The 62,645-nt window shown below is 36.7% G+C and overlaps 2 protein-coding genes across 2 annotated transcripts; one reads left to right on the top strand and one right to left on the bottom strand.

The window, feature by feature from the left end:
* Positions 1 to 35,425: 35,425 nt before the first annotated feature.
* On the bottom strand, positions 35,426 to 36,994 carry LOC140181273 (uncharacterized). Its single transcript, XM_072224803.1, has 2 exons — positions 36,587 to 36,994; positions 35,426 to 36,481 (listed from the first exon to the last, which is right to left on the bottom strand). Exons 1-2 carry the CDS (start codon positions 36,992 to 36,994, stop codon positions 35,426 to 35,428), a joined length of 1,464 nt encoding a protein of 487 aa, XP_072080904.1.
* Positions 36,995 to 41,029: 4,035 nt separating this feature from the next.
* LOC112769685 (G-type lectin S-receptor-like serine/threonine-protein kinase SD1-1) lies at positions 41,030 to 44,137 on the top strand. The gene is made up of 7 exons (XM_072225890.1): positions 41,030 to 41,932; positions 42,156 to 42,293; positions 42,605 to 42,777; positions 42,871 to 43,081; positions 43,193 to 43,430; positions 43,546 to 43,699; positions 43,778 to 44,137. Exons 1-7 carry the CDS (start codon positions 41,431 to 41,433, stop codon positions 44,063 to 44,065), a joined length of 1,704 nt encoding a protein of 567 aa, XP_072081991.1. The 5' UTR covers positions 41,030 to 41,430; the 3' UTR covers positions 44,066 to 44,137.
* Positions 44,138 to 62,645: the final 18,508 nt, after the last annotated feature.

Below are 62,645 nucleotides of genomic sequence, written 5' to 3'. Positions count from 1 at the left end.
TTCTCATGAATGCCGCCGTCAGTTCTAGCTTATACCACGGAGATTCTGATTAAGGAATCTAAGAGATACTCATTCAATCGTATATAGAACGGAGGTGGTTGTCAGGCACACGTTCATAATTTGAGGAAGGTGATGAGTGTCACAGATCATCACCTCCATCACAGTTAAGCGCGAATGAACATCTTAGATAGGAACAAGCGTGTTTGAATGGAAAACAGAAATACTTGCATTAATTCATTGAGACACAGCAGAGCTCCTCACCCTCCAACAATGGGGTTTAGAGACTCATGCCGTCAGAGAATACAAAGTTTAGATCTAAAATGTCATGAGATGTAAAAATAAGTCTCTAAAAGTTGTTTAAATACTAAACTAGTAGCCTAGGTTTACAAAAAATGAGTAAACTATGATGGATGATGCAGAGATCCACTTCTGGGGCCCACTTGGTGTGTGCTGGGCTGAGATTTAAGCAATTCATGTGTAGAGGCCATTTGTGGAGTTGAACGCCAGTTTTTGTGCCAGTTTGGGCGTTCAACTCCAGCTTTTGATCCTTTTCTGGCGCTGGACGCCAGAATTGGGCAGAGAACTGGCGTTGAACGCCAGTTTACGTCGTCTATCCTTGTGCAAAGTATGGACTATTATATATTGCTGGAAAGCCCTGGATGTCTACTTTTTAACGCAATTGGAAGCATGCCATTTCAAGTTCTGTAGCTCCAGAAAATCCACTTTGAGTGCAGGGAGGTCAGAATCCAACAGCATCAGCAGTCCTTTTTCAGCCTGAATCAGATTTTTGCTCAGCTCCTTCAATTTCAGCCAGAAAAATACCTGAAATTACAGAAAAACACACAACTCATGGTAAAGTCTAGAAATATGAATTTTTCCTAAAAACTAATGAAAATAGACTAAAAACTAACTAGAACATACTCAAAACTATATGAAATTAACCCCAAAAAGCGTATAAAATATCCGCTCATCAGTTAACAACTTGAAAGAGCAGGAGGATTGATGGTTTAGAGGTTATAGTAAACTCTCGTTGCAAGTATAGTTACTAAACCAAGCAATCAACCTTTCTTACAAACGTTTTGGTTGTCACAAGTAACAAACCCCTAAATAAATTGTTAACCGAAATATTCAAACCTCGGGTCGTCTTCTCAAGGAACTGCAGGGAAGTATGTTCTTATTACTGGTTATGGAGATTGTAAATCTGGGTTTTAAAGATGAGGAGCAAGTAATTTAAATGAAAAATAAAGTAAATGAAGAACAAGTAATTTAAATGGCAAGTAAAATAAATAAATGACTGTAAATAAACTTTTGGCAAGGTATTAGAAATTAGAGGTCCTATCCTAGCTATCCTTATCAATGATAATGAGAATTGAATCTTAGTTCCACTTTGTTAACCTTTAGTAAGATAAAGGAAGGTCAAGGGGTTAATTGGTTGATCTTCGAATCCTATTTATTTCCTAAGAAAAGATTTGGATTATTGAAGTTCAATTCAATTAGCAAAGATAACAATTATCAATCATGTTTGAGTTTGATAACTCCTGAGTTACTGATTTCTTAACCAAGACCAAAAGGAGAAAAGTAAATCTAGTGGAATAAAAATGTCTTCAGATTGGGAGTAATTGTAACTTGAATAAAAGAAAACAATATTAAACTGAAATACCTCAAATAATCATTAATCCAAAATAATAATCTGTAACATGGAAGAATTCATAAATTATTTTACAAAAGTAAATAAAAGGAAATATTGAACCTGATAAAGAGATAATCCTGATAGCGAATAAAATCCTAAATCTAAATCCTAATCCTAAAGAGAAGAGAGAGAGAGAGAACCTCTCTCAAAACTAGATCTAAATCATCAAAACTAATGGTCCGCTCTCTGAATGGATGCATTCCCTCACATCATAACCTCTGGTCTATGCCTTCTGGACTTGGATTTGGGCCAAAAAGGGCTTCAGAAATTGCTGGGAGCGTTTTCTGCTATTTCTGGTGCGTGGCCTCTATCACGCGTCCGCGTGGGTCACGCAGTTGCGTCATTCGGAGCTTTCCTTGTCACGCGGTCACGTCAGTCATGCGGCCGCGTCGCTGCTTCTTCGCGCTTGGCATGCGGCCGCGTCGCTCATGCGATCGCGTGGATGCCCGTTTCTTCAAGAACTCCGTGTTGTGCTTTTCTTCCATTTTTGTATGTTTCCTTTCCATCCTTTAAGTCATTCCTGCCTTAGAAGATCTGAAACTACTTAACACACTAATCACGGCATCAAATGGAAATAAAGGTAATTAAAATAATTAATTTTAAAGCATAGGAAACATGTTTTTCACATACATCACATAATAAGGAAAGGAAAGTAAAACCATGCAATTAATATGAATAAGTGGGTGAAGGATTGAATAAATCACTCAAATTAGGCACAAAATATATCATAAAATATGGGTTTATCAACCTCCCCACACTTAAACAATAGCATGTCCTCATGCTAAATCCAAGAATAATGTTAGGTTAAAGTGGTGGAATGTCATGCAATGCAATCTAATCTAAATGCAACTACCTAAATGAATGATGCATCATGCAATTCTTAATTTTTATTCACTTGTATATAAAGCTTGCATGTTGTTGAATTAATTCACATTCTCAAGGAGTCATATATATATATATATAGCCTAACCTTAGATAATCATAAAGCACTTTTACAATTGAGATGGGAAAAAGAAAATATTTTATCAACTTGCAAGACAATTAATAATTTAAGCAGAGATAGATGTTAATGAGCTATTGAACCCTCACTGGATTTTGTGTTTACTCTCTAGTCACTCAGTGTTTATTGGGTTAATCACTCTATTCTTCTTTTTATTCTTACTTTCTATAACTTTGTTCTTCATCTAACCAATCAACAATTATAGAATATAGACATACAAAAGTCATGAGGTCTTTAATTAAGGTTGTAATGGGGTCAAGGTAAAGGTAAGGGTATATGTATAAGGCTAAGTGAGCTAATAAGTGAATCCTTAATTAGTCTAAGATCTCACCTAACATACATACTTTCTAAAGCAAAGCTTCTTTACCTAATTTCCCATATTTTCCCACTTTTTGATGTTACATGCTCATGTTTCAATTTTTATTTTTTATCCCATGTGCATTGCTTTTATTTTTGCATTTGGGGAATTCTTTTGTATCCCCTTATTGAAAAATAACTTTTCTTCTTTTTTTTTTCTTTTTTTTAATGCACATGGTAATTCAATTATTATGTGATGGTTTCAGTGGCTAAGAGAAGGGGGGTTGAATCTTAGCCCCCTTTTCTGTTGCTTAATACTTGCTGAACTCAGAGGAGACTTTTCTATTTTGGCTCGTCTCTGGATACGAGACTTTTTGTTTTTGCTCGTCACTTGCCACGAGACTTTTTGTTTTGTCTCGTCACTTGGCACGAGACTTTTTAGTTTTTGCTCCTGTGCAGTAGAAAACAGAGATGGAGTTGGAGAGAAGAAAGATTACACCCAGATATATCCTGGTTCAGCTGCTAAGTGCAGTGCAGCCTACATCCAGTCTCCATCACAAACATGATGGAATTTCACTATAATCAATCTGATTACAACTTGTAAAGTGCTAACCGAACTTACAAGGGGATTCCCACAGAATCATGAAACACAACATAGATGAACAAAGGAACTCTAAGACATCTATGGCTTTTTCTTTTAATTTTGCACTCTCTGCCTTTTTCCGCTCTATGGCTTTTTCATTACAAACCTCACTGTTTGCCTTTTACCATGAGACTCAAGACATGACAAAATTAAACAGAAAAATACTAAACAGAATACATTGAAGGAGAAGAGAAATCTGTTAGCTCAGGTAGCTCTGAGAACTCTGTGCCTTGCACTCTCAAATTTTCTCCTTGCTTCAAACAGTGGCTGTCCACCCTTAATATAGAAGAGGGGAGCCTCCACTTATTGAAGCCAAAACCGAACCAACTTCTTTCTCCTTCAACAAAACCGGTTCGGCCACAAAGAGAGAGAAGAGATAACCATGCATTAACCAACATACAATTACCTCTAGTCCTTTCTTGATCATCACCCTTCATCAATCCGAGCTCTCCATCCTTGGCTTGCTCTCCAAGATGGAATTCTGGCCCTTGATGCTTCATGATGATGATGACTTCATCTGCTTCAATCTTTGCCTTCAACCATCACTTCGTCACTCTAGCTACTCCCTGTGGTGGTTGAGCAGAATCAAAGACAAGCCATGCTTCAAGAATCTCCCTTGCTGGCCGAGATCTTCTTCTTCCTTTTTGAGCATGCAAAGCTCAAGATAACCTCACCAAATCTGACCACATTTGGTAAGTATCTTAGCCACAGCTCATTTTTATTTTAGTATGTTTTCTTGCCATCATTAGCTTGATGGTCTTGATGCATGCAACTCCTTCTTTTTCTTTGTTAATGAGCACGGCGTCCATGGTTTACTGGACAAAGACCAAAGGAGAAGCAAAAAAGAGATGAGAGAGAGGAAAGAGAAATAGTAGTTAATGAAACAAAAGATAAAAGTGAATTAATTTCCCTTTCTCTTTTTACTGACAAACGTGTAGCCTTGGTGCTTGCAATCACATCACTTTGTCAATTTCTCTCTCATAGTTCCCATGTAATAAATGATAGTTGAGTGTAATTTGAAATCCAACACATGTTTGAATTTTTGGATCTGTTGAAAACAATTTGGGTTCCCTCTTCATTGTTTTCGGGAAATGCATGAGGAATTAGCATTGCATATAATTGGGCTTAGTTACATCAAATATTAAATCTGGCCCAATTAATAACATTTGCTTTCCTGATGGATTTGGATCAAGCATAGGAAGCTCTCATAGAAAATTAACCATGGGCTTGGTTGTAAGCAACATTAAGCTTGGCCCAACAATATAAAATTTCAGCCACTTAGTATATAATCATGCAACAAGGCTGGTTTTTGGGCTTAAGCCAGAAACTCATTTTTCGGCCCAATATTAAAACCTGCAACAAAAATTATTTAATCAAATTAGATTATTAATTTTTGCAGTTAATTATTTTTAATAATGTTTAGTCATCATAAATATTAATTAAGAGTTTTCCAAAGTCATCAATCTCCCCCTTGATGACAAACATTATTAAAATTGAAATGGGAAAAAATTTAGAGATTGAGTAAAGAATACTCCCTTTGATTTGAATTTCTCCCTTTTTCAAAATGTCACAATGCTCCCCCTTGATGTGTGCTTATTTTACCAAGGGAAGCACTAACCTGTAACATTTAAATCAAGCTTCAAGTAACAATGTTATTTAGCATATTTTATGATGCTAAATGCTTGATTTATGAGCAGTTTTAAATTGATATTCAAAACTCATTTGATATCATAACTGACTTACTGCTCAAACATTTTTTTTAAACAAAAATTTATCAAATATTTTCCAAACATTTCCTGTTAGTATATCAGAGCAAAACAAAATGATGTGAAAAATATTTGAAGTACACATGATCAATGTAAGACCCAGAATTTTAGAAAAATATTACTATAGTTATTTTCAATTTATATATCCATTAAAAATTTTATTTTTAGAAATTATTTTATTAAAAGTAATTAAATCAAGTTTTGATAATTAAATTGAAAATTTTACTTAATCTTATAATTATTGAATAATTTTATATATTTAAATTATACAACTTAACAGTTGTAAAAGAATAAGAATTTCATATGATTTAGATAAGTGATTGAGATTTTAGAATTTGATACTCTAATTTTTATAAACAAAAAATAAATTATATTATTTCTAATTTTAAAATTAGAATATTTAATTAAAAGCTGATTAGTAAATTGATAATTAAGTAGTATCTTTAAAGTAATTTTTTTAAAAGAGCAAATTAGATTTCAATTTACTTATAATATACTTTAATTTTATTAAAATTGACCAAACCCCAATTTACCCAAAATTCTTAATTTCATTTTTGTCCCAAATTAAACCCTAATTCCTAAATTTATCCCTAAAGAAAAAAAAAACAAACCCTAACCCCTTCTAATCTAGCTGCCGCCAATGTTTCCCTTCTCTGACCAAACCCCACAGCAGTAAAAAGGAAAGAAAGAAAGAAATAGTGAGGGTAGAAAGGGGAGAACAGGAAAACTGAGGAGAAGAAGGGGGAGGAAAGGGGACGGCGCCGGCAGGGTTGGGAACCGTCGTCGCCGTCGAGTCACTGAGAGAGAGAGAGGCCGCGACTGGAAGGAGAGAGAGAAGCCGCTTGCGTCTTACTGTCGCCCTCATCCCGAATCGCCATCGTCGCCGTCGCGGGGGGAGATCGGAGCTTCTGGTAGCCACCGTCGAAGCAGAGTCGCGGAGAGAAAGAGCATGCGGGTGAGAGAGCGAGCGTCACACCAGCCACCCTCATCGACGTCCATGCATCGCCACTGTTGCTCCTGTCCGCAATGCCAGCTTCCACCACCGTCGCATCTCTCTTCACTGCTGCCGAAGAGAACGCGCGCGAGGAGCAGACGCGCAGAAGGAGGAAGACGGGGGGAAAAGAAGGAGGCGCTGCTCGCGTTGCTGTGCCCAATCGTCGTCCGCAAAGCCGCTGCTGCCGTCACATGCCCTGTCACCGCGGTTGATGATGGGTTGTCGAGCCTCGCCGCGCCGCCATGCCTGGTTGCCGGGAAACGGCACTGCCGTTACTGGGATCCACTGTCGGTAAGGGTTTCATTTTTAATTTCCATTCTTCTGAATTCCTGGAACATTGTTGTCACTATAGAGCTTTTGCAGTTGTTGTCATCGGAGCCTGGGGCTATTGTCGTCACTTGAGGTGGCTGCCGGAGCTTCTGCCCCTCCGTTGCTGCATTTTTCTTTAACTGTGGTAATTTATTCTAACCTTGGAATTCATACCGTTATTATTCTGCTGTAAAATTTTGAGACGTTCATGATGTTAATATGCTAGGGTCGAGTTCTGGAAACTGTATGATTAAAATAGAGGCTGTTGCGGTGTCATCCTTCTTCGTTTCTCGTGATTGCTGCCGCGAGTTAAGACTAAAAAGGGACCCTTGACGCGTTAACCCTTAAAGGTTTCAACTTTTGAGGTAGGGGCATTTTCTTAAACTTGTTTTACTTTCCAGAGTTGTTATAAATCGATATTAATGCGTAAAATACATTTTTTTGTGATGTCGTGAGTCTTATGAATTGAATTGAGTTGTTTTGGTTGAATGAGATTATTAGTTTGATTGATAAACTGATCGATTGAGAAAGTTGGATATTTGGATTAGTTGATTGATGTTGTTAAAGTAGTTTTCCTTGAATTATTAGAGAAAATTTATTATTGCCTTTTAGGTCTATTTTGGAAATGATTCGAAAAGTGTTTGAGGGATGGTTTGGCTTGAAACTGTTTGAGAAGACCGAGAATTCTTAACTATTGATTGATGCTGTTGGTTGAAGTCGGTCTAAATTGTGATTTATAGGATTGGTTGATTGAATTCTGGATTTTTTAATTCCCTTGGGTTGAGTGCTGTTGTTGTGATAATGGTTATTGGAAGTGATTTGACTGATTAACAGGTGTTTGGTTTGGTTTGGTTGGGACCCAAAAAAGGGTGGCAGAATCCGAGTTTTAGAGGAGATGCTGCCAAAATTTTATAAAATTATAAGTTTTGTTTGAAGTAATTGTTTAAAAAGATTTAGTTCTTAAACATTATTTGTTTAAGATTGATTTATTTAGAAAATAAAGAATTATGTTTTGAATTGAGATTTTGTTGATTAACGAAAAGAAGGATGATGAGGATTGATTTGAAATATGATTTTTGAATGAATTTGGAAATGGGATATGGATTGACGAATGATGATGATATTGAGAATGGCTTAGATATTGATGAATGATGAATGAACTATTTATATGGCTTATGAATTTGAAATATCTGAGATACGAGGTTCCCTGGATTAAGTGCCGTGGCTTGCCACCACGTGTACCAGGTTGAAAACTCGATACTCTGTTGACCCTACGACGTAAGTGTGACCGGGCACTATATAAATTCCCGGGAATGTTACCCCCATTGAGTAATATTGATTATTTGAGAAAAATCTATGCATAGACTCTTGGGGATGCACGTCGGGGGACAGTCTAAGGACAATTCAGACTTGTCGGGTTGGCTGGATAACCGACAGATGAGCCTCATCAGCCATAGGACAGGCATGCATCATATGCATTTGTATGCTTTGCTTGGGTTTGAACTTGTTTTGGTTTGCCTAATTGCTAAACTGTTCTTAACTGCTACTTGAACTATTTGCTGTAACTGCTACCTACTTGTGCTTTCCTTGTCTGTCTTGCCTGTGTTTGCCCTGGCGTGATACATTTGAGAATGAATTTTGGTGTTGAATAAATGATTGTGCTGTTTGATTGCGTGGTTGGTTTCTGATTGAGATTTTCTTATAAGAAAGGAAAGGTTTCAGATTTCTGAAAGATTGAACATTGCTTCTTTGAAAAGGTTTTGAACAATTACCTATTGGTTTTTAAAAGATTCATAAGGCAATGATAATCACTGAGATTGAAAACAATTTTCTTGTTAAATATCTTCTTATGACAACTTTGAAACTCCGTGGTGAGACCGTGTGGTTAGGTTCTCACCCCCTACAGCTTTACCTTTTCAGGAACCGGATGAAGAAGTATTAAGAAGAGTTATACTACATTTGGTTTATATGCTGTTGTATTAATTAGATTATTTTCTTCCCTCGTTTTTGTTATTACAACTTTGTAAGAGGGATATGAATTGTATGTTTTATATGTATATTATATTGAGTTATTATGTAAGGAGTCTTGTATATGAATCTATGCCTGTTTATATTTTTCTTAAGATAAAGTATTTATTTCTGGTTTTTCAAAGAAATCAGCGATACAGTGTCAAGTCATAGGCTCCTATTTTAATATTTAGTATGTAAAGTAATCGTAATACTTCTTGCTATCATAGTAGCGCAGCCGGAAGCGTGACTTCTGAAAGTGAGGGTGTTACAATCAAAACAAGGCAGTTTTAATACATTGCACAATTTAAAGAAACTGCCAAAAATAAGTTTTCAATCCAACAAATTTATCAATGATGAATCAAGAGCCAAGCATCAAAATCAAACATCATCATAAACCAAATGTATTTCAAGCAATATAGTGAATGCAATAACACATGCATTCTTTGAACAAGGGTGATCATAAATTTTCAATTTTGAAAATTTCATCCCCTGTTCCCCTGTTTTTCCAGCCCCTGTTTCGTTCCAATTTCAATTTTGGAACTTAAATTTCCTCCCCCTTTTGTCATCATGGGGGCACCTGCACAAAACATGATCAAACATAGCAAAATATTCAAAGCAAAGTAGCAAGAGTATATCACAATATCCTAGAGAGTATCCTAGAGCAGTGAGTATCAAGTCATGCTCATACAAAAAAGATTGAGCCTAGTGGAGCCAATATCAAACAGAGTAAAGAAACAGTCACTAATCATCAGAAAAATTAAGTTGTTCTTCAGCATCTCTGACACTATCATCTCCCAAATCTTCTTTAAAATGTTTCATCATCAGATTGACCCTGTCTTTGCAATTTTTCCAAGCTTTCTCACTGTCAAAGGCTTGCTTACGGGTTTCTTTGGCTGACCGATACATCAAATCTGCCATGTTCGAAAATTCTCCCAAAATCTGTTTGATGGACTTGATTGTTTTGGAAGATTCTGGTCTGCCTTCATGGTCACTATCCGATGCAGCAGTTTGTCGCCCTTTGGTTTCCTTAGTTGCTCCTGCTCCTCTGATTGAAGACACCTTGTTTTCTACAGCCTCATTTAACAAATCAACTTTAAAGTACTCAAATATTCTAGTTAAAAACATACCATAAGGCAGGTTAGCCTTTCTGGTGCTTCTAACAGAATCCCACATGTGCCTAATCATAATATAACCGAAGGATATAGGAGTAGAGGTAACCAAAGCAAATAAGATGAGATAGTCAGAAAATGTTACTCGGTTGTGTGAGCCGCTTTGGGGAGTCAGAATATGTGTGATGATGCGGTGAAGCAGAGAATTGACCGGTCCTAGAGCTTTATGTATTGGTATGGTGCCATGCAATCCAGAAAGGTTCTCGCAAATGTGCTTGAGAACAGTCTTGTATGGAATGCCAACTTGTGTGTCCCATTTTTCCACCATGTATGCTCGTGGTCCTTCATCCTTGAAGCCCAGGGCCGCTGCAATAGTCTCAGCATCAAGGTCTATTTGAACCCTTTTGACATAGGAATGAAGGGTGCCGTCAATGAGCCGCATATTGGCATAAAACTCTCGAACAAGACCAGGGTAGACTGGTTTCTGGATGAGAAGCAAAGGTTTCCAGTTGAGTAGTTCGAACAGAGGAGAGACATTGATGCCCTTGTTGGTGAGATTTTCAAGGCTAACAAGATAAGTTGTGCACAAATGACGCTTCTCCATAACCTCCTTATGAAACTCAAAAGAGGTGCAAGAGTTAAATCTGCTTGGATCAAAGTGGGAGTGAGTCTTGCCATATTTGTCTCTGAATTCCATGGATTCCAAGTTTGGAGGTTCAGTAGTGTCATTGAGTGCAAACCCCTGATTCTTCTGGGAGCTTTTTCCAGGAGTAGTCCGCTTCGGTGATGAGGGTGGAGGTGAAGGAATGGGAGAAGTATAAGATTCTTGCTCTTCTTCCTCTTGGGGGTCCTTGTTCTTCCTGTTTCGTCCTCTTTCGGAACTCTTTTGGGCCACTACCTTTCTTCTCATGGCTTCGGTTTGTTTGGTTGGAGGTGAGGGAGAGGATGAGGAAGTAGAATGTATGTGGATGTGAGTGTGAGTTTGGGGTGTTAATGGTTTTTGAGAAAGAAGAATTCTTTCACTCTTTCTTGGCACAGTTTTTTTTTTCATGGTAATGGGGAATGGAATATGAAAGGGTGGGGGTGATAACCGAATTGAGAGAGGGAGAGAGACAAGGTGGGTGAACACATTTAATGGGGTTCGGAAAGAGAATATGGAGAGTAATGACCATTAGTGGACGGTTAATGACCATAATGGGTGGTTATTATCCAAAAATGATTTCCCTTTTAACTTTTGAAATCCAAAACTGAAAAGTTGTTTCCTTAAATTAAGGGATTGGATGGATATAGGGATTTGATTTGACAATAACCACTTCCAAGGAGATTTGATGACACAGGAGGAAGATTCTTATTTGTAGAAAGATAACTACCATAACTGTTAAGGTGGGGTCAAGGAATTTTGGTGGGGCCCATAAAATTTTGAATTCTGCGCTGCCTCCCCCTTGACCACAGCTCTTCCATCATGCCATGATTTTTATCTCGTCCAAACCTACGAGCAAAAACTGAACAGAGTCACAAATTCACAGATTTTCAATAAAACTTAAATCAAACATTCCCAAACTTTTTCTCAAGGTATAGAATCTGTCTTCACAGAGAGGTTTTGTAAAAATATCAGCAATTTGGTCTTCAGATTTTACAAATTGAATATTAATAGTACCCTTTTGCACATGTTCCCTAATAAAATGGTATTTTATCTCAATGTGCTTTGTTCTTGAATGCAAAACAGGATTTTTTGAAATATTTATTGCACTCATATTATCACAAAATAGGGGTATACTATTGATTTTTAATTTGTAATCTTCCAATTGTGTTTTAATTGAGTGCAACATGCAGATGCGGAAATGTATTCTGCTTCAGCGGTGGATAAAGCCACTGTGGCTTGTTTCTTGCTTGACCACATATTGAGTGAGCTTCCAAGGAAGCAACACATGCCGGAAGTGCTTCTTCTATCCACTCTATCTCCCGCATAATCTGCATCACAAAACCCTACTGCACAAAATTCATCAGATTTAGGATACCACAAGCCATAATCACAAGTTCCCTTAATGTATCTAATGATGCGTTTAACGGCCGTAAGATGGGATTCTTTTGGGTGAGATTGAAATCTTGAACATACACCCACACTTTGAACAATATCCGGTCTAGAGGAGGTAATGTACATGAGTGATCCTATCATTCCTCTATACCTTGTTTCATCCACATCTTGGCCATCATCATCCTTTTCAAGTTTAGCATTGGGATGCATCGGTGTACCCATTGATTTGGAGTTTTCTAAGCCAAACTTTTTGATAAGTTCTTTTGCATACTTTCCTTGGTAAATAAAAGTACCATTAGGAGTTTGTTTAATTTGGAGGCCAAGAAAGAAAGTGAGCTCTCCCATTAAACTCATTTCAAACTCACTAGTCATGAGTTTTCCAAACTCTTCACACAAGGAAATGTTGGCCGATCCAAATACAATATCATCAACATAAACTTGAACAAGAAGTATATCATCATTAGATGCTTTAATGAATAAAGTAGTGTCGGTGGTACCCCTTTGAAATTTATTTTCCAATAAGAAGGCACTAAGCCTTTCATACCAAGCTCTTGGAGCTTGTCTAAGGCCATAAAGAGCCTTAGTTAATCTGAAAACATGATTTGGAAACTCTTTATGTTCAAAACCGGGGGGTTGTGCAACATACACTTCTCTATCAATAAAGCCATTAAGGAAAGCACATTTAACATCCATTTGAAACATTTTGAAATCTTTATGGGCGGCATAGGCAAGAAGCAATCGAATTGCTTCCATTCTAGCTACCGGAGCAAAAGACTCATCAAAATCTATTCCTTCTTCTTGATCGTAACCTTGGGCCACTAATCTAGCCTTGTTACGAACAACTTGTCCATCCTCACCAAGTTTATTTTTAAAAACCTACTTAGTACCCGTTACCTTCATATCATCCGAATAAGGTACTAATGTCCAAACCTCATTCTTGTCAAATTGAGCTAGCTCCTCTTCCATGGCCTTGACCCATGAAGGATCTTCAAGAGCTTGTTTGACATTGTTGGGCTTCATTTGTGACAAGAAAGCAAAGTTGCTAGGTTCGGTTTGCCTTTTGGTGGAGGATCTTGTTGTTATGCCATGAGAAGGATCACCAATGATGAAATCATGAGGATAACCCCTCATAGACTTCCATTCTCTAGGCTTTCGGACAGGTGTAGAATTTTGATGAACTTCTGGTGGTCTCACTGTTTCAGTTGCTCGTGCCTGTTCAGGAGACAAAATGGAAGTGTCTCCTCCAATCTGACGAGACAGAACAAGGCTGACAGATTCTTCATTCTGGACAGATTTGGAAATTTCTTTGCTTGTTCCATTCTCTTCACAATCTGAATCAATATCCTTCACAATACTGGGAATTAAGTTAGAATCACAAAAAGTAACATGTATGGATTCCTCTATTGTCCTATGCTCCTTGAGATAAACTCTATAGGCCTTGCTTGTGGTGGAATATCCAACAAACATTCCTTCATATGATTTTGGATCAAATTTTCCAAGGTTTTCCTTATTATTAAGCACAAAACATTTGCATCCAAAAATATGAAAGTACTTAAGATTTGGAGGGGTTCCTTTCCATAGCTCATAAGGTGTTTTCTTTAACCCTTTTCTAATGATTGTTCTATTCAAAATATAACATGCTGTGTTCACAGCCTCAGCCCATAAGAATTTAGGAATTTCACTCTCACATAACATAGCCCTAGTCATTTCTTGAAGGCTTCTATTCCTTCTTTCAACCACCCCATTTTGTTGGGGGGTTCTAGGGCATGAAAAATTATGAGAAATCCCTAAGTCATCACAGAATTTTTCAAAATCTTGATTTTCAAATTCTCTTCCATGATCACTTCTTAAATGGGCAATTTTCAAATCCTTTTCATTTTGAATTTTCTTACAAAGGGTGGAAAAAGCATGAAAGGCATCATTCTTATGAGCAAGGAAAAGTACCCAACCAAATCTAGAGTCATCATCTACCACCACAAGACCATAGTGTTTACCTCCTAAACTTTGAGTTCTAGTAGGACCAAAAAGATCAATATGTAACATTTCCAATGGCCTTTTGGTAGAGATTCCATTTTTTGATTTAAAAGAGGATTTTACTTGTTTGTCTAATTGACAAGCGTCACAAGTAAGATCCTTATCAAACTTGATGTTTGGAATTCCTCTAACCAAATTTCTTTTGACTAGCTTAGAAATTTGATACATGCTAGCATGTCCCAACTTTCTATGCCAAAGCCATTTTTCAGATTCAAAAGATGTGAAGCATGTTACATTTTGTTCCTTTAAATCCTCAAGAGTCAATCCATACACATTGTTGCATCTTTTAGCTTCAAGAAGAACATTCCCAGTTTTTTCACACACAACTAAACAAACAGATTTCTTAAAGATAACTTCAAAACCCAAATCACAAAGTTGACTAACACTAAGCAAATTATGTTTCAAGCCATGTACAAGGAGAACATCATTTATACAAGAAGAAAAGTTTTTACCAACTTTCCCAACAGCCACAATTTTTCCTTTTGCATCATCACCGAAAGTGACAAGTCCTCCATCATAGTCATCAAGCTTTATGAAGAAGGTTGCCTTCCCGGTCATATGCCTAGAGCATCCGCTGTCCATATACCACATATTTTCTTTCCTTTTGGATGCTAGGCACACCTGCAAAACAAGCTCAAGTAACCTTAGGTATCCAAATCTTTTTGGATCCTTTTACGTTAAACCATCTTCTATGTCCTAAGCCATTGTAATCAAAAACAATTTTATAAACCTTGTCACCAACCATTCTTTCACCGAAAAAGCATTGAATGGGAAAGTGTCCATTCCGATTGCATAGTCTACAAAACCTTGGAGTTGCCTTTTTGTTAAAGTAGGTGGGATCTTGAAATCTTGTGTCATTAGAAGATGAAGCAATATTTTCAAAATGTGAATTTTCAAATTTATGAAACCCCAACCCAGTCTTATCATAAAGAGGTTTTTGACTAGCCAAGATGTGATTTAAACTTTCAGAACTTTGTGTAAATTTGGCCAAGTCTTCCTCAAGTCTTTTAACCTTTTTAAGCAACTCTTCATTTTGTTTAAAACAGTCCACATATGCAAGAACACAATGGTTACTTTCACAGCTCCTAACTTGGGCTCTTAACTGCTTATTTTCTTCAACAAGATCACAAGCAGTTTCGGCCTCTCTCACTTTTTCTTTTAGAAAACTGTTTTCGGCCTTAAGAATGGTAATTTGCTGTTCAAGTTCTTGATTTTCCAGTAGAAAACATCTTATTTTTTCAGAAAGTTGGTCTATCATAAGATGAAGATCTTCAGTGTTAGGGTTATGAAAGACTACCTGATCTATGTGGTCTGCCATGAGACATGTTTATGACTTGGTCTCGGTTTCTTCATCATCATCATCAGAGTCATTCTCCAAGTCTTCCCATGTGGCCATCAGTCCTTTCTTCTTTCCTCTTTTCGGCTTTTCTTCCTTCTTCAGCTTGGGACAATCAGATTTGAAATGCCCCATTTCCTTGCAATTATAGCAAGTTACCTTGCTAAGGTCTTTCTTTATTCTCCTTGTGCTGCTGCCTTTGCCTCTGAGCTTAGCCATTTTCCTGAATTTTTTTGCAAATAAAACAAACTCATTTTCAGAAGAGTTATCACTGGATTCATCATCCAGAGGGTTAGTCACAGAAGAAAATGCAATTCCTTTCTTTTTTGTATCTTTTTTTAAATAGGTATTTTCAAAAGCAAGAAGATTTCTTCTCAAATCATCAAGTGTCATGGAGTCTAGGCTACTGCTCTCAGAAATAATTGAAGCTTTAGTTTCCCACTCTTTTGTGAGACATCTCAACACCTTTCTCACTAGCACAGAATCAGAATGTGTAATTCCCAGAGCATCTAAGCCAACAATGATAGCATTGAACCGTTCGAACAGTTCATCAATGGACTCTCCTTCCTTCATTGCAAACATTTCATATTCTCTATTTAGCATATCTGTCCGAGTCTTCTTGACAATGGTGGTTCCTTCATGGGTGATTTGTAATTTGTCCCAGATTTTCTTTGCCATTGTGCATCTTGATACCCGTCGGTACTCCTCGAAGCTGATAGCACAATTGAGCAGATTTATTGCTTTGGCATTTAACTCCACCTTCTTCCTATCTTCCTCGGTCCATCTTGCTTCTGGTTTGAGAGAAACAACTCCTTCTGCACTTGTGATAGTTGGAAATTGAGGCCCTTCGAGAATAATCTTCCAAAGTATGTAATCCACTGCTTGTACAAATATCTTCATCCTCTCCTTCCAATAGGTATAATTTTTCCCATTGAAAAGAGGGGGTCTGTTGCTTGATTGACCTTCAGTTAGATTATAAGACACCACATTTGTGCCACTGTTTTCTGCCATGAGGATCTTTACCCCAAGCTGCAAAGCTTGATCTCTTTGAGACCAAGCTCTGATACCAATTGATGGTTTCAGTGGCTAAGAGAAGGGGGGGTTGAATCTTAGCCCCCTTTTCTGTTGCTTAATACTTGCTGAACTCAGAGGAGACTTTTCTGTTTTGGCTCGTCTCTGGATACGAGACTTTTTGTTTTTGCTCGTCACTTGCCATGAGACTTTTTGTTTTGTCTCGTCACTTGGCACGAGACTTTTTAGTTTTTGCTCCTGTGCAGTAGAAAACAGAGATGGAGTTGGAGAGAAGAAAGATTACACCCAGATATATCCTGGTTCAGCTGCTAAGTGCAGTGCAGCCTACATCCAGTCTCCATCACAAACATGATGGAATTTCACTATAATCAATCTGACTACAACTTGTAAAGTGCTAACCGAACTTACAAGGGGATTCCCACAGAATCATGAAACACAACATAGATGAACAAAGGAACTCTAAGACATCTATGGCTTTTTCTTTTAATTTTGCACTCTCTGCCTTTTTCCGCTCTATGGCTTTTTCATTACAAACCTCACTGTTTGCCTTTTACCATGAGACTCAAGACATGACAAAATTAAACAGAAAAATACTAAACAGAATACATTGAAGGAGAAGAGAAATCTGTTAGCTCAGGTAGCTCTGAGAACTCTGTGCCTTGCACTCTCAAATTTTCTCCTTGCTTCAAACAGTGGCTGTCTACCCTTAATATAGAAGAGGGGAGCCTCCACTTATTGAAGCCAAAACCGAACCAACTTCTTCCTCCTTCAACAAAACCGGTTCGGCCACAAAGAGAGAGAAGAGATAACCATGCATTAACCAACATGCAATTACCTCTAGTCCTTTCTTGATCATCACCCTTCATCAATCCGAGCTCTCCATCCTTGGCTTGCTCTCCAAGATGGAATTCTGGCCCTTGATGCTTCATGATGATGATGACTTCATCTGCTTCAATCTCTGCCTTCAACCATCACTTCGCCACTCTAGCTACTCCCTGTGGTGGTTGAGCAGAATCAAAGACAAGCCATGCTTCAAGAATCTCCCTTGCTGGCCGAGATCTTCTTCTTCCTTTTTGAGCATGCAAAGCTCAAGATAACCTCACCAAATCTGACCACATTTGGTAAGTATCTTAGCCACAACTCATTTTTATTTTAGTATGTTTTCTTGCCATCATTAGCTTGATGGTCTTGATGCATGCAACTCCTTCTTTTTCTTTGTTAATGAGCACGGCGTCCATGGTTTACTGGACAAAGACCAAAGGAGAAGCAAGAAAGAGATGAGAGAGAGGAAAGAGAAATAGTAGTTAATGAAACAAAAGATAAAAGTGAATTAATTTCCCTTTCTCTTTTTACTGACAAACGTGTAGCCTTGGTGCTTGCAATCACATCACTTTGTCAATTTCTCTCTCATAGTTTCCATGTAATAAATGATAGTTGAGTGTAATTTGAAATCCAACACATGTTTGAATTTTTGGATCTGTTGAAAACAATTTGGGTTCCCTCTTCATTGTTTTCGGGTAATGCATGAGGAATTAGCATTGCATATAATTGGGCTTAGTTGCATCAAATAGTAAATCTGGCCCAATTAATAACATTTGCTTTCCTGATGGATTTGGATCAAGCATAGGAAGCTCTCATAGAAAATTAACTATGGGCTTGGTTGTAAGCAACATTAAGCTTGGCCCAACAATATAAAATTTCAGCCACCTAGTATATAATCATGCAACAAGGCTGGTTTTTGGGCTTAAGCCAGAAACTCATTTTTCGGCCCAATATTAAAACCTGCAACAAAAATTATTTAATCAAATCAGATTATTAATTTTTGCAGTTAATTATTTTTAACAATGTTTAGTCATCATAAATATTAATTAAGAGTTTTCCAAACTCATCATTATGATTTCACATGAGCATGCTTCCCAAAAATTTTATTTTGATTCATTTTATTTTTTTTTATGTTTTCTACCCTTTGTTTTTATCATCCATGTTCCCAATAGGTTTCCCACATTTAAACTATACATAATTTTCTATCTTAAGCTAACCAAGGATTCAACTTGGGATCTTTATTTTGTTTTTCTGCTTAAGGCTAGTAATGTGGTTTATAGAATAAAAGGGGATTTAAAGGCTCAAGGGGGCTAACAAGGGTGATGTAAAAGGTAGGCTATTTTGGGATAAGTGAGCTAAAATCAAATAATGGCCTCAATCACTCTTTTGGTATGCATCTATATTCTATAATCGGACATATAGATTAAAACAAAGCAAAGAACATCAGAATATAAAAGAAGGGTGGAACACACAGGAATAAAAATTATGGTTTGAATGTAACCATACAATTAAGCTCAAAAATCACAGGTTGTATGTTCTCTAGCTCAAAAATTATTTATCAGTTATGTATGTCATGCAGGTTTAGTTAAAAATTCCCATTATTCTCAGTGTAAAACTTAAGGTGGCTTTAAAGTTCTAGTGTTTCTCCTTGATGAAATGTTGTTAACTAACTAACATGTAATGCTATATGTACAAGGTGTGTGGATTGTTTCTATTAAGTTCAAGTCTCTAGTTTACTTCCTTTTTATATTTTTCAATTTAAACTAAGCTATCTTATGCTAAAAAGGGTAAACTATACTAATTAATCCACAATTTCTATAACTAATAAGTTAGAATTGCAACTAAACTAAATGGCTAAAATATGACTAAAGTGCAACATGTAGATAATAGAGTAAAAATACATAAAAATAGCAATGTATAAGAAAATAAAAATAAAAATAAAGAGAAATAGCAAAATAAAATAAAGAGTCTGTAGTGGTTCACCAAAAAATGTACGCCAGAGATGGCGACCTCTCCACACTTAAAATGAAGCATCGTCCCCGATGCTCACTCAAGCAAGGTGTGAAGGGGTGTCATCACTGGAAGGATGGGTAACTGGAGTCTCTGAGGTGGTGGTTTGAGGATCTGGCTGCTGTAGAGGAGGTGCTGACTGGATAGGGATCTCAGGGTCTACAGCATGGATCTGGTGTGGGGCCTCCTGCTAGAAAGCAGCCTGCTCTATGTCTGCCTGCTGGGTGCCTGCCTGCTCAGCCTCCTGCTGTGGATGAGTCGCTGCCTCGGGCGCATCCGCCTCCTCTACAGATGCCTTGGATTGTGTGTCAGGCTCGGAGGGAATGTCGCCGGATCGTATCATCAGCTTCAGGTGCTCATAGCGTCGCTTGTTGTGACGCTCCATCTGATCAAGCCGTCGAAATAGGCGGTGCACTAGATGATAGATGGGCTCTGGGGTAGGTGGAGGTGCAATGGTGGTGGCAGGGGTGGCTGGTGCAGCTGTAGAAGAAGAGGGGCCGGCAGATGGTGTGGATGTGTCACCAGGAGCAGTGAGGAATGGAGGTCTGTAGCCCAAAGCCAGGAAGTTCCTGCTGTGAGGGATAATCTTCTTACATTCTGCAGCAGGTGGCTTTTCATCAGCATCCTCCCAAGGCACGTCAGCTCGACGGCCTAGCTGTGTAATCAGATAAGGAAAGGGAAGAGTGCCTCGGACGTGGACCCTGGCCATGTGGTACCGGATAAAGCATGGCAGGTACAGGTCCTTACCCTCCATCACACACCATAGGAGGGTGATCATAGCGGCTGATATCTCAGTCTCGTGAGTACTCGGCATAATGAAGTTGCTAAGTATCTGATGCCATAGCCGAGCCTCATCATTCAGGTAAATCCGCTTGATTCCTTTTGGCTTGGTGGTGTTCTGGCCCATAATCCAAGGAACGGTCGGATCGAGGGCTATCCGGGCTTTGACTCTATCCCAGTCAAATGTCATGGAGCGCATGTCTTCCTCAGCTTTCTGATAACCATCCAGCTGATCAGATTTAGGCAGAAGTTTCAGAACATCCTCTATGGCCTCTTTAGTGACCAGAATCTGCTTCCCTCTGAGGTTCACTGCATCTAGGGAAGTTTTGAAGTAATTGCAGTAGAATTCCCTAACCCAAGATGCATTGACCTCAGTCAAAGGTCTCTCCAGGAAGAACCAGCCTCTTTGTTTGATCTGGTCAGAGGTGTATTGCTGGAGTTCTTTTGGGATCTTCAAAGTCCTCTCCAGGTATAGGTTCCTGGAGGTTGCAAAAACCGGATACTTCAGCTCACAGTATCGGTTTGCAAACTTCACTGGATCAGTGGCAGGGAGCAGTTGGTTAGCCTTCTCCTGCAGGGTAAAATTTTTCTCCCGCAAGGATTCATCGTGCATCATATCTATGATGGACATGGAGGATTCTCCTCTTTTACGTTTGCCAGTAGTAGCCTTGCCTTTTCCTTTTCTCTGGCTGGCAGACATCCTGAAAAACAGAAAACCAGGATATAATAAAAATAGGAAAACAAATAGGTAAATAATCAAAAGAAACACAAATGGCAAAGGTGCAATAGAATAGGGAAAATGAGTTATTTGAATTTGCATTAAGGATTGTATAAGAGTTAGAATACTGAGAAGAAAAATGTCACAATCCAGAACGGAATTGAATTCATGTTAAATAGAAAAATTAACATTATGCCATGGTTAGAATGTTAAAAGAAGGTGAAAGAAAATCAGAAAAGAAGTTTGAAAGGTTAGGTTGGTTAGAATTGAAAAAGAGTTTAGGAAGTTAAAATCAGTGAGTTAGGAAAAAGTGAATTAAAGTAAGTGGCATAATGAAAATATTCCAAGTAACAAGTATTCACAGGTAGAAAGTATAAGTAACTCATATCCAAATAAGGAAAACATGTTGATGATGATTCAATTAGATATAGAGAAAGCAAAAATCGGAATCAAACATCAAAAATGCACATTATGAGCTTGCCCTGGTATTCATGAATGGGTTTGGGTAAAGCAGAGTTTTAAATAAACAAAACCAAAACATGAATAAAAGTCAAAACAGTTTACAGAAATTTGGGCAGCATTCCGGCTAAAATTAGACTGTCCCGGAAAATAAATAGCAACAGAAAAGTTCATATGAATTAAAAAGAAAGCTGCAATTACATTTAAGGAATAAGAATCATGAAAATTTAGAGTAAAAAGCAGCATGAAACAAGAAATTATAGCATATGAACATGATCACAGCAGCAGCAGAATTGCAAATTGAGAAAACAAGAAACACGAACAGCACAAGTAAACAGACCTAAATCCAGTAACCACATCCTAGGCTACCTAACAACCTAAAATCCACTACAACATGCATATCTAACTAGCCTAAATATGAACAGAAACAGAAAAAATAAGAATTGATTACGAATGGATAAAAGGGTGTCGTTCATCGGAACCTGGTAGGCGAAGAAGGGAAAGTGGGCAGAAAGGTGGCTGGGGGTGGTGGTGACGGCGTCTGGCGCGGCGGTGGTTGCTGCTGGTCGCGAAGGCAGGGAGGGAAATAGGGGTAATGGGGTAGGGGGAATAGAAGGGAAGGGGGAAGGGGTGGTGGTGCTGGTGGGGCGCGGCTGGTACAGAGCGGCGGCGGTGGGTGGTGGTTGCAAAGGGGGAGCAGTGGCGGAGAGGGAGGGAGAAGAAGGAAGAAGAAGAAAGAAGGGGGGAGGAGGAAGGGGGTTGGTGGCCGACGGGGTCTGGGTTGTCGGTGGCGTCAGGTGATGGCGGTGATGGTGGTTGGGTGGTGGTGGTTGGAGTGAAGAAGGAGAGATTGAGAAGAAAGGTTTTGGGGGAGGGGGCGCGACTGATAGGGTTCGCGTCACTGGGGGGTTATAAATTTGAATCCACGCGATCGCGTGGGGCTCGCGGTCGCGTGGCTGGAGCAAAATGAGGGTTGACGCGATCGCATGGGTGATGCGATCGCGCGGAGGGCAAAAAGAGTGAATGACGTGATCGCCTGGGGCATGCGATCGCGTCGCTGGAATTTGTGCTAAATGCACAAATCCAGCGTCGTTTCAGCGCAACTCTCTGTCTCCTTTGGGATGTTTGTGCAATCCATGCGACGCGATCGCGTCGCTCACGCTGTCGCGTGGGATGTGTGTTGTGCAAGTGACGCGATCGCGTGAGTGACGCGGTTGCGTGGGTCAATTGTGCGAAACGCACAATGGCCGCACGATTCCAGCCTAACTTTCTGGACGTTGGATCTTTACGCCGATCTCCTGGTCACGCGGCCGCGTGGATGACGCGGTCGCGTGGGAAGTGTTTTCGCAACTTGACGCGATCGCATGGGTGATGCGATCGCGCCGCACCCTTTTTTTTTAACTGTATGCAGAATGCAATGATGAATATGAATGAGATGCAAAACTTCAGGTTCAATATAATAAAATAAAACTTAAAAAAAAATAAAACTAAATAAAAATTGGAAAAGGAACGATCATACCATGGTGGGTTGTCTCCCACCTAGCACTTTTAGTTAAAGCCCTTAAGTTGGACATTGGGTGAGCTTTCTGTTATGGCGGCTTATGCTTGAATTCATCCAGAAATCTCCATCAATGTTTGGAATGCCAATAGCCTCCGGGGTCCCAAACTAGACATGTGAAGCTTCTAAGCAGCTTCAAACAGATTGTCAAGTTCCCAGGGTGATGAATGTCAGAATAGATTCCAGGATTCCAAACTTTGCTTTTGGATCCGCCTTCGTCTTGATCTACACTTTTCCATCTGGACGATTCACAAATTAGATTCTCACCAGGATAACCAAACGTTTTCCGAGATCCTTCCGATTGATCATGATGCCAATCCGTGCACTTCAAGTTGAAGCGTGGAACCTTATTGAACCTTGTGCACCAGCTCTTAGTACGAGCCATTTCCTGCTTACTCTTAAAGCCGCAGAGAGCTCTAAGCTGGCCATCTGTTTCAAGCAAACCATATTCAAGTGGAAAAATACAGTTAAAGGTTAAGGATTGTACCCACTTGAAGCTTGTATTGGGTGGTAATGGCCTTGGGATAGGTGGTTCCAGTGGTTCTGTGAGTTCTACTCCCTTGTGCTCTTCTGTGAAATTCTCCACTTCTTTGCAAGATTCTTTAAATGTATCCTTGTCCTGATCAAAGCCATCTATGTCTTCCTCATCACTTAAATCATAGACTGGAGGTTGAGAAAAATCTACCTCCATATCATCTTCGTATTCACTTGGGGAAGATTCATCGATCTCAGAGAATTCACTCGCGGATGCAAGCTCAATACTAGAAGAACTTGACTTGAGATTATCATCATCAAGGAAACTTGCTCCTTGGGTTATTCTGTCTAGTTCTTCATGAAAGAATTGCTCTGGGGATTGCGCACAATCCTCCTTAGCATCAGTTGTAACATCCTTGACAGAATTATCCACAACTCTGGATTCCCATGGAAGTTCAGCTTCTTCTAAATCTTCAACCAACTCTTCTTCTTCAATACTGACAGCTTCTTCTACTTGTTCCAATACGAAGCCATGCTCTGCCTTGTCTACTGGAGTTTCTAGTATCTCCTTCATGCTACGCTCTTTATTAGATTGTCCACATGGGGTTGTGGATGGTCTTTGAATGTTCGAACGTCTAGAAGCTAATTGACTTACTGCTTGCTCCAATTGATGGAGGGTTGTTTGAAGTTGATTTACTGTTTCCTTGAGGCGAAGCTCTGATTCTCAGGGTGATAGATTTGGATATGGTACATGGGGAAGTGGTGATGTTTGGGAGCGAGTGGATTGGAATTGGGGTAAATGAGGATCATACGGTGATGAATGGTGAAAAGGAGCTTGTGAGTTTGGTGGTTCAAAGTTATGTCAAGAGGATGGCCTATAAGCACAGGGTGGGGCTTGTTGGTAACTACAAGGTTGTCCACCATGTCTATTGCCTTGGTATGCATTGTAGAATGGTCATTGTCCATGATATCTTGGAGGGTGTTGTTGCCTAAAGGGTTGATCAGATCCTCTTGGCTCCATCCATCTTTGATTGCTCAGACCTTGATGCATGTTCCTATTATAACTTTCATTCCTTTCAATAACATTAGAATCAAACTCAAAGCGAAAGGGGTGAGAATTCATAGTAGTTAAAAAGAAATAAAGAGGGGAAAAATAAAGACAAATAAACAAGTAAAAGAAAAATATTTACAATAACCAATAATAAGGCACACGATTGCAGTTCCCCGGCAATGGCGCCATTTTAAAAGAGTAGGAGGATTGATGGTTTAGAGGTTATAGTAAACTCTCGTTGCAAGTATAGTTACTAAACCAAGCAATCAACCTTTCTTACAAACGTTTTGGTTGTCACAAGTAACAAACCCCTAAATAAATTGTTAACCGAAGTATTCAAACCTCGGGTCGTCTTCTCAAGGAACTGCAGGGAAGTAAGTTCTTATTACTGGTTATGGAGATTGTAAATCGGGGTTTTGAAGATGAGGAGCAAGTAATTTAAATGACAAATAAAGTAAATAAAGAACAAGTAATTTAAATGGCAAGTAAAATAAATAAATGACTGTAAATAAACTTTTTGCAAGGTATTAGAAATTAGAGGTCCTATCCTAGCTATCCTTATCAATGATAATGAGAATTGAATCTTAGTTCTACTTTGTTAACCTTTACTAAGATAAAGGAAGGTCAAGGGGTTAATTGGTTGATCTTCGAATCCTATTTATTTCCTAAGAAAAGATTTGGATTATTGAAGTTCAATTCAATTAGCAAAGATAATAATTATCAATCATGTTTGAGTTTGATAACTCCTGAGTTACTGATTTTTTAACCAAGACCAAAAGGAGAAAAGTAAATCTACTGGAATAAAAATGTCTTTAGATTGGGAGTAATTGTAACTTGAATAAAAGAAAGCAATATTAAACTGAAATACCTCAAATAATCATTAATCCAAAATAATAATCTGTAACATGGAAGAATTCATAAATTAATTTACAAAAGTAAATAAAAGGAAATATTGAACCTGATAAAGAGATAATCCTGAAAGCGAATAAAATCCTAAATCTAAATCCTAATCCTAAAGAGAAGAGAGAGAGAGAGAGAGAACCTCTCTCAAAACTAGATCTAAATCATCAAAACTAAACTAAAGTGGTCCGCTCTCTGAATGGATGCATTCCCTCACTTTATAACCTCTGGTCTATGCCTTCTGGACTTGGATTTGGGCCAAAAAGAGCTTCAGAAATCGCTCGGAGCGTTTTCTGCTATTTCTGGTGCGTGGCCTCTGTCACGCGGTCGCGTCAATTATGCGGCCGCGTCATATGTGTTCTTCTTAAGGCGCGCGGTCGCGTCAGTCATGCGGCCGCGTCGCTGCTTCTTCGCGCTTGGCATGCGGCCGCGTCGCTCATGCAATTGCGTGGATGCTCGTTTCTTCAAGAACTCCGTTTTGTGCTTTCCTTCCATTTTTGTATGTTTCTTTTCCATCCTTTAATTCATTCCTGCCTTAGAAGATCTGAAACTACTTAACACACTAATCACGGCATCGAATGGAAATAAAGGTAATTAAAATAATTAATTTTAAAGCATAGGAAACATGTTTTTCACATACATCACATAATAAGGAAGGGAAAGTAAAACCATGCAATTAATATGAATAAGTGGGTGAAGGATTGAATAAATCACTCAAATTAGGCACAAATTATATCGTAAAATATGGGTTTATCACAACTCAAACGAAGCCCAAAAGGAAACAAAGATGAGAAATCAAAACGGGCCAAATAAAGTGATCTAACCCAAGCCCGATTTGATACTCAGCAAGCAAATTCCCTCTCACTTGCTTTCACCAACTCAACGTACACTTTTTTTTCTCTTGGTTAGAAAACACAAAAGAAAGAGAGAGAGAGCTTCTTCCACACGCCATTCACAGAAGAAGAAAGAAAGAGAGAGATTAAGCTTGAAAGGCAGATGTCAAATCAGCAAGTTCAAACCAAATCAAACTTAAGAAAAGGTTAAAGGTAACCCATTTCCTTATATATGCATCTCAGTTTCTTCTCCTCTTTCCAACTCTTTGCTCAGTCTAAAATGAGATACAAAAGAAAGTTGATTTCTGTTCTTCACTACTGTGTATCTACGGTCACAAGTGATTCTTAGGGACCAAGTAGTTTATCAATGGCTCAGATCAGTTTTACCTTTGAAAGATTTTTGTGGTTGCTGTTTTATGGCTTTCGGTCAACCTTAAAAGGTTAGAGGCAAAGTTTCTACTCTGAGGATTGATGAGAAAAAGTGAGTTTGTGGGTTGGTGAAAGTCAAGGCTCAAGAATTTGACCTAGGAAGATGAACCCAGGAACATGCAAGGAGATAAAAGAGGTTTGTTGTTCATTCAGAAGCCAAGGAGAGAAAACCAGAGTTTGGTGAGTTGCGTTCTGTGAAGAGTTCCCTGAAAAAGTTCCTCTACTTGGATAATGCTTTCTTTCAAAGAATCATTCGGCCAACACTGAAGAACTAAATCAGAGGCTTGCAAGTCTGGTTTATCACATAGCAAAGAGGCTGTTGATGAAGTCAATCTCCTTCATGTTTTACAGATTGTAATGTACTTTTCAATGTTTATCTTTCTGTAATTTCTTGAGTGAAAAGACATATTGAGAGAGCTTAAGAAAAAGCCATGAGTGGAAAAAGGCTGAGAGATACACTTGAGAGAAAATCCTAGAGTTATTTTCAGATATCTTTAGGTATGTTTATGTCTTGTATCTTGTACCTGTGAGGTGTCCCTTTCTTAGTTGGGTGAGCACTAAGAGTGAATAGTTAGATATTAGCATAGCCAATGTCAAGCTAGGTTAGAACTTCAGTGTGAAAGGATTGTGTCAATCCTGTGTAATTGGTGTATGTAATACTTTTAACTATAGTAAAAATTCCTTCATTGTTGTGGATGAGACTGGATGTAGGTTGCATAGCACAAGGCAACTGAACCAAGATACATGCTGGTGTAAGCTTATCTCTTCTCTGCTTTGTTCTGTTTTTTGATATTCATAAGACAAAAATAAATTGTCTCATAAATTTTCGCTGCTGAGTTCAAACAGAATCAGAATTGAAAGTTTATTTTAAAGGGTCATTTCAGTTACATAAAAGAAAGACATAGATTCAACCCCCCTTCTCTAAGCCTACCACAACCTTCAAAAGGTTCCATCACATAATTACTTAACCCGGGGAAAGAAGAAGGGCTCACCGAAATGACTAAGATCTACTGAGTGGTAGGTGGAATGGAATCTGGAATGACTCCTATATCTGAAAAACATGGGAATATAATAGGGTGAGTTTTGTAACTCAGTGAGCAAACATTACATCTATAACCCACACGAGACAATACAGAGTTTGCCTTGAAAATTATATTTCTTTTCAGAGATAAAAAATTCATATTAAATAATTATGCAAACAAATAGATAAGTAGTTAAGCGGATGAACTGAAATGGGAGTTCTCATTCCAGAAGTCAAATCAAATCAAATATTACACACTTAGGGCGGCTCCACCTCTAAGGGTAGCCCTTTCCTCTAGTGTTCCCGTACGGTATAATAGATCCAATGTGTGGCCTACACGTTAGCTAGCAACGCCTCTGCTAACTGAGGTCTGAGCCAGATGCATCTAGGTTAACGTCATAACCGCCGTCAACTATGGTTTTCTAGTCAGAGTCTCCCAAACCAATCCAAACCAAATCACTTATAAAAAATTCTAATGCTTATAACATACTACTAAATTCCATAGCAAATCAATATATATAAGATTGCATACTAAAATTTAATTAAAATTTAATAAAGTCAATTAAAAAAACATGTATGCTTTACAAAATATATAAATATCGTCTCGTGTGTATTTTTATAAAATTGTAAGTTTTACAAATCAATATTTATTTCAAAAATTCAAAAATCACAATAATAAAATATTTTCAAACTCCAAAATTAATGATTCAACATAAATATTGATAATAATATATTTAAAAATAATTATAGATATAATATCCACTCACAACTTGATTTCAAAGAACCAGAAGCAACTCTGAGCGCGTCAACGAGCTACCAAATGATGTCTAATAACTCTAAAACTCTAAAAATATGACAATAATAATGTTTTTGAGCTACTAATATTGTCAATTAACATAATCTTACTCATTTTGACAAAAACCCCAAATTCTCTAACCTAAAAACCCTAATTTCGGATTTTGCTGTACTCACAAGTATAGAGATGACAAAAATTTGAGATATAGCTAATTAGTGAGTCAAAGAATTACCTTGAAGCCTCAATAATAACCAAAACTCAAAGGTTGAATACTTTCCTCACTCATTAAGTTAAAACTTCATGATTTGGGGTTTTACTAAATGAAATTTAGATAAATGAAGTTAGAGTAGAAAAGAAGAAGGAAGTGTGATGAAGAAAAGTGAGTTTGATGATAGTGTATGATTGAAATAAGAAAATATAAGAAGATGAAAGAGATTAGGAAGATAGGAGGGATGAGGAAGGAGAGAGATGAGATTGAGAAAGGGAGGGGAAGGGCTTCGAGAGCCTTCCTAAAGGGAATAAGAGGAATTAAAGTGGGTCACATGCTTTTCACGTGCCCTTCCTCTTTTTTTTTTTCAGTTATAACATTCTCTCTCCCTTAAGAAATTCGGTCTCCGAATTTCAAACTCATATACTGTGATAAGTATGATAGTCACCTTCAGACTCAAACAGATACGGATATCTCTTGCGCATGGCATCCTCTACTTCCCAAGTTGCTTCTTCTTTTGAATGATTCTTCCAAATAACTTTCACAGATGCTATGTCTTTAGAGCGTAGTTTCTTTACTTGGCGATCAAATTCAACTATAGCCACTGGTTCCTCTTCAAAAGATAAATCCTCCTTTAGCTTTATGGCTTGTGGTGCGAGCACATGAGATGGGTCAGGAAGGTATTTGCGCAACATTGATACGTGAAAGACTGGATGAATCATAGACAACTCAGGCGGCAATGCCAAGCGTTAAGCAACTGTACCTATTCTATCCAGTATTTTAAATGGACCAATGTAGCGAGGACTAAGCTTGCCTCTTTTCCCAAACTTCATCACTCCCTTCATAGGCGACACTCTAAGAAATACCTGATCACCCACTGAAAACTCTAAGTTACGCCTTCTGTTATCAACATAAGCCTTCTGCCTACTCTGAGCTGCAAATAAACGTTCCCTTATTATGTCAACCTTCTCAACTGCATCTTGTACCAAATTTGGCCCCAAAAGCTTAACCTCACCAACCTCAAACCACTCAATAGGTGACCTGTATCTTCTCCCATAAAGAGCCTCAAATGGTGCCATTTGAATGCTGGCATGATAACTATTATTATAAGAGAACTCGACCGAAGGTAGATAGCTGTCCCAATTCCCACCAAAATCTAGAACACAACACCTTAACATGTTTCCAATGTTTGGATCGTCCTCTCTGACTGTCCATCGGTTTGAGGGTGAAAAGCTGTGCTAAGATCCAGACGAGTTTCTAACGCTTTCTGAAAAGATTTCCAAAAATGAGAGGTGAACTGAGGTCCGCGATCTGAAATAATGGATGCTGGAATCCCATGTAGTTTAACTATCTCATCAACATAAAGTTGAGCATACCGAGCTACACTAAAAGTTGTTTTCACTGGAAGAAAGTGGGCTGACTTTGTCATTCTATCCACAATTACCCAAGTTGAATCAAAACCTTTAAAACTACGAGGTAAACCTGTTACAAAATCCATCGTAATCCTTTCCCATTTCCATTCAGGTATCTCAATCTATTGCAATAACCCAGCAGGTCTTTGATGTTCAGCTTTAATCTGTTGGCAAGTTAAGCAATGAGAAACAAAAACTCCTATGTCTTTCTTCATGCCTTCCCACCAAAACAATTGTTTCAAATCTTGATACATCTCATTGGAGCCTGGATGAACGGTATACTTAGAATTGTGAGCCTCCTCCAAAATAGCTTTTTTCAAGTCGTGGTTATCTGGCACACATAAGCGTTGACCACAACGCAAAACATCTTGATCAAGAGAAAAGTCTGAATTCCTCCCATTGCGAACATCTTCTATAAGCTTTCTTAGTTTCGGGTCATCACGTTGTGCAATCTTGATCTGTTCTATCAGGGAAGATTGGGCTCGAACATGTGCTAAGAAAACTCTTGATTCTCGAAGGTTAAATTGAATTCCACTAACCTCCAATTGATGGACTTCTTCAACAATTGTTCTCCTTGCAAGAGTAATGTGGGCCAAGCTACCCATAGATTTTCTACTGACGGCATCTGCTACAATGTTTGCCCTTCCAGGATGATACAAAATGGTACAATCATAATTTTTTAGCAACTCCATCCATCTCCGTTGCCTCAAATTTAAATCCTTCTGTTGAAATATATACTTCAAACTCTTGTGATCCGTATAGATCTCATAGGTCTCACCATAAAGATAGTGTCTCCAAATCTTCAAAGCAAAAATGACTGCTGCCATTTTTAGGTCATGAGTTGGATGATTCTGCTCATGCTTCTTGAGTTGTTGTGAGGCATAGGCAATAACGCGGCCATGTTGCATCAATACACAACCCAGTCCTATCCGAGGTGCATCACAAAAGACTGAGAATCCCCCAGACCCAGAAGGTAAAACAAGAACAGGTGCTGAGGTTAGACAAGCCTTAAGCGTCTGAAAACTTTCCTCACAAGCTTCTGACCATTGAAACCTTATATTCTTCTGAGTTAACTTGGTTAATGGTGCAGAAATTTTTGAGAAGTCCTTGATGAATTACCGATAGTAGCCGGCCAACCCTAGAAAACTATGAATCTCCGTCACTGTAGTAGGCCTTGGCCACTTCTGAATGGCTTCAAACTTCTTTGGATCCACCATGATTCCATCTTTAGATACCACATACCCTAAAAATGTCACTTGATCAAGCCAAAACTCATATCTAGAAAACTTAGCATAAAGCTTGTGATCCCTTAAGGTTTGTAACACAATCTTCAAATGATACTCATGTTCCGTAGCACTTTTCGAATACACTAAGATATCATCGATGAAGATGATAACAAATCAATCTAAGAAAGGTTTGAAGACTCGATTGATTAAGTCCATGAAAGCTGCAGCGCATTCGTCAGACCAAATGTAAGAACCGCAACAAATTAACTGTATAATTAAGTAATAAATATTGCCCAAATTAGGTTCCAAAAATTTAGAGTGAGAATTTGAGGATTTAAATATGATTTTTGGACTCAATAGGTTTTTCTGAGTCAGAAAATGTGTCTTCTGCAAAAAATCGTGATAAACCGCGAACCGACAGTCGAACTGGTCAAACCGGTTCAAGTTTGTCCGGTACTGTGTGAGAATAATAAAAATAGTAGAAAACCTTAGAAAAATATTTAGAATTGAAAATCGGATACTAATTTTAAAGGTTTGGCCCAAAGTTGGGCCAAACGGGCCAAAAATGCTAACGGATTGGACCGGGCCCAAGTTGGGCTCAAGCCCAACATTATATAAGTGCACTAAGTGGCCATTTCAGCCACTCTCAAACATAACAAGCAGCAGCAACGTTGAGTGGGAGAAGAGAGGTGAGGGTTACACGAAGCACTATTCACATTCATCTTCTTCATCTTGTAACTTGAGCTACGATGCTCCGATTCGCGTGCCGTTAGCGGCTACACAAAGCTCTTGCCGAGCCCATCAGTTCTATCTAATCTTTATTGGTAAGAATTCGAATTTTCATCTCCTTACCTCTGCCCTAAAAGTCCAAAAATATGGGTGATGATTTTGAAGGAATTTTTGTGTTTTGATTATTTAGGTGGTACTTAAGGTTGGGAAATTGGTGCTTTGTGCCCCAAACACCATCAAGAAAGGTAAGAAAACTCTTTACCTTGTGAAATTGTAATTTTGATGAACCTTAGGTATTGATTTGTGGTAATTAATGTGTATAGCTTGGGAAAAATTGGTAGTTGATGCTTGTTGAAGCTTGTTGGTGATTTTTTGGAAGCTTGGAAGTGGACTTCAAGTTGAAAATTCTGTTGGTGAAGTGTTGAGTCCCAAAGGCTTGAGGAAAAAGTGAAATTGGAAAGTGTTCCGGGTTGAGCGGGGAATCGGCCAAGGTATGGTTTCGGTTTCCTATATCTAAAATATAATGTGGTTGTGAAAACGTAGGCTAGTGGCCCTAGGATAAGATTTTGAGATATTGATGTAGTTGATGGATGATATAAATTGTGTTGTTATGTGTGTATTTAGTGGATTGTGAAATGTTGATGAAATTGTTGGATGAATTGGATTGAGTTGAATACATGAATAATGGTGATAATTGTGACAAAGCATGTAAAAGTTGTATGTGATGTGGATTGATTTGTTTAAGTGATGGTAAAGTTGAGGCTCTTGATGGTGAGTATGTTTGGGTGCATGATATTGATATGTGTACATGTGAGTGATTGATGAACTTGAATATGTGTTTGGAAAAAAATTGAGATATGGTATGTTGATCATGAATGGAGGTATTGAATTGAGATTTGGTTAAATGAGGAAGAATTGGTAGGTTGATGATTGAATGAGGGTTTGGAAATGATTGATGTTGAAATGGTTGGGTCTTGGTTGATTTTGAATGAAATTGGAAAGTGTATGTTTTGAAATTTGGGAGTTTATGAGTTTTGGTAAAAATGGAGTTTTGATGAACTTCAACGGATCATATCTTGAGCTATTGTTTTTGGAATTTGATGATTTTTATATCAATTGAAAGATAATTTTATAATCTTTAGAATGGTTTAAATTTGGTTGAAATCTGAATTTTGTGGAAGGAGATATGATCATTGGAAGTTCGGGCCAAAAATCTGAATTCTGCAACTTCTGCAGAATTTGTGATTTCTAGCTTGTGTGCGCACACACAGCCCTGTACGCATGCACAGACTTGTGCATAAGCACACGCGGGGACAAGGTTGCTAATGGGAGCACTAGCACGCACACGTTGGGATTGGCATACTGTTGGTGGCGCTAGCACACATTGTATGCGTGCTCAACCCTGGAGATTTTGCTTCCTGTGCGTATGCACAGACCTGTGCGTGCACACACTTTTAAAAATACTTCTGGGCATGCGCACACACACCCCTGTGCATACGCACGCAACCCAGTTCTCTTCTAAAGCTTTTGTTTTCAAGTATTTCACATTCCCAACAAGCTTGTAACCTTCCGAGATATTATTTCACACTTATAAACCCCCAATTTCATCTTTTAAATCTTAAACTAATGTAGAACACCTAGTGATTGAGAGGAAGCTAGGAAAGAGGGTAACCTGTGGGTGAAGAAAGGGAATATAGTGAGAAGTTATGATAAATGATGAGGTTATGAGCTATCGAGGAGGATGGTGGAGTGCGGTGTATAAGATATGGGCCGAATGGCGGTGTATAAGATATGGGCCGACTGGCGGTGTATAAGATATGAGCCGAATGGCGGTGTATATGATATGAGCCGAGTGGCAGTGTGCGATATGAGCCGAATGGCTGTGTGTGATGATGGTTTATGGCTGAGTATGAATTGTGATTTTAAGCCGGATGGCTATGATATATTGAAATTTATGGCTAGGAATGAAAATGTGAATGATTATTTTATCTTGAGTTCTCTTTCTCGAAAGTGCGACCCCAGAGAGATGGTGGAAGGTGAGGATCCCCTTCCTTGGTTCCTCCTGGTATTGTAAAATCGCCCCAAGCGAGATGGTGGGAGGTTAGGATCCCCTCCTTGGTTCCTCCTGGGCATATGAGAACGTACCTCTTGGGTAGATGCAAGGGTTGTGGTTTCGCCCCCACTTGCTCCAGGTTGGGTAGTATAGAGGCTCCCTGGGTGGACGCAAGGGTTGTGGTTTCGTCCCACTTGCCCTGGGTTGAGATGAGTGATGATATGGTCATAAAGAATGATTATGGAAGGTGTATGGATGGATGTAAAATGATTATCTGAGACACGAGTTTTTCTGGGTGAAAGCAGTAACTAGCCACCATGTGCTCCAGGTGGAGACTCGATACTCTGCTGACCCTATGTCGTAAGTGTGGCTGGACACTATGAAAGGTCCGGATGAGCTCGCCCCCATGATAAACACCAAGAGTGGGTGTTGTATGATTATGATTATGATTATGATTATAGATATGTTATGATTGAGAATTACTCGACTTGGGAATGCATGACAGAGGAATCGTCTAATGGTTAGCTACCAGGACTTGTCGGGTTGGCTCTATAACCGACAGATGAGACTCATCAGCCACTAGGACAGGCATGCATCATATGCATCTATATGTCTTGTTTGGATTGCCTAAGTGATTGCATAATTAAATGCTACTTGATTATCTGCTATATTTGAATCCTATTTGTAATTTCTATGTTTGTAATAACTGTGTTTGTTGCATTTGGTTCCGCTAGTGGTTGGGAGGTTCGGAGGAGTTGGAACGGGGAGTTTTCGATAGTTCTGAAGACCCTAAGCTAGTTGCCAGTTTTATCTCTATGGTTTAGTTATGTTTTAAGCTTTAATTATCTATTGGAAGTTCTAGGATTGCCTTCGGCTTTCCCAGGACATTATATGTTAGATATGTGGGCCCTATTACTATGCTGAGAACCTCCAGTTCTCACCCATGCGGGTTTGTGATTTTCAGATGCAGGTCAGGCGACACCTCACTGAAGCATGCTGGAAGCTTCTGATGTTGCGAAGACTCTTTACCTTTTGGGTTTATTTTGGTTATTTGTATTTGTTTAGATACTTTCTATCTCCACCTATTATATATATGCTGTATTAATTCCTCTTAGAGGTGATTTTGGAGACTCAGGTTTTGTAACTCTATATTTTGGGTTTTCTTTTGGGTTTTCCTATATATCTATATATGTATATACAGTTATTCGCTCGGGCTGGTTTACCTTCGCGAACCGAGTCTTGAGTCTTGTTATATGTATTTTGGAACTCTTGATATATTAACTCCTTAGCTTGTTCTCTCATGCGCTATCTGCTTTATCGCTTCATGAGCGTTATGCTTTTTTCGATTTAACGATTTTTTTTGCTTTATCTTTTTTTCAAAGGCTCCTAATTATAACCCTTTTTCACTATATTATATAGTAAATTTTTATTTTTAGAGGTCGTAGCACCTCGCCACCTCTGTTTGACATCCTAGGTGTAAAGCTCTGTGTGGTAGGGTGTTACAACAAAAGACATTACTAAGAACTCATAGTGCCTATAGCGAGTACGAAAAGCAGTTTTTGGAATGTCTTCCTCTTTTATCTTCAATTGATGGTACCCTGAATGCAGGTCAATTTTTGAGAAGCATGTAGCTCCTTGAAGTTGATCAAACAAATCATCAATCCTTGGCAATGGATACTTGTTGCGAACAGTTATCTTATTGAGCTGACGATAATCCATACATAATCGCTCATTCCATCCTTCTTCTTTACGAATAGAACAGGAGCTCCCCATGGAGAAGTGCTAGGATGAATGAATCCTTTTTCTAGCATATCTTCCAATTGAACTTTTAATTCTCGTAACTCAGTTGGAGCCAAATGATAGGGAGGAATGGACACAGGTTGGACTCCCGGAGATAATTCTATGGAAAATTTAACTTCGCAGTCAGGTGGCATCCTTGGTAACTCATCAGGGAACACATCAGTAAATTCCCTAACAATAGGAACCTGATCAAGACTAGGCACTTCAACATCAACATCTCTAACAACTGCTAGAAATCCTTGGCTCCCCTTATCCATCAATTGCATAGCACTCATCGATGAGATAATGCTAACTAAAGTGGGACAATCGTCACCCTTAAAAATAAAAGGTGAAATACCCGATATATCAAACTTGACAATTTTGGAGTAACAACCCACATCAGCATGACAAGCTGCTAACCAATCCATACCTAAGATAACATCAACATCTTCCATTGGTTCTAGAAGAATTAAGTCAGCTATGGTATCAATCATATTAATTCTAACAACACAAGATCGAAACACGACTCGAACCACTGTGGAGACTCCAAGTGGAGTGCCAACATGAAATGGGTGGGATAACAGTTCAGGTTGTTTATCAAAACAGGATGCAAGATGTGGAGATACATATGAATAATGAGAACCCATTTCAAATAACACTCTAGCATCTAAAGAACAAACTTGTAAAGTACCTGCCACCACAGTATTAGAAGGTTGAGCATCTTGATGTGTTAAAGCGTACACACGTGCCTGACCTCTTCCTCTTTGGCTCCCTCCTCTGTTATAAGTCTGACCCCTGCCACCAGCTCCTCTCCCACTAGGACCAGAAGAATTTCTAATAGACATAGCTGAAGATGATGGCATTGGTGTTGTAGGACGTGCAATACCTGGAGCAAAGCCTCCTCTAGCATTTGGACAATCTCTCCTAAGATGACCAGATTGACCACAACCAAAACATGCTCCAGTAGCCTTGAAACATATACCAAAATGGTAACTCCCACACTAATGGCAGTAGGGCTGAGCTGGTCTTATCTGATTTGAACCCTGTGTACTAGATTGAGCGGTGCCCTTAACAAAAGGTTTGGGACTCGAAACACTCATGGGAGCAGATCCAGAAGAAGCAACCCCACCAAAAGATGTTTGAGGACGAGCTTGATAACCCGAATAACCTTGCTGATTAGTCTGACCATGATGAGACTGAAATCCTCCTGAACTAGATCCGCTAGAAAATTGTCCCTTCATCTTGGGCTTCTTACCAACATCCTTAAAAGCATTTCTCTCTGCTATCCCAACTTCAATTCCATAAGTAGAGTTTAGGACATCCTTAAAAGACATGTGTCCGACTTCAGGCATAAGAGTAGTGAACATAGATTCTGCCAATTCACGAACGAAACGATGAACTTTCATCTCTTCTGAATTCACCAAGTACGGAGCACTCTTAGAAAGTTTAGTAAACTTCTTAGCATACTCAGTCACTGTCATATTCTCTTGCCTTAATTTTTCAAAGGCAATTGCATCTTCTGCTTGCTTGTTAGCTGGATAAAATCAAGCGAAAAACTCTTCAGTGAACTCTTCCCAAGAAGAAGGAGGAAGTCCAACTGCTTCTTTGCTCTCAAGAAGAAACTCATACCAATATCTTGCTGAACTACGCAAGTTGTAGGATACTAACTCAACAACCCATTCCTTGGTGCACTTGAGAGCTCGAATAGCTTTCTTTGCATCCTCTAGATATTGTTGTGGATCTTTATCCAATGAATTTCCATTAAAAGTGGACTAATTCAACTTCAAATACTTTTCAATTGGCGGCTCTTGATCCCCAAACAATTGATGAACTCTATGAGGCTGAGGATTTGACATATTAGGAATTCCTGCTCCGCCCCTATTTTGATTTGTTAGGACCTGTAATACCGCATTAAGGGTTTCATTCATTCCTCTTAATTCAGCTGCTAAGTCCGGTTGAGCCTCTCTTACTGTGGGGTTTTCTTGAACTCCCTCGCGGGGTATCCTTTCTCCGTGCCTATCAGCTATTCTTTGACTCTTTGGTCTTTGTCGAAGGACTCCAAGTGGCAGAGAAACTGCCCTATTGGATTTAGCAGTATCAAGAGTATTAACAGCTCCACCACATCTTTTATTAGGTGGCATCTTCCACCTATTAAGTAAATAAAGCGATTGGATCACCAACGATATGTATATGGAATTCAAAGACAATAGGACAGACAGAAAGAATTATGAGACCAAAAGATTGAGGACAACTTCCTATATGCCTCTAGTAACATCACACTTTGTGAAAATGGGTCGGCTTCTATTTGCACAATTGTGATCTTACTAAAGGACACTTGCTCCATATTACACAGGAAAATCTAAGGCTCTGAGACCACTTTGTCATGACTCGAACCAAGCCATGACTGGCACTTAAGGGACAAGTTCCTCAGCAAGCCAAACGACCTAATTTTTAGAAAAACGGACAGAATCTCCTCTGTTTCTAGGATCTTACCCATATAAAAATTATCTTCCTGTATCAATAATAAACATCCATTTCCAGAGACAACAACAACAACATATACCAATCATATTCACAATCAAATATATCCAAAATACACATCATATATATATATATATATATATATATATATATATATATATATATATATATATATATATATATATATATAGTTAAATCCATTAGTCTTACATAACCAAATTATAATTACTATCTAAAGAGTTCGAGGTTCATAATAACATAACCCACACGAGGATCCTGCCTGTGGCATATGGAACATCGACATAATCTATGAGCAAAGGTTCCATCACATAATTACTTAGCCCTTGGGAAGAAGAAAGGCTCACCGAAATGACTAAGATCTACTGAGGGGCAGGTGGAATAGAACCTGGAATGACTTCGGTATCTGAAAAATATGGGAATATAATAAGGTGAGTTTTGGAACTCAGTGAGCAAACATTACATCTATAACCCACACGAGACAATACAGAGTTTGCCTTGAAAATTATATTTCTTTTCAGAGATGAAAAATTCATATTAAATAATTATGCAAACAAATAGATAAGTAGTTAAGCGGATGAACTGAAATGGGAGTTCTCATTCCAGAAGTCAAATCAAATCGAATATTACACACTTAGGGCGGCTCCACCTCTAAGGGTAGCCCTTTCCTCTAGTGTGCCCGTACGGTATAACAGATCCAACGTGCGGCCTACACGTTAGGCTAGCAACGCCCCTGCTAGCTGAGGTCTGAGCCAGATGCATATAGGTTAATGTCATAACCGCCGTTAACTACGGTTTTCTAGTCAGAGTCTCCCAAACCAATCCAAACCAAATCACTTATAAAAATTTCTAATGCTTATAACATACTACTAAATTTCATAGCAAATCAATATATATAAGATTGCATACTAAAATTTAATTAAAATTTAATAAAGTCAAATAAGAAAATATGTATGCTTTACAAAATATATAAATATCGTCTCGTGTGTATTTTTATAAAATTGTAAGTTTTACAAATTAATATTTATTTCAAAAATTCAAAAATCACAATAATAAAATATTTTCAAACTCCAAAATTAATGATTCAACATAAATATTGATAATAATATATTTAAAAATAATTATAGATATATTATCCACTCACAACTTGATTTCAAAGAACCAGAAGCAACTCTAAGCGCATCAACGAGCTACCAAATGATGTCCAATAACTCTACAACTCTAAAAATATGACAATAATGATGTTTATGAGCTACTAATATTGTCAATTAACATAATCTTACTCATTTTGACAAAAATCCCAAATTCTCTAACCTAAAAACTTTAATTTCGGATTTTGCTATAATCACAAGTATAGAGATGACAAAAATTTGAGATATAGCTAATTAGTGAGTCAAAGAATTACCTTGAAACCTCAATAATAACCAGAACTCAAAGGTTGAATACTTTCCTCACTCATTAAGTTAAAACTTCATGATTTGGAGTTGTACTAAATGAAATTTAGATGAATGAAGTTAGAGTAGAAAAGAAGAAGGAAGTGTGATGAAGAAAAGTGAGTTTGATGATAGTGTATGATTGAAATAAGAAAATATAAGAAGATGAAAGAGATTACGAAGATAGGAGAGATGAAAGATGAGAAAGGGAGAGGAAGGACTTCGGGAGCCTTCCCGAAGGGAATAAGAGGAATTAAAGTGGGTCACATGCTTTTCACGTGCTTCCTCTTTTTTTTTTTTTTTAGTTATAACAATAAACATCTGATATTCTATTAAATCGAACATCCCTATACTCCTATTGTATACATTGTATAGATACTCTATTGGCTCTCTATAAATCCACACTTGAGGGTAATTTGAAAATAGAGAAAATTAATGCAAGTTCTATGTATGTTTTTCAACAATTAAATTTATGGTATGAATTTGAAATTTAATTAATGCAAGTTCTATGTATGTTTTTCAACAACTAAATTTATGGTATGAATTTGAAATTTAATTAATTAGAAAATGATAAATACTAGGTGACTAAGTTATTTTTGTAACAAAGTCTAATGAAATGTTTTTTTTATTTTCTTTTTATGTCTCATCTTTCTTCTTCAACTAATTTTTATTGTGTCAATAAACTATTGGACTAAGTTAAACTTATTTATTAAAATGACTTAATCATATAACATCACCAGTGAATAAACATGCAAGTGAATTGTGGGGGTAATTTGAAAATAGAGAAAATTATGCATCAAAAGATCATCTTCTTACCTTCTCTTATTCGCCTTACTTTAGAGGAATTTATACAAAAATAAAGATTAAACGAAGACTGTTTCATGGCCAATCATATAATACATGTAAGCAAATATGGTTTAATTTTTAAGTTTATTGCCGATGAAGGATTACCAAACTTCAGCAAATAACTAATTAGGATAAACTATTAAATTAGTTTCTGTCTTTAAAATTTAAAGTGTCCTATTTGAATTTAAAAAAAGCTTTATTTAGTTTCAATATAGTCCCACTATGAGGTCAAACTTAAATAATTAACGGAATGTCTTACATAACAACAGTACAATAACAAGATCGATAATCTGGAGAACAAATATAAACTCCAGAAGCACAAAATCAATCGTAGATGCATCAATATATTTATTTATTATTTTTCTTACCATTTAAAATGAAATATTTTCTATAGAACTAATAAGAATGATAAATAAATATATTGATACATCCATAGTTACCTGTGCAACTTGTACTTATTCTTCAAATTATCAATCTTGTTATTGTACTACTGTTATGTAAGACATTCCATTAATTTTTTAACTTTGACCTCACAGTGAAACTATATTAAAGCTAAATGAAACTTTATTGGATTCAAATAGGACGATTTAAACCTTAAGAACTAAAATAGGATTACGCCCAATCGTAAAGGACCAATTTAATACTTTACCCTAACTAATTATTACATTATGACCATCAATTTTTTAAAAATTTATCCTTTTATCTATTCTCATTTCTTTTTCCTCTTTCCTTCTGGCAGCAGAAATTTACTCCCTCACTACCAGCCACCCACCTGCACCTCCATTTTCTTTAACAATAAATCCTAAATTATATATCTTCCAAAAAATGATTTTTATTATTTTTAGTTTTTATGTTCCTTTTCTTAATTATTAGCCGATTTGACTGACAGAATTTATGTTAGCTCTCAGACTTTTTCTTTGATTTAAACACATAAATGGTAGAAGACTAAATGAACGACCATATATAGTCTCTAGTCAACTGCAAATAATGACCAAGAATTTAACAACCAAAACTCACGTATTAGTTGTCGGTTAGAATTGAAGGCCAGCCATAGATAGATAGAATACAGAAGTTATGATCTATGTTCAATTTGGAATTTTTCTTTTGATATTTGGCCCTCTATGTGACAGTTACACTTAATGGAAATAATTCTTCCTCTTCTTCTTCTTCTTCTTGTTCCGTATACCTACATGTCTGTGGCAGCAGCTTCTGATTCTTCTTCTTCTTCTGAGTTAAATAACAATGATAGCAGCATATGTGATTACACTAGAATGTGCGGACCAAATGGGAACTGCGACCTTGATGAGGCACAAACTTGTGTGTGCTTGGATGGTTTCACACCAAAGTCCCCAACTGATTTTGCTTACTTGAACTTTAGACAGGGATGTGTAAGAAACAAAGCTTTGAATTGTAGCACTGATGTGTTTGTTAGGCATTCTTCGTTTAAAGAACCAAGTGGTGGTTATTCACTGTCCAACCAACAGGATTGCTTGGGAAAATGCAAGAGCGATTGTTCTTGTATGGCGTATAAAGTAATTGTCGGTGGATGCAAATTGTGGAACGGTGATTTGTTTGATGTTAGGTTGCTCAAACAGGGCGGACAAGATCTTTATATTCGAATGTCAGCTTCAGAGGAACAAGGTACTACATTTTTTCCTTTGCGTTTAGTTTGCATTTATATTTTCTGTTTTATTTTTAGTATTTTATTTTTAAAATTTAATAAAAAAAATAAAAATAATAAAATTGTTATTTATTTTTACTTTCTGTGTTTTTTTTTTTACAAAATTTTAAAAAATTCAAAAATAAAAACGCAAAACTAAAAGAAAAAGTTAGTTCCTGTAACTATTTTTTTGGCATGATGCAGGGGAATCAGAGGCAGGTGGGAAAAAACAGGGGCGAAATGAGGGAATGGTGGTAGGAATAGTTGTGGGGAGCAGTGTTGTGATTTCCATGATAATCATCGCTTCATGGTACATGTTCAGGGAAAGAACTGCTTCAAAAGGTACATTGCCTAAAATTGATTGCCCTGTTTTCTCAATTCTTATATACAATGCAAGTGGCATACTCAATCATTTGCTTACTCATATTTGAGTTTCATTCATCCCACTTAGAGCAAATTTCGGAAACATAAAAAGTTTTTTTTTTTTAACGGAAAACATTATATTTCGGTAAAATTTTGAAAATAGATTATAATCAAATTCAAAATCAATAATTTTAAGTTAAAAATATAAATAAAAACTATCGAAACAAGTTTAACTTTTTAGCGTTACCAAATACATTCTAATTGTTCTCTTTTATTTCCTTAATAAATAGCATTGGAACATGTAAGGATTAACGAGATCGTTACTCATGACACCAATGTACAAATACTACAAATGGAAGACATGGGCCTTCCTTTGTTTGATCTGTCAAGAATAATTGTGGCCACTGATAATTTCTCCCCCATCAATAAGCTTGGAGAAGGTGGTTTTGGATCTGTTTACAAGGTCAAGTTCTAGATATGCTACTAAATTATGGTTCATAGAATAATTAACACTTCTATATCTAATAAATTTTGCTTTTAATGTATCGTTGTTTAGGGTATATTAAATGATGGACAACAAATTGCTGTAAAGAGGCTTTCAAGTAGTTCTGGACAAGGTCTAAATGAATTCAAAACCGAAGTAAAGCTAATAGCTAAACTTCAACACCGTAATCTTGTAAAGCTTTTTGGATGTTGCATCCAAGAGGAGGAGAAATTACTGATATATGAATACATGCCTAATAAAAGCTTGGACTATTTTATTTTTGGTTAGTATGTATATGATGATATTTTTGTTAGTCTAAATGTTTTACTACTATATTTTAATTCCTTTACCATGATATCTTACTTATGACAATATCAATGCATATTATAACCAGATCAAGTGCGAAGGAGTATGTTAGATTGGTCTAAGCGCTTTAATATTATTAGCGGAATCGCTAAAGGCTTATTGTATCTTCATCAAGATTCAAGATTGAGAATTATACATAGAGATATTAAAACGAGTAATATTTTATTGGGCAGTAAGATGGAACCCAAAATATCAGACTTTGGTTTAGCTAGAAGCTTTGAAAATGGTCAAAGTAAAGGAAATACAAATAGAGTTGTTGGAACTTTGTAAGTTATATATATCTTTAATGTTTATTATTCTTTTCTCTTTTAATCAAAGTCATAAGATATTCTTAGTAATACTATATTAATTATCTTTTTTGTTTGTAATATCTACTTGCAGTGGATATATGGCTCCAGAATATGCTGTTAATGGACACTTTTCGATAAAATCTGACGTCTTTAGCTTTGGTATTTTATTACTTGAAATTGTATCCGGGAAGAGAAATAGAAGATTATATTGTCCAAGTGACAATGATGAAAGCTTGTATGGAAACGTAAGTGTGTTGAAATTTTAACTTTAATATTCTTAGTAGAATGGAATAAAATTAAACATGGTTGATATGTGTGTGTAGGCATGGGATTTATGGAAGCAAGGAAGGTCACTGGAGCTTGTGGATGAATGCCTCAAAGATTCATGGAATTTGAGTGAAGTACAACGTTGTATTCATATTGGCCTCCTATGTGCACAGCAAAATCCCCATGATAGGCCAATTATGTCTTATGTGGTTTTAATGTTAGGAAGTGAAATTGATTTGCCTCAACCCAAAGCTCCTAAATTTTTTATTTGTGATCCTTTTGATGGATCAAGTACCTCCATTAGTAAAAACGAATTAAGCATTACAGAGATGGAAGCTCGATAGCAAACAATATATGTAACAAAAAAATTTTCTTTTCTAAGTCAGCAATTCAGCATGGATATTATTAGGGTAAAATTTCTAATTGTTACCTCTCTCAAAAATTATTAGTGGATTTATCACTATTAATGAAACCACATGTATCCCCCTTAGGATCCCAAACATCCAATGCCAACCAAAATCAATTATTTTGGCTTTGTCTTGCAAAACATCGAAAACTCTTATTCATTCCTATTTTGAACAAATATAGTATATTGATATTTAAATATATAAAATATATTAAAAATAATTTGGAATTGTCATAAATTTCAAGCCTGCTAGGTGTATATTAGAATTAGTCACTAATATAAAATATAAGTTAAAATATAAAATATAAATTAAAAATAAATCAAACAATAATATGTATTTATATAAAACTACATTGTAGTTAATTTTATTTTGTAAAATTTTTTTAAAAGATGATCTATAAAATATAAACTTTTAACCAAACAAATTATTTTTAAGAATAAATCATACTGGACAAAAATTACTAAATAATGTAACATTTAATTAAAGTTATAACAACAACAATAACAAGACTAGGTAATATCTCTTTCTAAAAAAAAAGTGTGAAAACAACTCTAAAAATGAAGCTATATATTAAAAAAGACCAAAAAAAAGGAACAAAGAGGGTTCTGCAAAAAGACGTGACATAAAAAAATAAAAATAAAGAAACAATTTGGCTAATATGTTAAAATTATTATTATTATTATTAATATAAATTTTTATTTTTTACTTTAGTAATATATAATAAATATATTAAAAATTTAAATTTTGTCTGATTTTTATTAAAAAAAATTCAATTCATAACCTTAACAAGAATAGTAAATTTGTAGTTTTTACCTTGACTCATTAAACTAACTCAAAATCATAATTCGTTGAATTGTAAGACGGAACGTAAACATGACTCGTAAAATATAAAAATTTAAAAAAATTTAATAGCAAAACTAATTTCACAGATAATAAAATAAATCTCAAATAAACTAAATTACCCAGAGAATTATAACTAATATATATACCATAACAAGTCAAAAGTCACAATTTAACACAAATTTACAACTCAACTCATAAATCAGAACACAAATTCACAACTCACAAATTTATACGGCACTAAAATAAATTCAAGTAGCAAATAAGCTAACCAAACTACTAGAATGAACAACAAATAAACTAAAATCTAAACAAGTCATTTAATAATCATTCTATTCTTCATCAGTTATAAAATCTTCGCGAATTTCACAAACTTTTGCATTACCATCTTCATTATTAGGAGCAGGAGGAAGAGGTCTTTGGAGAAGTTCTTCAAACTCATCATCATCAAGATAAGAAATTGCCAAAGGATTCTTAGAGACACCAACAACTCTATTACCACTTACTCCATCATTTAAATCAAGATCTGGAATGAGAGCATCTAAATCTTCTTCTTCTCCATCTTCGTCAGCAACAATCCACTCTTCATCAGAGTCTAACTCATCAAGACTATAATCATAATCAAGACTTCTTCTAGTTTATTTTTCTTTGCCAATCTTGAGTTTGTCATCACAAACACAACATCATTCATGGTTTTAACTTTCAAACAGTTTTTTCTTTTTGTGTGAACATTTCAAAAGTATATAAAAAGTATTAATCAAACAATAAGATAGAATTGAAGAATTAACAACTAAATTTATAGAAGTAAAATGCAAATTATATTTAATTACTAACCATCTCAAAAGCGCTCCAATTCCGTTCACATCCGAATAAGCTACATATCAAATTCAAGACACGAATTACAAATTGTTGGAGCTCTGGTTGCTGATCTCCATAAGAATCCCACCATTAAGCTGGAGTTTTAGTAGAAATTGCATTTTGAGATACTTTACTATCAAAAAATTCTTTTCGAGTCTTAAAATCTTCAAGTTGAACATCCATCTTAGTGATTAAATCTGGATTTACTGTCATCCTTTTCATACAAGCATAAAATTGCTTCTTAAGCTTATAAGTAATTTTAAAACCAGAGCTATAATGAATTTGAGGATTCAAATAATAGCCTGCAGCATGCAATGGCCTATAAAGTTAGTTTCCCCATCTTGCATCAATAATATCCCAAATAGGTATATACCTAAAACATAGAAAAATTAATAAATTAGTTACAAAATAAAAATATTTTCATGCATTAATTAAAAAAATAGTTAGATAATTTACCTTGTCTCAACTCCTTGAAATGCATCTCGTATTTTTTTCTTTGCACTTTTCATTTCTTCATAAATAAACTTCATTGTCGACTTTTCTTCTAAATCCACCATACGAAGCACATGAACAAGAGCGTAGGCAGCCCTCAAGCAAATTACCACTTCTTTCCAAAATATCTTATCCAACACCACACTTGCAATTATCTTTCCATCTTTTATCTTTGCAAATTTACTAGAAATCCATTAATCAGAAAGAAACATTCTTATTAAGGAACCTTTGTTGTCATTAAGACATCCCAAAGTAAGGTAAGAAGTTGCAAAATAGGTCATACTTGGCCTCACCAAATCTTTTCCCTTGGTGTGGATGTGTAGTAGTGTAATAAGAGCAGTTCTAGCATATATGTAAGTAGTAATCTTTCTACCTTTATAAATTGTATCCTTGTGAAGTGTTACTTTTTTTTTCCAAGTCTTCTAACATTAAATCAATGCAATGTGCTGCACAAGGTATCTAAAACAAATTTTTTTCTCTTTTTCATTAGCATTTCTCCTGCAACTTTGTAGTTAGCTGCATTGTCGGTGACAACGTGGATGGCATTTTCTTCTCCAACCTCTTCAGCCACATCATCTATCATTTTAAAGATTTTGTCAGCTGTCTTAGTAATACGAGAGGCATCAATAGATTTCAAAAAAACAGTCCCTTTAGGACTATTAACTTAAAATTTAGGATGGTCCGTCTTCTCTTATTTGTCCAACCATAAGTCATTATTGTGCAACCAACCTGCTTCCAATATTTTCTATGTTCCTCTAGTGATTGTTGAACAAGCTCCACGTGTTTCTTCAAAAGAGGCACCCTTAATTCATGGTAGGATGGTGGCTTGAATCCTTGTCCATATCTTATAGCTTTCTCAAACATTCTACTGTATTCCTCACTCCTTGATACATTAAAAGGGATACCATTGTTGTAGAAAAAAGTACTAATTTCTAAACATACTTCCTCTCTCAAATTCTTCTTAAAAATATTGTTGATTGTTGTTTGAGTATTAATGCGTGTTTTCTTGAATATGTTGTCATCTAATTCTTTTCCCTTTCTTTTCACCGGTAATGTCAACTTCTTTAGTAGCTTCACCTGGGCTTGCCCCATCCATGCTTGTTTTTTCATCAAATTCACTTGCAACCCAATCACAACATTTCACATTTGCTTCTTAACTTTATCACTAACAGCTGTACAAGCCAGAACATCTTTTTGAGTTCCTGCTAAGTGGTGTTTCAATCTATAAACTCTCCCTGAAAAAATTTTATGACAGTATTTAGATTGTATCTTCTTTCCATTTTTTTCAACAGATATCCCGTGCTCCCATCCTACATCAGTTCTACTTCCAAGAGCATTCTTAGCAACTTTTCTTTTACTAGGAATTCAAGCTATACTTCCTGACTGAGAAGTTGGAATATTAGTCGGATTTTCACTTGCATTAGCTTGACTCGATGCCATTTCTGTTCAGAAAAAAATTAAAACAGTAAATATTCAACGAATCAGTTCAATATCTACAACAAAAATTCAACAATTTAACAAAAATTACAGAATTGTGATCAATTCCAATTACAACCATCCAAGTTCAACAACAAAAATTTAACAATTTAATTTGAACAAAAAATACCAGCATAACGAAAATTCAAGAATTATATTCAATGCCACAACAACAATTCAACCATTTAGTTAAAAGAAATTCAACCAAAAAAATATTCAATAAAGTATTTTAATTTTTTAAGTAATTCAGAATAGAGTAAAGCAAATTTAAGCCATTAAGATAACTAAAGCACTATTTAAGTCATAACATCATATTAAAACCAATAAATCTTATCACATAAAGTTCCAACTTCCAAGTATAGACAGGTAAAAAGTATTTTAACTTTTTAAGTAATTCAGAACAGAGCAAAGTAAATTTAAGCCATTAAAATAACTAAAGCACTATTAACTATTTAAGTCACAACATCATATCAAAACCAATAAAACCGGGCTTGTCACATAAGGTTCCAACTTCTAAATATAAACAGGTAAAAAGCATTTTAACTTTTTAAGTAATTCAGAACAAAGTAAAACAAATTTAAGCCACTAAGATAACTAAAGCACTATTTAAGTCACAGCATCATATCAAAATCAATAAACCTTACTTGTCACGTAAGGTTCCAACTTCTAAGTATAAGCAGGTAAAAATGTAGAGTGCCCTTAAATCTCATGGCTTAGAAAATTTTAATGCTCATAAACAGCTACTAAACCAATGGCGGTGTGCATCAAAGCCTCCCAACAAGATTCTGAAATTTTTATTTATCGACATCTACTATTTCATTATATTTTGTGTTAAATATCATTGGGCATAATAAATTAAGACACGATACTCAGAGATTAAGCATGTATAAACATAGAAGGAGAAAATAAAACAAAGATTCACAACAATTAACATATAAAATAATAAATCAAAATAATAGTAATTTTTACCAAAATAAAAATAATAATAATTGTTAACAGCTGGTGACAAAGGTGTGACAAAGGCAGAAGGAATAGAGAGGCTTTGAATCCTGTTATTGTTGTTACATGTTAGGGGCAATGGCAAATCCAATCATCATCAACATTATCATCACTTGCAAGTAGTTCATAAGGTGCTGAATTGGCAAATGATTGCAGCGACCATAACACGTTCTTTGTGAAAGTGTACATGGAAGGCATTCCAATTGGCAAAAAACTCAACCTTTTAGTTCATGATGGCTACCATGAATTGGTGAAAGCTCCTAAACAAATGTTTGACACTACCATATTCTGTAATCAACTCTATTCCTATGTCTCAATCTCATTTATCTTTTTTTCCTAATTAAAATAAGACTGAAGAGGATAAAGATTAAAGAGGTCTTAACTTACCTGATGAACTAGCAGCAAAGGGGAGGAGAAGAGCAGCGATCCAGATTCTAAAGCTAGAGAGGCAGAGTCAGAGAACCAGAGACAGAGAGGCAGAGCCATAGAGTCTCACAAGTTGCAATCGCAAAGTGACGCTCACGCAGTCCAACCACCACCAGTCCGATTCGACAACACCAGTGGCAAACCTCACGGCGAGTCGGCGACGCTCCAAATTAGGGATTCCGGTTGCGCGAAATTCAAATTTCAGAGAGATAGAGTCAGAGATTGAGACTTGAGAGAGGTGAAAATTTGAAATTTTGGCCAAGGAGAATTGGAGATAAACTGTAAAAGTGAGGAAAATTAAGAGATTAAAGACTGTTACTCTGCTAGAGCTCCTCGTCCATGGTCTTCTATTCAGATAGGGCCATTGGATTGGGTTGGGCTGCAATCAGAGCCAAAAAAAAGAACTTCTTCAACCTGGAACACAGCAACGCAGCAGAAGCGACGATTTTGGTGGCTCTGCATTTTTGAGCGACAATTCTACACGGTACAACTTGGTTTTGGACAATAAGCAGAAGCGCAATAAAAAGATGGAGCAAAAACGTAAAATCATGCGTTTTCACAAATTAAAACGCGATTTTAACTACTAACATGTCTATAAAAAGGAAAAATCAATGAATATAAAACATGAATGTACAAATGAATTTTTCATTATTAAATAGAATTTAAGTTTCATATATTATAAATGTTATAAATATTAAATAATAATATATTATTATATTAGAAAAATGACATTTTTCAAACTCCGTTTAACTAATAATCTAAATAAATGCATTTAAGTGTATGCGTTTTTGTATGCGTCAAAACTGAATTATACTAAACATCCAACCACTAATTCTAGAACTACAATGAAAGCAAAGTTATTTAATTCTAGAACTATGAAAGCAAAGTTTGTGGTGATAATTTTCATTTGTGAAGAGTAGTCAAGGTCAATACCCAAGAGTAACCAATACGATACGCAGTCACTCTCTGTTAGCATTGACTCTGATAGTCACTAGTCAACACTAAACAGCAACATGCCAAGAAGTAATACGTAGTTGAAATTATTGTTGAAAGTTGAAATTCATATTAAATGTGTGGAAGAAATAATGAAATATCCTAGGTAATAAATATGAGTAAATACTCAATTTGTCTTTTTAAAATTTGATGTTGGACTTAATTTGACTTTTAAAAGTTTAATGATCAAATTGAATTTTAAAATTTGTAATCAACTAATCATAACTCACATAAGTTTTTGAGTTAGTTTTCGTTAATGACATGTTGATTTGATACATTAATTTGTTGCGACTTGAATTTTTCGTTTAGGATCGAGACCTATTAAAACTTTCAGAAACTTGACTGCTGCTTTAGAGTTTCAAAATTTTTAAATTAAACTTGTTATTGTCGTCTTCGTGAGAATGTTAGAAGTCTGTTAAATTTATAGAAGGTCTAGTAGATCTTAGTTATATAAAATCTAGGTGAATAACTCAAATTTTGATAAATTAATGTATAAAATCAACATATTATTCACAAAGATTAGTTTAAAGAGTAATGCGAGTCATTATTATTATAAATTTTGAGGTTCAAATTAAGTTAATTGTAATTTTAGAAATTCATTTAAATTCGACCCCAATTTCAAGAATGAATATTAATTCAATAGGGACGAATCTCTGATTTAACGACGAGCACCATAGTCCCCAATTTTTTTTTTTTTAAATTAGTAATTTTGTTACATGTAATATTAGTTATTTAATTGATTGATATTTTTGGTTTTTTAACTCAAATATCTAAGAGTATTTGAGTTCAAATTCATACTCAATTATAATAATATACTTGTATACAACATATTAAATTAATAGATGAGATAGATAAATTTAGATAATTAAACTTCTTAAATTTTGATTAAGAGACTCAATTAAATTAACACAAAACCACAAAATCCTTCTAAAATTTCATAAACCTTTTTAAGTTCTTAATTTTGTAAACTTTTTTTTATCTACTTGATTTAGTATTATTTTATTTTTTATGGATTTTTTTATTAAAAAATTTTTACTAATAAAAAATATTCAAATATTCAATAATTACTATAATTTTTAATGTTTATCATTCTAACTATTTTTTTTTAAATATTTTATAATTTATATATTTCAAATTTTCAACAACTATGACGATAAAAAGCGCGCTAAAGAATTAATGAATTTAAAAAAAAAAGGCTAATAATTTAAAAAATATATATAACTTTAAGAATATCAACTCTTGATAGTTTTACAATTCCAATAATTTATAAAAGAAATGATATACAATTTTCAAAAATTGAAAGAGTTAATTTAATAATAAATTTGATGAAAAATTATTTGTAACAAAATCTTGAAAAATAACTTCAAATTTTGTAATAACTCCCTAAATAAAGTTAGACGATTATTCTTTATTTGGTATAAAACCCCTTCCTCCTCCCAAAAAATATGTTCAAGCTCCGCCACTGCTATGCAAATATTTCTCTCAAATCAATGTGATTTACGGTATATATATGTCATATTTTCTCTTTTGAGCACCTTTGCAAATTAATGAGGCCATCCCAATTCACAATATTGTAAGCTGCAAAGAACAATGGGAAACTTCATTATTATTATTATGCCGATTATCAGTTTCTACCTTTTCTTTCCAATCTCCAAAACCATAGCAGAAACTGATACCATCAATCGCTTCCAGTCTTTGAGTAAAAACCAGACCTTAGTTTCCAAGAATGGAGCATTTGAACTTGGTTTTTTCACTCTTGATAACTCTACCAACCATTATTACCTTGGCATTTGGTACAAAAAATCCCAGGTCAAATCGTTGTGTGGGTCGCAAACCATGAAAAACCCGCCACAAATCCCAACTTTGTTCTATTGATCATAAACAACACAACAAAGAACACACTTCTCCTTAGTCACAACAAAAATATTCTATGGTCCATGAGCGTAACAAGAAAACCAAAGAATTCTGCAGCTCTTAGGATTCAGGGAATCTTGTTCTAAGAGAACAAAACAATAAAGAAATAAATAAGTCATTTTCAGATAACACAGTTCTCCGCAACAAAGTTCTCCGCATATACGATGCGTATCTGCAAAAATAAATAAATAAATAATATATGTTGTATTATTTTAATTTATAATTTAAGAAAAATATGTTTAATATTATTTTAAGAGTAAACATATTTAAAATAATAGAAAAAATGAACTTTATTGATATTTTCTTAATAAAAATAAGCTTTTAAAAATATTTTTGTATTTTGCGCATATATCTGATTGCGGATCGGATCGGTTCCAAGTATAAAAATTGCGGGTATTGGATCCGATCCGATTCAATAATTTTAGTGCGGATCGGATAAAAATTTTGGCTATATCCAATCCGATCCGATCCGCGTTCACCCCTAGAGATCAGGGTAGCTTTTCTTTATCCCGGCAAAGTTGTTGTCTTTCCGTATACCGAGCTTCACGATGCTCTTCAATCTCCATCTGACCCGAGGACTTTTCTCGGAATTCTGCCAATGTCTTCGGCTTAGTCACAGCTATGGTCTCTTGGAACTTTTCCGGACGAAGGCTGTAACACCTTAATTACCATAAGCCTTACCTCTAGCCGTAAGACAAAGGTTAATCAGAGGTTACGACAGTTTTATGGCTTATACATATTTATATATAGAAGGAAGTAATATACTCTAGAAGCCCAATGAAGGATATAACTCAAAGCAGGATTTCGAAAGCGCAAAACGTACTAACGAAACTACTCGTTTAAGGCACAAGAAACAGATATAAGGTAACATAGATAAGTATATAATAATCATAAGAAACTAGCCACAGCTCGTGGAGTTTAAGCCGGCTAGCCATATACAGATGACTAAAAACTGAAGTTTTAAAAAAGCTTATACAAGTTTTGTTCTCTCAATTAAAAGCCTCTAGGCAAAGCAAAAATACAAAGTGAGAGACATATACAAAATAACCCAAAATGACTCAAAAGAAGTATCCGGATCCTCCGCTTCTGTCACCAAGAAGACAACTCACCGAGGTGGGTTGCGACCTGCATCTGAAAAATACAACAGAAAATATGGTATGAGAACCGGAGGTTCTCAGTATGGTAACAGTGCCCAGTGATGTAAGATGTAAGGCTTCGGGATGCCGAAGGCAATCCTAGAACTTCACATCACATACGGATATTCAAGCTTAATGAAATAAAATAAATAAAGAACTTAAAGCATAAGCCGGGTCAACTAAACTTAGGAGAATTCGAACTAATACTAATCACACCGCTGTATCCCACAGCCTTCGCCAAGCGAACCTCCGTGCAATCCCATCGCCACCGCATACCTAACCTCCTCAGCACCAAACAAACACAGATAATGCAAGTAAGGAAAACACAGGTAGTATTCATACATGTAACAAGTAAGTCAAGAAGTAAGTAGGCATATTATACAATTAGGCAAACTCAAGTAATCAAAGCAAACAAGCATATAGAAGATGCATATGATAAATGCCTATCCTATTGGCTCGTGATATCACTTGTCGGTCCATAAATGCCAACCCGACACATCCTTTCGGATGTAGCTTTTATGCCGCACCCTCGGATATAGTGCCTGGCCCACTCTTGCAGTAGAAAAGATTATCAATAATAATCCGATCCCTGGGACATGATACCCTGTACACTATCATAATTAACCAAAGGATATAGTGCCTGGCACACTATCAACATCCTTCAAGATCATTCATTCCTTTTTGAGTCCTTAGCTCATCAAAACCATCATCAAATTCATAATTTCCATTCCGAACTCATCAGTTCATTAGTTTCTCAATTTATTATCTGCAATCACCCAGTTCACTACTCTTCTCCTTTCTCAACCAATCTCATCCTCAATACACCAGAAACCTAAACCTCCGTTTGCTAACCTTTCAAAATTACATCAACCAAATCTCTAAAGTTCTTTCCCAAATTCTCATACCCAAAATTAAGCTCAAAAGTCTAAAAATGGTGTTACAGAAGCTTACAATCTTGTTGGGAAGGTAAAATAGTTGAAAACAAATTTTAAATTTGAGAAACAGGGCGTGTGCATACGCACAAGGGTGTGCGTGCGCATGCCCAGGAAGTCTCAAAACGTGTGCGTACGCACAGGGGTGTGCATACGCACAGGTGCCAAAATTCATACTGTCTGTTCACTCGCACAACCTGTGCTAGCGCCCCCAACAGACTATCCTTCCCAACTTGTGCGTGCGCACAGGGCTGTGCGTACACACATTTTGTAAAACTCCATTGGTGTGTGCGTGCGCACATACCAGAAATCACAAAATTCTGCAACTCTGCAGAATTTCAGATTTTGACACCAAACTTTGAATGATCATAACTTCCTCTACAAAAATCCAAATTTTACAAACTTTATATTAATTTGAAGACTTTTCAATAATCTTTAATTCTAAACAAGTTTCAACACTTTTTGAAAATTGAGGCACAAGTTATGATCCGTCAAAATTCACTAAAGATAAGTTTTTACCAAAAACACTAAAACTCAAATTTAACCAACTCTCAATCGAAAACAAACTCAATCAGTTTTCAACCATACCAAAACAACCCAAAATTCATACCAAACACTGGTTCAACCATTTTCTCAATCACACAACCTTCTAAACCAATTAACAAGTCTAAATCCAACCTAATTCACATTTTCCAAATTTCCATTAACCTTATTAACATCAATATAACTTCTCACCATTTCCATCATTATCCAACTATACCACATCCAATATTTAATATCTCAAATTATCAACCTCTTCAACACTCATCAATCGAAACATCAAATATAAAATACTATAATCAATCCTCCATCAACACCTTCACCAATCATCATTCTTTCACTATCAATCTTCATCAACAACCTCATTCATGCTTTATACCAATAATCAACAATATACATTCATTTAAATTCAATATGCATCATACCTCAACATCCTTATTTAACAACATTTACAAAATTAACTCGTCAAGCATCATCAACCAACCAACCAACATCAACAACCACTACAAATCCTCATCAATTCCAACAATTTATCACCAAACAATAACTAACATTAACCAACATCATAAAACATCATTAGCACCAATAATCCTCAATAATCACCATCATCATACATATATCACAAACAACCACATATCCAATTCAATCCTATCCTATGGGCCACTAGCCTAAGTGTTCAGAAACATTACATATTACATAAAGAAAACCGAAACCATACCTTGGCTGATTCTCAGACGCACTAAAACACCAAAATGAAGCCACCATCCAAAGCCTCAACCAACTTCAACAAACACCAAAGCTCAAACTAATAACACATATATCACCAAAATCAAAACCGAAGATACACAAAATAACTAAACACAAGGGTTTAGTGGAACTTTACCTTATCCAACATGAGTAGGAATAAAATCCAACAATTACCCGCTACTAGCTAGAGATCACCTAAACAAGCAAAATCACAAAATCTACTCAAAATCCATAACCAAAACCGCACAGAAACTTAGGGCAGAAAATTGGGGAGTGAGATTCGAGTTCTTACCAGAAAAAATTAGATAAAAAGGAAGAGCCCGTCAAGAGCTTCGCATGGCCGCAAACGGCTCGTCAATCGGAGCTCCGGATCAAAAGTTATGGCTCCCGAAAGAGGAGAGTGAATAGTAACTTCTCTTCTCCCTCTCTTCCCTCTATGCTGCGCCCCTCTCTTCAAATTGAAGAGAAATGAGCTGAAATGCTCATTAAATGGGCATATAAATATTGGGCCTTGGGTCCGGTTTTGGTCCGGTCCAATTCATTAGTGTTTTAGGTCCGTTTGGCCCACTTTGGGGCAAAATCTTTAAGATTAGTGCCCGGTTTTCACTTCTAAATTATTTTTACCTTTTCAAAACAATAAATCTATTTTTAAAATATTATTTTTCTCAAAACACAATACTGGACAGGCTTACATCGGTTCAATCAGTTTGGCTGTCGGTTCTCGGTCTTTCGCAGAAAATACCTTTTCTGACTCCGAAAAATTCACTGAAACCAAATTTTGCCTTTTTATTTTCAAATTAAAACTTCTAAATTTTGAATCTATCTCGGGCACTTAAAATTATTATTTTTACTAAAACGGTTTTGCATGGAAAACCCCGGTTCTTACATCCTCCCCTCCTTAAAAAGATTTTCGCCCTCGAAAATCGAATCACGCGATATATCCTCGTCGAAGCCCCCTACTGTGTCGATGTCCCCTCGCTCCTTTTGCTGCGTCACTCTGATTATCGTCATCAACAGTCTAAAATTTTCTTAAAATAAATACCGATTGTTGGAACATTTTCCAAAACCTCCAAAACAAGATCAATACCAAACCTTTTTCAAAAAAAAAAAAAAAACTCAAAAATCATTTATTCTTAAATCAATTACTTTGAACCATAATTTTCTTAAATTCATTTAAAATCCTTAAATCATAATTTCAAGTTGAATCTCATTTTGATAAGATAAATGATAAACCAAAATCACCAATCAAGAAAATCTTAAAACTCACTTTTTCTGTAAACCATATTATTTAAACCAAGAGTTCCGTCCATCTTGCAAAACCAAATCATTTAAACCAACAGTTTAAAACCAAATTTTTAAAATCATTATAAACCTTAAAACTTTTTCAACATGGTTCAACACCACACCAGTTAAATCAAAAATCTTAATTAAAAACCGCAAAAGCATCCGTCATTACTTCCATTGCCACTAGTTCGGAGCCGCATCCATCAACTGATAAAGAACTGAAGATTGATGGTTTAGAAGTTATAGTAAACTCTCGTTGTAAGTATAGTTACTAAACCAAGCAATCAACCTTTCTTACAAAAGTTTTGGTTGTCACAAGTAATAAACCCCTTTAAAATTGATAATCGAGTATTTAAACCTCGGGTCGTCTTCTCAAGGAATTGCAGGGAGGTATGTTCTTATTATTGGTTATGAGTTTTTAGAAATTAGGGGTTTTAGAAAGTAAGGGAGCAGTATGTTGGATAAGAAGAATAAAATAAATAAATAATTATAAAATAAACTCTTGGCAAGGTATAAAAACAGGAAGTCATATCCTTATCAATTGTGACGAAATTTGGATTTTAATCTCACTTTGTTAACCTCTAACTATGAAGGTAAATCAAGTGGATTAATTAGCTTAATCCTCAAGTCCTAGTCAATTCCTATGGAAAGACTAGAGTTATTGGAGCAACTTCCAATTTCAGTCACTGCTTTATTGACAGCTTTAGTGTTACCAATTACTTAACCAAAGCCAAAAGGAAGAAAATATCTAAATTAAAAAGCATCAATATAAATAAAGTAAAGCAAAATTAAATCTGGAAATACCTCAAATTGCATTAACAAAAGAACTTAAATCTGACATAGACATTCATAAATTAAATTGAGAAAATAAATAAAAAGTAAAAGAACATTGAACCTGCGAGTTAGAGTCACTCCTAAAACTAAGAGAAGTCCTAAATCCTAATCCTAAGAGAGAGGAGAGAACCTCTCTCTCTAAAAACTACATCTAAATCCTAAAATTGTAAATATGAAAAGCTTGATTATGAATGGATGCATTCCTCCACTTTATAGCCTCTAATCTGTGTTTTCTGGGTCGAGAATTGGGTCAGAATCAGCCCAGAATTCGCTGGTTGCGAATTCAGATTCGCTGATTTTCGTCACTTGCGACGCGGCCGCATAGAGCACGCGGTCGCATCGCCTAGCGTCAGGGCAACTATGGCATATTATATATCAAATCGAAGCCCCAGACGTTAGCTTTCCAACACAACTGGAACTGCGTCATTTGGATCTCTGTAGCTAAAGTTATAGCCATTTGAGTGCGAAGAGGTCAGACTAGACAGCTTAGCAATTTCTCCAACTTCTTGTATTCCTTCCACTTTTGCATGCTTCCTTTTCATCCTCTGAGCCATTCATGCCCTGTAATCTCTGAAATCACTTAACACACATATCAAGGCATATAATGGTAATAAAGGAGGATTATTAATAAGCAAATATAAGATCAAAGAAGCACGTTTTCAATCATAGCACAAAATCAGGAAGGAAATATAAAACCATGCAAATATTATGAATAAGTGGGTAAAGAGTTGATAAAATCCACTCAATTGAGCACAAGATAAACCATAAAATAGTGGTTTATCAACCTCCCCACACTTAAACACTAGCATGTCCTCATGCTAAGCTCAAGAGAAACTATAAAGATGAAGAGGAATGGTTGATTAATATGAAATGCAACCTATCTATATGAATGCAACTATGTGCAAAATGTTTCTACCTACTTGGTTAAAAGTAAATAAATTCTCCAAGAGAAATATGAATCAAATTCCACTAATTCAAATCTTACAATAAAAAGCAAGTAAACTTGTAAGAAGATAGCTCATGAAAGCAGGGAACATAGAATCAAGCATTGAACCCTCACTAGTAGTGTATATCACTCTAACTCTCAAGTGTTTAGGGTCAATCACTCTACTCTTCTCTAATCATGCTTTCTAAACTTTGTTCTTCATCTAACCAATCAACAAATATTTAGCATACAAATGCAAACATCATGAGGTCTTTTTCAAGGTTGTAATGGGGCTAAGGTAAGGGTAAAGGTATATATATGGCTAAGTAAGCTTTATAAATTGAATCTTCAATTAACCTAAGCTTTTACCTAACATACATATACTCTATATAACTTTAAAATCATACCTAGCTACCCATAATTCCCACTTTTGTATGATTCCCATACTCATGTACCAAATTTTGATATTTCTTTACTTTTGTCACATGTGCATTGATATTTTCATTAACTTAGCATTGGGGTAATTTTGTCCCCTTATTTATTTATTTATATTATATATATTTTTTTCTTTTTCTCTTTTTTTTTTCTTTTTTCTTTTTTCTTTTTTCTTTTTTCTTTTTTCTTTTTTTTTTTGAATCATAAAAGCTGTTCATACCCTGGGTCGAGCTATTCGACCTGGGATGATTGACGACAAAGCAACTGACCTCTTCAGGTCAAGCGGACCGACTTCTTCTTAAAGAACTCAGCCAAATCGACAGGAAAGCCCAGAAAGGGCCCGAGAAGAGGAACACGACCCAAATCCAAAGGCCGTCCAAGCCTATAGAGATAAGGGTGGTTACCTTGAAGATAAGCTGACCTCAACTCAAAGATAAAGATAAGATAAGATAACTAACTTATCTTATCTAGAAAGGTCACTCTACAACTAGTATAAATATACTGGAGCACCCAAGTATAACTCATACTCTGATTCTACATAAAACATGTTTAATACCCATGCTAACTTAAGCATCGGAGTCTCTTGCAGGTACCCCCACCCTCCAGTGACCAAGGATCAACAGTGCAGCCAGTCCAACAAGTCGGACACGGCGGCTTCGGCCACCATCAACAAGTCGGACACAACAGCTCCGACCAGTACAGAAGATCTCGTCCAAGATCGACCTACAGTTTTAGGTAACCCTCAGAACATTGGTGCCGTTGCCGGGGAACCTGGAAGTCATCCTAACACCATGGCGGACGGCCATGACAACAACCACAATTCAGATCTGGAAAACAGAACACCACACAAGAACGCGGACGCTACGCTAAAGGATACTCCGGAATCCAACGGAGATAAAGATTCATCAAATCCAGGGATAATAGAAGCACTTCAAGACCGTTTAAAGCAACTTGAAAAAGAAACTCAACAACAACGAGAGGTCGGAAAGGATCTACAAAGGGAGATACGATGACGATGCGACTTAGAAGATAAACTACTGCAATTAGAAGCCGATCTCAAATCAAAGGCTCCTCGGACCCTTCCTGAGGAAAATTCACGCAAAGAGCAAGATCCATTCACCAGGGAGATTATGAAAACCAAGATCCCGAAAGACTTCAAACTCCTGGATATGACTTTATATGATGGCACCACCGATCCCAATCATCATCTCAGCAAATTCAGAAGCAGAATGTACCTTACCGACGCCCCAAACGCAGTTCGTTGCAAAGCTTTTCCAACAACTCACAAAAATAGCAATTAGGTGGTTCGACAACCTACCTCCAAAATCCATCTCAAGCTTTGACGACCTGGCCAAAAGGTTCCTGGCTAGATTCTCCATCCAGAAGGATAAGGCCAAACACGCCCCCAGTTTACTGGGGATCAAGCAAGGAGATCGGGAGAGCCTCCGTAACTATATGGAAAGATTCAACAAAATATGCATGGACATACAAAGCTTGCTAACAGAGGCCGCCATCATGGGGCTCATCAACGGCTTACAAGAAGGACCTTTTAGCCAATCCATATCAAAGAAGTACCCGACCTCCTTAGACGAAGTACAGGAGCGAGCAGAAAAATACATCAACATGGAAGAAAACGCTCGGTTGGGGGAAACCTCTAAATCGGGGGTCCCCTCCCGAGATAAGGATAGGGATTCCAAAAGGAAAGAATAACGACAAGGGGAGAAATTCAAAAAGTATCACAATTACACCCCCTTAAGGTATCCCTAGTCGACGTATACAAAGAAGTCTGCCATACCGAGAAAATACCCCCGGCCCGGCCACTTAAAGGCAAAAAAGGGGGAGGAAACCGGAATGAGTATTGTGAATACCACCGGCTGCGAGGACACTCCACCAACGAGTGCTTTGATTTAAAGAACGTCATTGAAAAGTTGGTAAGGGAAGGAAAACTAGATCGGTTTCTGGAAAACCGAAACGATGATCAAAGAAAGAGACGAAGGGATGAAGAGGTCGGACGCACTACACGATCACCTCGTACGCCAGAAAGACACGTCCACATGATACATGGAGGATTCGCAGGGGGAGGAATCTCCAAATCATCCCGTAAAAGATACCTCAAAGAAGTGTATCATGTCGAAGGAAAAGAGGAAGCCCCAGACATCCTTGCGATCATGTTCACTAAAGAGGACGCATCAGGTATCATCTCGGGGCACGACGACCCTGTGGTCATTACCATCATACTGGCAAATGCAAATCTCCATCGCACACTAATAGATCAAGGAAGCTCTGCCGACATCTTATTCAAAACGGCCTTCGACAAGCTCGGCTTAGAAGACAAAGAACTCAAGGCATACCCGAACAGTCTGTTCAGACTAGGAGATACTCCGGTACAACCATTAGGATACATATCGCTGCATACAACCTTCGGAAAGGGGAACCAATCCAGAACACTCAAAGTAGACTACATCGTGGTCGACGTAAGCTCAGCCTACAATGCTCTCATAGGTCGGACAACCTTGAATCAACTTAGAGCCATAGTCTCAACTCCACATTTATGCATGAAATTTCTGACTACAGAGGGGATAGCCACAATAAAAGCAGATCAAAAGATGGCACGCCGCTGTTATAACGAAAGTTTAAACCTCAGAGGCAGAGGAGAAGAGTTTCATGCAATTGAGCTCGGCGGAGTTCAGAGACGAGAAGAACTCCGACCGCAGCCAGAAGGTGAGATAGAGAAGATTCAGATCGGAGACACCTCGGACAAAACAACTAATATCGGCACGATCCTGAAAGGAGAGTCGAAAGAATTACTGGTACAATTCTTACGAGACAATGTCGATCTCTTTGCATGGAAAGCCGCAGACATGCCAGGCATAGACCCCAAGCTAATGTGCCACAAATTAGCGGTCTATCCAGGATCTCGGCCAGTACAGCAGAGACGAAGAAAACTTGGGCCAGAGCGATCCCAAGCTGTGGAAGAACAGGTTCAAGCATTACTGGAAGCAGGATTCATAAGAGAAGTCAAGTATCCATTATGGCTAGCCAACGTCGTCTTGGTGAAAAAATTAAATGGGAAGTGGCGAATGTGCACCGATTACACCGATCTCAACAAAGCCTGCCCAAAAGACCCTTACCCACTCCCAAGCATCGACGCTTTAGTAGATGCCTCCTCCGGATACAGATATCTCTCATTTATGGATGCATACTCGGGATACAATCAAATCCCCATGTATCCACCAGATCAAGAAAAGACTTCTTTTTTAACGCCGAAAGCGAATTATTGCTACATAGTGATGCCTTTCAGTCTCAAGAATACGGGAGCTACATATCAAAGACTAATGAATAAAGTCTTCTCAGATCACATCGGAAAAATCATGGAAGTCTATGTGGACGACATGTTAGTAAAGACACAAAGCGAAGAGACATTATTGTCCGACCTGGCTCAGGTGTTCGACACTATAAGGAAGCATGACATGCGACTCAATCCCGCAAAATGCACCTTTGCAGTAGAAGCAGGCAAATTCTTAGGTTTCATGCTCACACAAAGAGGAATTGAAGCAAATCCAGATAAATGTCAGGCCATACTCAACATGAAGAGCCCAACCTGTGTCAAAGAAGTACAGCAACTCAATGGGAGATTGGCCGCCCTATCCCGATTCTTAGCAGGAGCTGCGATAAGATCTCTCCCC

The sequence above is a fragment of the Arachis hypogaea genome, chromosome 18, assembly GCF_003086295.3.
Source record: "Arachis hypogaea cultivar Tifrunner chromosome 18, arahy.Tifrunner.gnm2.J5K5, whole genome shotgun sequence".
Lineage (NCBI taxonomy): Eukaryota > Viridiplantae > Streptophyta > Magnoliopsida > Fabales > Fabaceae > Arachis > Arachis hypogaea.
Note: the sequence above shows the minus strand (reverse complement) of the source record. Positions and strands in the feature narration are given on the sequence as shown.

Bases quoted from the DNA above. Each gene is read 5' to 3' on its own strand.
- LOC140181273 (XM_072224803.1), bottom strand. From the start codon at position 36,994: ATGACAGTGACTGAGTATGCTAAGAAGTTTACTAAACTTTCTAAGAGT. The intron at 36,482-36,586 runs GTTAAGGGCACC...ATATGTTTCAAG, and splicing joins TTTCGAGTCCCAAACCTTTT to GCTACTGGAGCATGTTTTGG.
- LOC112769685 (XM_072225890.1), top strand. From the start codon at position 41,431: ATGGAAATAATTCTTCCTCTTCTTCTTCTTCTTCTTGTTCCGTATACC. The intron at 42,294-42,604 runs GTACATTGCCTA...CTTAATAAATAG, and splicing joins GGAAAGAACTGCTTCAAAAG to CATTGGAACATGTAAGGATT. The intron at 43,082-43,192 runs GTTAGTATGTAT...TATTATAACCAG, and splicing joins CTTGGACTATTTTATTTTTG to ATCAAGTGCGAAGGAGTATG.